Here is a 67,616-nt window from a genome sequence, read left to right on the forward strand (position 1 = left end):
CCCTCTCCTATCTTGATGTGGCTCAGTTCTTGGCTCCTATTGAACCTGACCTTCTTTTCTGTATCCAGGTGTCCGACCCCCTGCCCAGCCTATCAATCTGGGAAATGAATGAATGCTGCAACAGTGGTTCTCCACCTTGGCTGGCTGTTACAATCACTCAGGGAGCTTTCAGAAATCTGAATGCTCAGGCCACATCAGACCAGGTGAATCAGACCCCTGGGGCTAGGACCCAGGAGATGGCAGCATGCAGCCGGGATCCGGGGACCACAGCGCTGACGGGAGTGAGTCTCCATGGCTGATCTGGGCACTGTGAGATGCTTGCCCTTGGGATGGTCGAGTTCAACAGTCTCATCCCATAGAGGAGAGCACTGAGGCCTGGAACAACGGCCTGGGTGGCCCTCCCAGATTCGGCAGGCAAACTGGAGATGAGGGCTCCGGGCTTTCGAGGTCATCATTGGTTCCTTCCTTGGTGGCAGGGTGTTCAGACAATCGGGTTTCTTCTCCAAACACGTACAACCTTTCTCAGGCACCTTCAGCCACAGAAAGGGTTTATGCCTTGGATTTCAGTAACAGAGGTATTTGCCCGCAGCCTTCTGCCCCTGCCCCACAAGTTTTGTTCTGTGGATTGAATCCATCCCCACTTTGACCCCCATTTCTTCTCTTCTTGGTCCTCAGCTTGATCTCTGGGGACCATTTCAGGCCTTTCCTCCAAGTGGGCAGTGACAGACATCTCTCCTCACTTTGCTCTGCTAGCACTTCTTTTTTTTTAAGATTTTTTTTTTTTGAGAGAGAGAGAGAGACAGCACAAGCGATGGGTGAGTGCAGAGGGAGAGGGAGAAGCAGGCTCCCTGCTGAGTCAGGAACCCAATGTAGGACTCGTTCTGAGGACCTTGGGATCATGACCTGAGCTGAAGGCAGACACTTAGCAGACTGAGCCACCAAGGTACACCTCCTACCCGCCATCCCCACCCCACAGCACCTCTGATGCATCCCTGCTCCCAAGGACAGCTGCCTCCTCTGTCAGGGACTGGCTGTTCCACTCTAGCGGGCCAAGGCTTATTGTCCTTGATTCAGTATCCTCTGCAGACTTCAAATTCTGTGTCAAAACTTAACTCTTCTGTTTGTGCTCAGAGTGCAACAAGGTGAGAAGCAGCCGATAAGCTAATTTGCCTGGAGTATTCATCTTTGTTCATTGCTTAGCCTTAGAATAAGAAAACATTTCTGCTTCTTCTTCACTAGCCATTTTCCTGCTCAGTAAACCTGTCTGGCATCTGTCTGGGGCCTTGTGGTCAGAGACTCTTAATCTGTGGCCCATGGACCACTAAGAGGGCATAATATTCAAGGGGTCCATGAACATGGTAGGAAAAATATGTTTTTATTTCCATGAACAATAAAATCTGTATTTTTTTATTAAATAATAAAATACATCTTTCTTTTCACAGATCTCAAATGGAAATGTGGCATAGCCTTTGGTTATAAACACAGGAAGCAAACTACAGTAGTATTAGTGGCATCTGTTACTCTGTTGCCTACAAAATGAATAGATATTTTTATATCACAGTTATAGTTGTTGCAGTTATGTTTTACTGTTATTTATTCTCATCACTACTCTGAAATTATGGTTAAGTATTAAACCTGACACTAGAATTTCTTTTTTCTTTTCTAAGATATTTATTTATTTATTTATTTATTTATTTATTTATTTATTTATTTGACAGAGAGAGAAAGAGAGAGCACAAGCAGGGGAGAAGCAGACTCCCCACTAAGCAGGGAGCCCCATGTGGAGCTCCATCCCAGAACCCCTGGATCACGACCTGAGCTGAAGGCAGATGCCTAACCGACTGAGCAACCCAGGCACCCCAAGATTTTATTTTTTAAAAATAATCTCTACACCCAAGGTGGGGCTGGAACTCAGATCAAAAGTCGCTTGTTTGACTGATGGAGTCAGTTGAATGCCCCTAGAGTTTCTTTCTTTCTTTTTCCTTTTTTTTTTAATTTATTCATGACAGACAGAGAGAGAGGCAAAGATGTAGGCTCCCTGTGGGGATACCGATGCAGGATGCAATCCCAGTACCCCAGGATCACCATCTGAGCCAAAGGCAGATGCTCAACCACTGAGCCACACAGGGGCCCTGCCACTAGAGTTTCTTAATGTACTAATTAAGGAGGACACAGAGCGCTATGTCTCAATTTTAAAATAGTCTGAGACCTGTTTTTCACTGCGATTGGTTGTCTTCGTAACCCTATGTATTTTGCTTTCTTCATTTAGAAATGCTGAAGTCATTTAAAAGCATGATTCTGAGCAGCGCTGCATGACAGGGAACCAGCATCCCTGGGTGACGTGCACTCGTGGGGCTGGTCTTTCTGAGCCTTTAGGATGCATGGATGGCTGCTGGCTGCGTGGGCCCAGTGTGTGTCATGGGCTGCGTTAGGTCAGGACTGGTGGAAAGTCAGGCTCTTTTGAAAAGCTCGCTCTAGACTTGTCATCTTTGGGGCAGCTCCATGTTTGACAGCCCAGCCTCCTTCCACAACCTTACAGGGAATTACGTATTCAAGAAGTCTAACTGGCAAGCATGAGTCAAGGCTCTTCTGGTCTCGAGAAACAGAAATCTATTCACACCGGCTCAGAGCACGGCTTTGGTGGGCTGACCTAGACTTGTCATGAAAACAGAGCATGCGGGGCCACTTGGCGTGGAGGAAGCTGCCCAAGACTGAGACACCTACTCTCTGTGTCCCCCAGGGGAGCCTCTTGCTCTCTGCCTCTTTCTGCACAGACTGCTCCACTTTATCCTTTCTCACCCTCCTCTTCTATTTTCTCCTGAGACCTGCTCTTCTAAAATCTCAGCTCTGTCGCCTTCTAGTGCCCACGCGAGCCCTGATACCTCCGGGCCTTGCAGCCCAGCTTGTCATAGCTAACTGGCTGTGGGATTTCTAGGCACACGGGCATCTGGTTCTCCTCTTCTGGGCCGCACATCCCTAGGCCGCGGCAGGTCAGGTGGGCCCATGTGACGAGTCACATCCAGGGTTTCTCAACAGCGACACTACTGACAATTATAGTGACTAATCCTTTGTTGTAGGAGCCCGTTCCATGCATTGTAGGATGTTTAGCGGTATCCCTGGCCTCCATCCAATAGGCAAAATCCAAAATTGCCCTCCACGGAGAACCACCACCCTATCATTTCTGGGATGGTCAAATTTAAGACATTCTTTCCCATAGTTTCCACATATACTCCTAGTCATAAGACCACTAGTCCCCATTTTTGGTTTAGAAATTAAAGTCATGTTTATGGTGAATTTGTTATCTTGGAGATGAGCACCAGCAAATCTTTTGACTTTCTCTCTCTCTCTCTTTCTATTGTATAAAAAAGGTAAAATGAATGACCCCTGCTACTTTTCTGTTTTCCTAGTACCCACTTGAAGCTACGATTTTTTTTTGTTTTTGTTTTTTTAAGATTTTGTTTATTTATTCATGAGAGACACACAGAGAGGTAGATACATAGGCAGAGGGAGAAGCAGGCTCCTTCTGGGAAGCCGAAGCAGGACTTAGTCCCAGGATCCCGGGATCGTGACCTGAGCCTGAGGTAGGCGCTCAAACACTGAGCCACCCAGGTGCCCCGAAGCTACCTTTTTTGAGTGGGACCCATATGTATCTCTAAGCCTACCCCTCCACTAGGAACTCTCTATAGGTGACTGTGAAGAGGTGAGAAACTCAGTGGTTATGCTAGAAGGAAACCGATGGCTCACCCTCATTCCACATGCCCTCTCTTCTCTGAACAACAGCAACTGGATTTAGTTTCTTTGTGAGTTCTCTTGCTGTTCAACCTTGTCAGAAGAACATGTGCCCTGGCTTTCCTCCACTTGTTCATCGCCACTTAAATTGGAAGGGCCTCCTTTCAGCTCTGTCTCAAATGAGAGAGAAGGAGCCCTTTGCCACATGCAAACAGAATAGGCAACATATGAAAACAGTCACCCAGCAAACAGGATCCTCAGAGGGCCTCTGGTGTGTGACTAGTTCAAAGTGGCCACTCGTTGACCAGTGATTAGCTTGGTTGAGGTCTGCAGAGCGGACCCAGGGAGCTACAAAAGGCAACTTTGGGGAAGAAGCTTCTTTCCTGAAGGAGATGTGAGAACCTTTCTTAGAGGTACCGCCCAAGTCTCTCCTGTGATCTTGCACAGTGGAGCTGAAAAGTGGATTAAGGCAGGAAATAACAAGCTATGTGTGTGCCCGCACGCACTCACACATTCGCACACAGCTTTGCTCATTTACTTTCTATATTAAAAGGCCTGCTGACCTCTGTGATTTCCTCCCCCTCAAATTCAGAAGTGGTGAATAGGATGCATTCTGACTTTAAATGCAATGGAGAGCTTTGAAAAGATGGAAAATTAGCAACATCTGGGCTGAGGAACCCAAAGAGACCTGAAAGGGAAGGAAATGCCTGAAAGAAGTTTCAGATGTCATTGTGATCCCGGGGCCAGTGTTTGGATGGATAGGTGGCTTCGTGTGAGTATGAAAGGGGGTCAGGGCCCCCGTGCCCATCCCGACTTGGCTCCCTGTCTGAATCTTTTGTTTTTCTTCTCTTCTCTGGGCTCCGCCAAATAGGAACGAACATTCTCCTGCTTGGAGATGGTTTCCACTGCGTCTCTTGGACATTCTGACTGATGCCATGAAAATCGAGGAGACTCATTTTCCCAAGCTTGTTTCTTTCTCTTTTCTTCAACACATAACACTGCCAGCCCTGATCTCGTCCTCAAAACCTCCTCGAAAAGGAAGAGATGCAAGCCACACGTCAAGTTTGTTCCCAGATGCCCCTGCTCTGTCTGGGGGGAAATGGCAGTTGCTCTAAACCTGTTGTGTTGGTGTGAGCTCTGTTGGTCGCAAGGCCAGACCCCAACTCTAGCTAGCCTGGGCAGATACGTTCAGGTTCACGATATAAACCATGGGAATAGTGGAGCTGGCCCCAAAGTCAACTGTATCCAGAAACTTAAGCACTATCAGCATCTCCTCACTCTTGAACTTGGCTTGTTGTTCCATTTCCTTTTATACATTGGCCTCCTTCCTACCTAATGCACAAGGGCTTTCTCCACGCAGCAGGGACATCTCTCCCCAGAGGCTTGGACTCTTCATGTGCCAATTTCACAGCCCCAAGAGAATGAGAAGTATAACCCTTGCCCTTTGTAATACAAAAAATCTAGGGAAGGACTCTGATTGGGCAGGCTTGAGTCATAAGTTACCTCTGAACCAATCACTGCGGTTGAGGGGATGGGGCTCTCTGATTGGCCAGTTCTAGATGACAGGCCCCTCCCCATGTCTGGGGCTAGATGGGCCACCAGAAGCATGTGACTGGCCTTTGGGGAGCAGTCTCTAAAGGAAGGGATGAGCTGTAACCTGGATAAAAGAGAAAGGATGCTTAGGAGTCCTGAAGATCAACGTCCATTAAATTGATTGTCATTTCCCCAGTGTATTTTTCCTAGTGCAGTGGGAGTAAGTTACCACAAGCTGGGAGACTTACACCCACAGAGATGTATTCTCTCACAGTTCTGGGGGCTAGAAGTCCAAAATCAAGGTGTTGGCAGGGCCTCAGTCCCTTTCAAGATTCTTGGGGAGATTCTTTATCTTGTGTCTTTGAGCTTCTGGTGACAATCAGCATTCCTTGGCTTGTGGCCGTTTGCTCCAATCTCTACCTCTGCACATGGCCTTTCCTCCTCTCTGATTGTGTCTCCTCCTCTTCCTAGAAGGATCCTTGTCACTGGAGTTAGGGCCCACCTGGAGAATCCAGATCAAGATCCTTAACTTGATTGCATTACAAAGACCTTTTTTCCAAATAGAGTTACATTCACAGATTCCTAGGATTAGGACACGGACACATCTTTTTGGGGACCACCGTTTGACCCATTATACCCAGTGTGAGATACCCTCCCAAGTGAGGGGGAAGGCTGCTTTGCTACCTACACACTGGGAACTTTCCTACAGATGTCCAAGTCTCATCTTAATATATCTTTAAAGATTTTATTTATTTATTTAGAGAGTTCATGAGTGGGGGAGGGGCAGAAGGAGAGGGAGAGAGAATCCCAGGCAGACTCCACTCTGAGCACAGAGGCTGATGTGGGGCTTGATTCCCTGACCCCGAGATCACCACCTGAGCCAAAATCTAGAGTCGGATGCTTCACCGACTGAGCCACCCAGGCACCCCTGTCCAAATCTCATTGTAAGCTTGCCAAGCCCCCCCTGGGTTTCTGTGATGCCAAGATACACCCTGGCATGACACAGTTTGGAGGCCCACCCAAGCTTTGTTCCTTGTTGGCTTTCTGCAGTGCCTCTTCTCTCATTATCCTGGCCTATTTTCCTCTCCACAGGAAGATACTTTCTTCTCTACAAGTCTGTCGAGGCAGTCCAGGTTGTGTCCTGGCTCTCATTTATTAGCTGGGTAGCTTTGGGCAAATAATTTAAATTCTCTGAGCCTCAGTTCTTGCCTTTGTCAAATGGGAATAATCGTAGTAGCTACCTCAGAGGGTGGCTGGGGGACTCAAATCAGTTACTTGAGAGTATATAAAACACCCACAGCAATCTCCCACACAAAGTGAAACTCCATAAAGTTAGCTACCACTTATGTAAGACATAGGCAGATCCTATTTCTCAGTTTCTCTCTTTATCCTCTAGTTTTCCTGGCTACATTTTTATTTTTCCTTTAAGTTTTCTCTTTCCAAGTTCTGCTTGATTTAGTGCAGAGACCCAGAGATTCTGGTGTTCACCTGAATCACCCAGGGGAGACTTAAAGGTGCATATGGCTGGGCCCCACCCTGGGAAATTTGATTTTGTGGGGCTGGTACCCCAGATCCTGTGCCTCTTTGATTTTGACAAGTGCCCAAGTGGCTCGGATACAACCAGACTTTGAGACCCCTGGTAAAGGGAGAGATGCTAGGTGAAGAGGTTCTAATCCCATGATTCATTGATTAACTGTACAATTGTAGGCAGGTGACCTGACCTTCGCTTCCACAGTATTCCTTTAAAATGAGGATATTAATACTTTTCAGCCAGGATCAAGTAAAAGGTACTCATGATATTTAAAATATCTTACAAAAGAATGGTCATGATGATAAGAACTGATATTTCTGAGGCAGTAAGTTTTTGGCAACAGACACATCACCTCACTTAACTTGTTCAAGTAGCTTAGAAGTTGAGATCTAGTGTCCATCATACAGATGAGCAAACTGAGGCTCATGGGATATCAGGAGGCTCAAATGAGTTAATATGAATAAAGAATATGGTATGTAGTTTTTCCTGTATTCTAACCTTGGCCCTTTTTTTGCTCCACTGCAGCTACTTTCATGCAAAGGTGACTTTGTGTGCTGGAGTGACACACTTGGCTCCTCTGTCCCTCCTTTTCTCTAATGGAAAGTAGGGAATCTCAAGATCAGCTCCTTGCTGGCAGTGCGAAGGACTTCCTGTCCCTGGTTTACAATTTAGCTCAAAAATTAAAGTGCCCCAAACATGGGGCTCAAAATCCAGAAAGCAAACCCTTGCTGACAACTCTGTGTGGGTCATCGGATGGTTTTCACTTCTTTCTGCATCCGCAATCTGGGAAGAAGAGCTAGGGCACAGAGTGTGCCCTCAGAGTGCACATCCATGGAGTGGAGGTGGTCTAGGGATGGTGGGGGGAGGCTGGGCCAGCCACTTTGAGGGAACAGAGTGATTTTCTTAAAAGAAGAGAAAATCCAGGAAATCAGAGGTTGCCTCCGAGTGCTTGCTTCTTCCTCACCCCATTTCCCCTGCACCTGATTTAGTAGTTACCTACCAGAGGTCTCCAGAGCCCTCACTTCTTGTCACTCCTCTCTGCACTCCTGGACTCCTGAACCGGTGCTCGCTTTCTGTGTGGAGTGCAGGCCTGGCTACCTCGCTACTGCGTTCAGCCTTGGATTCCTCCCCTGCCCCAGCTCAGTGCTGCTATGCTACCTACACAGGAGTGTGAAAGCGAGAGTGTATGTGAGTGCCCGTGATTGATTGTCCTATGTCAATGTAGCTAAAGCTTTTTGAAAGAGGCTTTACTGAGATAAAATTCATATACCATACAATTCACTCAGGCAAAGTGTGCAAATCAGTATATTTTTTAAAGATTTTATTTAGGGATCCCTGGGTGGCGCAGCGGTTTGGCGCCTGCCTTTGGCCCAGGGCGCGATCCTGGAGACCCGGGATCGAATCCCACGTCGGGCTCCCGGTGAATGGAGCCTGCTTCTCCCTCTGCCTGTGTCTCTGCCTCTCTCTCTCTCACTGTGTGCCTATCATAAAAAAAAAAAAGATTTTATTTATTTATTTGTGAGAGACACACACAGAGAAGCAGAGACATAGGCAGAGGGAGAAGCAGGCTCCCTGTAGGGAGCCCAATGTGGGACTCGATCCCAGGACCCCAGGATCACAACCTGAGCTGAAGAGAGATGCTCAACCACTGAGCCACCCAGGCGCCCAATATTTTGTAGGATATCCACCCACGAGCAGAACCATCACCGCAGTTCGAGAACGTTTTTATCATCCCCAAAAGAAACCTCATGCCTTTGAGCCATCGTCTCCCTGCTTCTCAGCACCCAGCCCCTGGCAACCACTGAGCTACTTTTTGCCTTTATAGATTTCCCTGTTCTGAACGTTTCCTGTGAATGAATCACATGCAATATGGTCTTTTCGCTTAGCATCGTGTTTCCAAAGTTCATTCACGCTGTGCCATGTGTCAGTGCCTTGCTCCTTTTTATGGCCAAGTAATATTCCATTGTGCCCGAGGCACGACGCTTTGTTCATTCATTCACCAGTAGATATGATGCTTAGGTTGTTCCTACCTCCTGGCTCTTATGAATAATGGTGCTGTAAGCATCTATGTACAAGGTTTTATGTGAACATATGTTTTCAATTCTCTTAGGTCTATCCCTAGGAGTGGAATTGCTGGGTCACATGGTTGCTCTGTGTTTAAAGTAGCTAAAGCTTTTAATGTGTTAAAGACCTACAGATCAGAGCTTGTGCCAGGCATTGAAGGTTAAAACCCTGAGCTGCACCTGAGCTGTCTCAGGGGAGATTTATTTTTAGTCTGCAGATATTTTATACCTGGTGAGGAGAAAGGGGAGGGGGAGACAAGCGAGCCAGAGAGATTCTGAAGCACTTGTTTGGACTTCAAAGTAGACTAGGATGTCTGGACCGGTCTCTGTTTTCTCACCATTTAGCTGAGCTGGAGGATAATGGGATTCGGGTTTTGCACATGACCCTGACTCTACGGGGGATGCAGAGAATGGGAAGCTCTTTGAGGAAGCCTTGGAGGAGCCTAGAGCGGGGGTGGCCTGCCCTGGGGACCGTGCAGAACCCGCCCTCTGTCGAGGAAGGACTCCCCTCCAGGGACTCCGTGCACGAAGCCCTCTGCTTTTGAGAGCTGTAGTGACTTTAAAATTTTTGGTACCTATCTATTTTTAGCAGACGGTGACTATATATATAATAGTACATTGGGAAATGAAGAGCAGATGAGAAAAAAAAATTAGGCTTTGTCCCACCGACCAAAGACAGGCACTGTTAATAGGGTGTTTCCATTCTGTTCTTTGCTTTTTTTTTTTTTTTCGTTTGTCTGTTTAATGCATAGATTTTGTTGGTTTTTCCCCCCCTCTGCAGGGAAATAGACTTTGCTGCTTATTATACATTTCACGATTTTCCATATGGGAGAACTTCAGGGCATCACGCTGGTAGAAGGAAAGGCTGGAGGGTGAGTTTTGAAGCCTCTTTGCAAAACAAGCATTTGTGTCTACTCGGCACTATGCTAACTGGGGTCGCTTTGGGGGACAGCTGCTGGAAATTGGGGGGGATGTCAACCTCACACCCACCATCAAAGGGGCTCAGGAAATGCCAGGCCCACATCACCACTAATCCCACACCCAGCTGGCAGCTTGCCCTCCCCTTGGTCCCCCGCCACCCCGGCTCGGCAGCGCAGCTGTCCTGGCTGAGTGGTGCTCCTGTCTCACCGCCTCCGGTTGGGGGTGACTCGCAGCTCTTGCTCTGGAACCAAAGAAGGTCGGGGAGCAGCTCATTCCTCACCAGAGCGTCTGTAGAACTTACCTGGCCCAGGCTGATGAGCTGCTCGCACATACCCTATGGCTGCTTGATGTGACCTAATATTGGAAGTCAGACACAGAAGGAGCTCGAAGGTATGATATATCTGGTTTCTGTTTTGGTTTTGTTCTGAATAGGGGTCTTTTCAAGCTCCTTCTAACCCCGAAGCTCTGGCCACAGCACCCAGACCGAACAGCCAGGATTCCGATCAAGCATGATGTACAGTAAAGTCCACCTGCCACTCTTGATGACGTGCAGGGTTGTCATGGAAACGTGTGACAACCAGGCCCAGGTGACAGCGTTCTGCTTTGTCAGCTCTAACTCGTGGGGGTGCTGCAGGACTAACACATTTTTGCTTCTCTCATTTGATTAGTGCTCCCGGACTGGACCCGAAATCAGCAGAAATGCGGAAGGGTGCTCCCGAGATCCTCCATCATCAGAGCCTGGCATCCTTGCGCTTCTTACCTCCTGTCCCAGCTCACTCCCTGCCCCATGTCCATCCTTCCCACCACGAGGACCCTCCAGCTCTCCTCCCACAGCCTGCCCTCCTCAGATTACGCTGGTGGCCGCAAAGGCCACCACAGACCCCAGGGATTGCCTGGTAACCCTGGCAGGGTGGAGGGAGGGTGAGAAACAGGCTGGAAGGGCTTTGGATCCCCAGCACCAACGGTCCGGGGACCCGAGGGAAGGTCTGGGTCTGGGATGAAGCCAGGTTGGGGGCTTGGCTACCCCTCCCCCTCCCACTGTATAACCGTGGGAAGTCCCTTCCCTCTCTTGGACTAACTGTCCTTATGAGGGGATAGAACATGGCCACACCTGAAGTCCCTTTTGGCTCTGACAGTCCGTGAGCAGAGGTATGAAATGGAATGGGATCGGGATCCCTGGGTGGCGCAGCGGTTTGGCGCCTGCCTTTAGCCCAGGGCACGATCCTGGAGACCCAGGATCGAATCCCACATCAGGCTCCCGGTGCATGGAGCCTGCTTCTCCCTCTGCCTGTGTCTCTGCCTCTCTCTCTCTCTCCCTGTGACTATCATAAATAAATAAAAATTAAAAAAAATTTTAGAAATGGAATGGGATCAAACACCAGAAGTGGTTCTGAGTGAGCAACAGGGTAGGAAAAGCCTTGAGAGAGCAGTCAGCAGTGTCATGTCCTCTCCCACCAGTGACTGGTAATGACCTAGACAAATCTGTACCTTGATGAATTATTCCTCCATAAAGGAGGAATAAAAATACGTATCTATGTCCTCCTTGGGTTAGGGACAAAAGAGTCATGAAACAGCAGGTGGGAAAATGTGAAGCACAGAGAATGTCAAGTTATCCAACAGTGGTGAGAGCCTGGTGGAAAGGGACAGGGCTCAGGGGGTCACTGTACCTGCCCCAAGGGTCCCCAAGGGTGTTTCCAGGCAGCTGTGAGGCTCAGACAAGGAGAGGGCAAGGAGCCACCTCCTAACCATATAGGGCAGATGTCTCAGCAGTTAGTGTTCAACCCGGGCAGGGGACTCTGGGAAGAATGAGGGACCTGAGGGACAGGATGTGACATATCACTGGCGTTGTCTTTGGCCAACGCCAAAGGGGTTGAGGGGGCAGTAAGAAACAAAAAGGCATGATTATTCTAGAGTTGGTGATACCAGGACTATTCTAAGGAATCAGAGAAGAAAACTAGGCCACCTGTCAGGCTCTTTGAGCAGAGCTGAAGCACTTAAGACGGGACACAGGCAAGGGAGCCTCCCTCCACCAGCCAGGGAGCACACGAGGCCACCAGGGCCACCTGGTCTACCGGGAAGGACACCTGGCCACTCGGGCTCCGGGCCAAGGGAGGAGAGGGCGGGGAGCCCGGGGTTCCCATGCCTCTGCTGGCGCAGGCTCGGCTTCACAGACGGCCATTGTCGTCCACAGGCCTTTGATGCCTTTTCCCAGGCGCCAGGCGGGTGGAAACTGGGGAGGCATGGGTGACCCAGAGATAAAGTCTTTATGAGCTTCCTGATTTAGCTGAGAGAGGAACTTGGCTGCCTGGCACGGGTGATGGACCATCCCCTGTACCTGGTGCCTTCTGTGAGAAGGAGGCTTTTCCCGGTTGAGGTGGGAGGTGCTGGTGCCCTCGAGGGAGGCTGGTGCTGGGGGGCCTGGGGACAGAGGGCCAACCCAGGAGGACCTTAGCAGGTGAGAGAAGAGAGCTTTGCTCACCCTCATGTGCTCGGCCCCATAGTTCATCAAACACGTGCTCAGAAAAACAAGTCTGGCCATCACTTTTGGTGCTGTACAGACCAGCAGATCATTTCTCAAGATTCTTCCAGAAATTTCTCCTGACTTCTCCAGGGAAAAGAAAGGTGAAGGGGAATCAAAGAAAAGCCCGAGAAAACAGTCACATGATTTGTCTAAATTCCAAATGTACAGGAGAGACTTAGAGGCGAACCCCGAAACATCATTAGTCAGGGCCCAAGGGGGTTTTAAATGAGGCAGTTTGAAATGCCTTGTCTGGGAAATTAAGAAGGGAAGAGACAGAGAGAGAGAGTGTGTGTGTTGAGATTTTAATGAAAATAAACTTTATAAGATGTCTGTGCGTTTGGTGGAATGACCAAATGGTACAAAAAATATGCAGTGAAGGTTTACCTTTTCCTCCCTCTCCCTTGATTTCTTGGTTCTCCTTCCCAGAGGCAACTACTCTTACTGATCCCTTAGGTATCCTTACTGGATGATTTTTAGAAGTTCTTTCTTTCAGATCTGTGTGAGATTATAGTGTGGGACATCTGAATATTATCCCAACACAGGGGGCCTGGGGCGGATGCGACGCTGGCATTACCTCAAATGGGAGTGGGGCTAAGTTTCTGTCCCAGCAGCAGGGATGGCAGGGAGGGACCCGGACAGGGAGGCCAGCAGTCAGCAAACACACGAGCAGATCCTGAGAACATGAGAGCCCAGTGAACACCACACAGAGAAGTAAAATAGAGGGACACACGGGGAGACCCAGTGGTCCCTCCCAATCTCCCTCTGAGGAAGTCACTGGTAAGGTGAATAATATGAGTGAATACATCTCCTCTTTCCTTGTCCACTTTGTGGTGTCTACCAGTCCTTGATGCTGGAGGGCACCCTGCTGCCAGATGTCTTCTCCTCTCACTGAACAGTCACACCCTGATGGTCACATGTTAGTGGACTGTCGACCGCCTGGGTCGCGATTGTTCCCATCCATCTGCTTCCTTATACCAGAACTGAGACCCCTCACCCTAGGCCCCCGTACTCTTTCTTTATCCCTTATCCCACTTGAGGCATATGTGAGCAGCTCATGGGCCATCTGGAAGGTAGAGGAGGCCAACCTTAGACTATTTCTTAGAAGCTGTTTTCTTTTAATACATCTCTGGTGTGAGCCACCTTCATCTTCCTTGGTTTCTCCAGAGGACTGTAGAAGAAAATATGTCAGTGAGGTGAGCATTCTGCTTAACAAACTCCTAGTACCTACCAACTGTATATCTGAATAATAAAGGAACTCCAGGATCCTAGATCATCCTCACATCCTTTTATCCCCACGTCCAGGACACTAACTCAGTCCCATTGAGCTGGGGAGGATATCACCTCTCCAGGAGTGGAGGCATTCCCTTTTCCCTCCTGCCCTCTCTCCTTCCTTCTTCCTTGTCTCCTTCTTCCTTCCCTTCATGGTTTCAAGACTCATGTATGTGTCCCCAGTCAACGTGTTGTTTACTGTTGCCTCGTTTTGCACTTTTTAGTAACAAAGGCACACGCGTGTTTTCTTCTAGAATTCGCATTTCTTCGTCATGTTTTTATTTTTGAGATCTCTTCTCATGTCCATGCTCACAGCTGTAGTTCATGTTCTCTAATCAATAGCATTTATTTACGTTAAAAGGCCACAGTTCATGTCTTCTGCTGCTGCTGCTGGACACTTAGCCGGTTTTCCATTTATTTCTGTTATGAATGATGCCATGTGGAACATTCCTATCCCTGTCTCCCAATGCATATTGTGGGAGTTGTCTCTAGGATCGATACCAAGGAATGGAATTGCTGACTTGGAGTGTCTTCTCCTTCTCCTTCTTCTTTCTTTCTTTCTTTCTTCTTCTTCTTCTTCTTCTTCTTCTTCTTCTTCTTCTTCTTCTTCTTCTTCTTCTTCTTCTTCTTCTTCTTCTTCTTCTTTCTTCTTCTTCTTCTTCTTCTTCTTCTTCTTCTTCTTCTTCTTCTTCCTTTCTTCTTAGATTTTATCTATATTAGAGAGAGAGAGAGAGAGAGAAGGAGGGAGGGGCACAGGGAAAGGGAAGCAGACTCTAAGCTGAGTGCAGGACCCTGAGATCATGACCTGAGCTGAAACCAAGAGCTGGATGCTTAACCCATTGAGCCACCCAGGCGCCCCTGGCTACTTATGAGCAGATCTGACTTTATTAGATAAGACTGAATTCTTTCTCATAGGAGATTTCATGTGAAGAAAGATCTCCGCAGTTGGAGAAAGGGAACACAGAGCTAGGTGGGCTCAAAAGTATCTTCTGTAATCATGACAAAGGAAGCTACCAATTTTTGAAAAGCAATTCTGTGATTTTAATAAATAAGAATCAATATAACATGATGCACTTGGGCATATATAGAAGGAGCCCACTCTGCAGGATGCATTTATTAATACATGGTTCTTCTTCTACCGCAGAGTGGATTACTGTCTTGCAAAAAGAGAGGGAGATGGTCTATGACCTAACACAAGAGTCAGGGAGTCCTAACCTGCCAGTGGGACTTCTCATAGTGCTAAGCAAGGACCAGGGTCTAGGGTCTAGGGTCCAGTCTTCCAATCGAACAGTCTCCCAGGTGGATGGGGCACTCTGGCTCCTCGGTCACTATGGATCTGCTCGACGGACCATCAGTTCCTCAAAGCTTCATCTCATCTCCCGAGCAAACTGACAAAAATCCCACTTTGGAACCCACCTGGCTAATACGGAGCCACAGGGTCCAGGAGGTAGGAAGGGTATTGCCCTATCAGTCACCTGGTGGGCTTCCCTGTGTGGGGAGGCCCACCTCCCTTGCTCTCACCCTCTTATCTGCAGCCTGCCAGTTCCATCATTGTATTCGTAACGATAAAAATGAAATCTACTGCTGTGGTTTTTATTTCTGTTTTTGCTCATAAGGGTGCAAAAAAGAATACAGACATTCATACTACACACACACAAAAGAAATGCAGGCCCATTGTTTACCACAGGGGATTTTAAAAAATATTTTATTTATTTATTCATGAGAGACACACAGAGAGGCAGAGACACAGGCAGAGGGAGAAGCAGGCTCCCTGCAGGGAGCCCGATGTGGGACTCAATCCTGGGACCCTGGGATGGCGCCCTGAGCTGAAGGCAGACGCTCAACCACTGAGCCACTCTGGGGCCCCAACCCCAATGGATTTTATACACAACACAGACCAAAGTGCATTTCTGTGAAAGTGCTTCTGAAGATTCGAATCTGTCATGGGGTACCCATGTGGGTGATTCCACAGCCTTCCTTCACCCAAGTCAACTAAGTGTACATGTGACAAGATGGCTTCTTTCCATGTTCCCATTTTCTGACTGATTCACAGAATGCTTGGCAATTTGTGAAATGTTTTCATCAGCATTATTTTACTAGATTTTTACAGCCCACAGGGCGAGGAAGAAAGGATGATTTCCAATTATGCAGGATGAAGAAAGTGAGGCCCGGAGAGGTTGACGGATTTCCCCGGAGTCACAGAGCCAAGGTGTACCTCTGCTTCTCTCCCACACCACCTGGGCTGGGTCACCGCATCGCTGATGGCAACCTGTGCATCTCAGGAGTTCACCTGTGATTCTGGCAGAGACCCTCCCTGTCCAGGGGGCTCCACCCGTTGGACGTCCCTAGGGGAGAACTGGCACCCCGCTGAGCGAGATGGCCATCCCACCTCAGTCCTGGTAGAGAGACCATTAGCATTACAACTGGGATAATAACAGTATAGCAGGAACCAACTGGAAGCTTCCCACTTTGCTCTGATTTTCAGGTCTCTGTTGCTGAAGGTAAATATCCTAAGAAAAACCAGCAGTGCCTGCAGCTGTCTTCAGGGATATGTGTACATTCAAGATAAGGTGAGTTGCCCCCACCATTTTATGATACTAATTGTTGGGGAACAGGATATTTGTCCTCAAACACATCAACGTGACCCTCCCAGCCCCCTTCTGCGCTGATTAAAATGAAGCCATTTGCTTAAGAAGAAGCCCACCCCCCTCCGCCCCGCCCCCAGAACTGGAGCGTTTATAGTCACGTTTCCCCCAGAAAACCTAATTTCCAGACGGTGTGCCTCACCCCAGCAGGCCTCTGTGTGGCTTAGACAAATAATGCAAAACCTTCAACAACCCCTACAAAGAGCCTGCTCCTGCCGCATGGGCTCCGCTCCATTTTCTTTCCTTTTGTTTTATTTTCTTTTTAGGTTTTCATCCGACTTAGAATTTTTGGTTGTGTTTTTTTTTTCTTCTTACCCCCCCCCACCCTGAACACCTCCAGTTGTACACAGAGTAATCCTAAACTGTAAGCTACTCCCGACTTAACTACTTATTAAAAACACTAATATGCTTGGCTGCTTTGATGTCTGCCCAACAACAAAGGAAGAGAGTTACTCTGGGTCACTGTAATCCTTGATTTGTCACTAAGTTATGACACCCAGCAGAGCCGTGTGACAGTGCAAATCAATCATCCTGCGCGCTCGGCGGGGCCTGCCCTGCCTCCTGCCGAGTCTCTGCAGTTTAATTAGCTTTTTTCACACTACCATAATGTACATCTGCAACTTCAGCAAGAAAGAGAGATGGAGGAGAGCTCACTGGAAAGCACAGGCCTTAAAAAAAGTTCATATCATGGAAAAAAAAAAAGTCTGAAAAAGGAACATCAGAGACCTTTGTAGTTTCTGCTTCAGAGACATGATGCCTGAAATACACAGGCCTGGGGTACTTCGTATTGTTAAATGTAGACTTTAAAAACAGCTCCATGAAACCCTTTATGGAAGACATAGCTGATGGTGTTGAAAGGGCTTTTTCTTGTTTGGGGATGGTCCATGTCTTGTGTTCCTTCTCCAGCCCTTAATCCCCCCAGCCCCCACCAGTTGATTGTGCAGAAACTCTTGGAACCCTGGCCTTCCCAGAGCCCATCAAGATCCAAAAGGCAAGACCTCGACTGCGGCCAAGTTTTGCAAAAGTTGGCACAAAGTCTTCCAGTGGAGTGGTGTCCCTGAGCGAGGAGCTCGTTACTCTGTTCATTTTGCAGTGATAAAGAATGCCAGGCAAAGAAGAAAGCCAGGGCGGAGGCTGAGAAGGTTGGGGAGTCGTTGATGGCAGGGGTGAGAGCCATCCAGGCCGTGCTGTCAGACTCAGAGTGACACTTTTGTCTTGGCCCAGGAGGGAGGTAGACAGATGAGATCCAGCAACTCTGCGGCCTGTTGGGGGTGTTCAGGAGGCTGTCTGGTTCCTCTGGAAAACCTGCCAGTGAAGGGAGTGGGAGGCAGCCAGTTGGCTTTCCTGGAGGGGTTGAAGATGGGTTGGGGGTTAAACCTTCTCCTCCCAGATTCTCCTTCCTTGCCTGGTCAGAGTGGGGCAGGGGGGCAGGAATTGGGCAGGGTGTAGAGTCAGGTGCCCTGGGTCACTGAGTCACCACCCAGCATCTCCTGTTCAGGTGATGGCTTGTGTTACCTGGAAGGAGGGAAGTCACATATCTGAGGAAGCCAGAGCCCACTTACAGGGCTCACCTGGGAGCTCCTTCCCTGCATTTGGGGTGGGTTTTAGTTAAGAACCCAGCCCCTATTGGTTACATCTGTGTCCCTAACTTCCGGGCACCCTGGGTGGCTGGGCAGGTATCGGCTGCATGTGGCCCTTCTGAGGCTGTGCCGCCCAGGTCTGGGGAACCAGCAAATTCTGAAAAAGATACGGAGGAATGATAAATGTAGATTGCTGGGGGACAGTGGGCAACCCGAGAAGCCGGCATACCCTATGATTCCAACTGTGGGGCATTCTGGAAAAGGCCAAACTACAGATGGTGAAAAGATCAGTGGGGGCCGGGGCTTAGGTGGGAGGGAAGGATGAATAGATGGAACAGAGAGGATTTTTAGGGCAGGGACACTCTTCTGAGTGATGCTAGAATGATGGATACATGTCACTCTACATTGGTCCACCCTTAGCATCTACAACACCAAGAGTGAACCTTGATATAAACCATGCACTTTAGCTAATAATGATGCATCGATACTGGCTCTCAATTGCAGCAAATGTACCACTAATGCAAAAGGTTAATAATGGGCCATTTCCAGGGCGGGGGGCGGGGGAGGAGGTGGGTGGTAAAAATTTGTCGTTTCTACTCAATTTTTTTTTCAAACCTAGAACTGCTCTCAAAGAGTAAAGCCCGTTAATTTAAATTTTTAAAAACAGGTCGGAGAGACCAAAGTCACAGAAAGAGGAAGAAGAGAGAGGTGAGCAAGGGGAGGCTTCCCTGGACACCTATGATGTGTATTTTGTAGTTTAGCTGCCAGAGGGCATTCGCTGAAACCATGGTTACGCGAGAAACTTCCTTTCTTTCTGTGACAGGCTTCCTCTTGACCTTGCTCTGAGCATTTAGTGCGGGTCACCTCCCTGTTAGGGACACGCAGACCTGAATCTAGCCCCCATTCCCATCGAATAAATGCCTGTTTTATGTAAAGGATGGATGTCAACAGCATTTGAAAAGCCAGATCACCTTTTAAGATATACGTAGAGAACTGAGAACATTCTCTGGTGCATTCTGGGGAGGGAAGGAGCCCAGCATTTCAGATCAGAAAGTGTTCTTTGAGACCGTGTGGTTGGAGGCCCCCAGAGAGGTCCAGCTACCGGGCCAAGGGCACACAGCCAGGCATGGACTGACTGAGGATTAACTTCAGGATTCCCGACTCCCCATCCCACCCAGCGTCCTTCCACTGGGCCGGGCTGCTAAATGGTCCTCGGGATGGGGGGGGGGGGGGCGTGCTGAGCTTTGGGGAGGCCTGAGCTCCAGTCCTACATCTGTGTCACCTCATTAAATCTCATAACCTCCCATGCCTTGGTTTACCCATCTGTGAACCTCTCCCTACACAAGCCCAGATGAATTTGTCTCCAAAATAGCAACGCTGATAATATTATGATTCTCACCAGCATTTATGAGGATCTGGGCATTTTGTAAAATAGAAAGCTTTGTCCTGCGCTGGTTGGTACCACTGTGAATACTCCCCTTCTCCTACAGTCGTATTCCGGAGGGGGGGGGAATCCCTTTATTCTTCCCAGAGAGGGGCAAGGGGGTTATTGGTTGTTTATTCCTGATTGGGAAGCCTGGGGTGGGTTGAGGATCCCCCTTTCATTGCTTTTCACTTTCCTAAGATAGAGGGGTGCTCGATGCCAGGCCTGGCCTGGGGTCTTTGTCAGGGTCAGGGTCCTGTCCCTGACTGGGGGAGCAGCCTCAGCCTTCTCGGGTTTTGGGGAGTCAGCAGCCGAGGCATCCAGACAGCAGAGCCAGGCAGGGAGGGACAAGGACCCCTGGAAGACTCTCTGGACTCTTGCTCATTTCGGCTCCTGCTCAACCTCAGACAAGGAGCTGTATCTCTCCCACCTCCCCGCTCCTCCCCTCCCCACGTGTTGTCTGACTCCGGACAGTCAGCCCCTTAGAGGCTCAGCATCACCAGACACTTCAAAGACTTTCCCACCAAGGGGTTGGGGCACCCCACGAACTCCTTGCAGCATTGGAGGGTCAGCTTCAAAGACAGAGTGTCACTGGGGGCTGGCCCCCCTTCAGAGAGGCCTTATCACTTTGGGGGTGATTCCCCTCAGGAAGGGTCTTCTCATCACAGAGGGGAGGGCCTCCCCTTTGAAGGAAGGGCCTTATCCTCCCCCCTCCCCGGCCCTCCCACATTTGTCCAGGCCACCCCCGGTCCCCTTCGTGTCAGCTTGGCTCCAGGAAGGTGCAGGTGAAGTGGGGGCCGGGGGAGGTAGAACACGGGCCTGACTCCCCACGTGTGATCACCCCCGGTCTGCTTGTGTTTGCACCTTGAGAACACTCCCCCCAGGGGCTGTCTGCGTGCTCTGAGGACTGGTTTTGCAGGAGCATGTTGGGGCCAACATTGCTTACACTCCCCAAAGCCAGGGCCCAGGACCGGGCACGCCGTGAGGACACTTGCAACAGGGAACCCAGGCCCCCACCTCCACTGGCATGTTGGGTGGGACACGCTTGCCCTGTGCGGGCCATCTCCAGAGGATGTACCAGTCCTCCCCAGTCATGTGACGATCAAAATGCACCTGCCTCCCCCCTCACTGTTCCAAATGCTCCTACCTCCCCTGGTTGAAAAGTGATGCTGGCTGGGGCACCTGGGCGGCTCAGTCTGTTAAGTCTCAGACATCTTTTTTTTTTATTTAAAGATTTTATTTATTTATTCATGATAGACATAGAAAGAGAGGGAGAGAGGTAGAGACACAGGCAGAGGGAGAAGCAGGCTCCATGCACCGGGAGCCCGACGTGGGATTCGATCCTGGGGCTTCAGGATCACGCCCTGGGCCAAAGGCAGGCACGAAACCGCTGCGCCACCCAGGCATCCCCAAGTCTCAGACTCTTGATCTCAGCTCAGGTCTTGATCTCAGGGTCGTGAGTTCAAGCCCCACATTAGGCTCCATGCTTGGTGTGGAGCCTACTTCAAAAGAAAAAAAAAAAAAAAAGAAACACAAGTGTTGCTGGTTTCTGAGGGGCTCTGGGATGGTGGAGACACCTCTCCACCCGTCAGCCATGCAGACCTACCCGCATCAGAATCCTGTGGCTCCTGTGGCTCTTAGGTGTGGTGGTCTGTCCCCCCAGAACACCAAGGCAGGGGTCACTGTGCTCCTGCTGGCTCTTCCCCCTTCCCCTCCAGTTCCCTGGCCCCGACACACACATACACACACACTCACACACACAGTCACTCTGACACTCACACTTATAGGCACTCATTCACAATCATTCCACACTCATGTTAACATACGCACACACACACACAGATGCACATTCTCTTACTCACATATGCACAGGTATACACACTCACTCATACTCATGCACAAGCACACTTCCTGACACACACACACTGATGCCCCCCTCCAAAGCCCAGGTGTCCACACTGCACCTCAGAGGAAAGGCCCCATCATCTTGTGGCCCCCCCGCCCCCTTAGTACCCTGGGAAGGGAGAAAGGGGGGATGCTGCTCTGCTCTGGGGAGCAGAGAGCGCAGGGAGGCCTGGGAAGGGAGAAAGGGGGGATGCTGCTCTGCTCTGGGGAGCAGAGAGCGCAGGGAGCCCTGGTCCAGGAGGTGCCTGCCTTACCTGTAACCAGCCCGCACCGGAGCACGAGGCCACAGCAAGAGCGGCTTAGCTAGCGAGGGACTTAGCTGGTCACGCTGTTAATCTAACACCACCCTCTCACCACGATGATAAGAAAAGTAACTCAGGCTCATGTAGGAAATTCAGAACTTATAGAAAAGAAAGAGGGCAGAAAGTAAATCTCACACGATCTCACAGCTTCTTGAGAAATAGCCATTAACATTCTGGTTTCCTAATCTACTGTCGTGGTTAGTTTTACGTGTCAACTTAACCAGGTTATAGGTATTAATCACGCCTTTTACTTTCTTTAGTCTGATGCTTTAATGTCTCTGGCCTTGCCGGCCCTGGAGGGACCGGCCCCTGCCAAGCTTGGCAATTTGGAGAGGTAGCAAAAAACTCACCTGCAGGCACACCATCAGTTGATCTGGAGCCCACACTCCCAATGCCTCTTTCAGACCCTCGCACTCGGGAGCACCATCCTTTGCCCTCATCACCGCAGAGCCAGGGATCGGACCAGTAGGGACAGCCCTGTGTCCTAGAGCGCACTGGAATTACTTAGACTGGCCAGTCTGAAGTCTGCTTACCCCACCTCCCCGATTCCGTCCTGTGAATCCCTTGGGGCACCTGGGGGGGCTCAGTCGGTTAGGTGTCTGACTCTTGAGTTTGGCTCAAGTCATGATCTCAAGAGGGTAGGACACCCCTGTGCTGGCTCAGTGCTCAGTGGGGAATCTACTTGAAGATTCTCTCTCCCCCTCTCCCTCTGCACCTCCCTGCCCCCACTCGCACGTGCACACACACTCTCTCTCAATAAATAGATAAATAAAATCTTAAAAAAAAAAGACTCTTGACAATGCTTTCTCCTCAGTCTCTCTGCCTCCTGAGTGACCCTGATGCTTCCCCACCTGCCCCCTCCAACCTTCCTTCTCTTGGAAGGACCTTCCTCTTGGGATGTATGAGTGTAACCAACCTTTTTTTTTTTTAAGATTTTAATTCATTTATTCATGAGAGACACAGAGAGAGAGACACACAGGCAGAGACACAGGTAGAGGGAGAAGCAGGCTCCATGCAGGGAGCCTGATGTGGGTGGGACTCGATCCTGGGTCTCCAGGATCACGCCCTGGGCTGAAGGCAGGCGCTAAATCGCTGAGCCACCCGGGCTGCCCCCCAACCATCTTTTTAATGGCGATCATCTCCTGGTATGCTAGTCTTGCTATACCTGAGTAATTACAGCTGTGCTTTTCAAACACTGTTGCTACAGTCTAAACATATGTGTCCACCCCCACCCCCACCAAATTCATATGTTGAAATCCTAAACCTCCAAGGTGATGGCATTAGAAGGTGAGTCCGTTCAGGGAGGTGATGAGGTCATGAGGGTGGAGCCCCCATGCAGGGGATTAGTGTCCTCATATAAAAGAGGCCCCCGAGAACTTAACCTGCCCTTCCCCTCTCCTGAAGACACATCGAGAAGTCAGCAGTCTGCACCCTGCAAATGGGGTCTTCACCCCAACCCGACCGTGCTGGTGCCCTGACCTTGGGCTTCTCAGCCTCCAGAGCTGTGAGAAATACACATTGTTATTTATAAGCCACGTGGTCTAGGCTATTTTGTTGTAGCAGCCCAATGGACTAAGCCAACTGCAATCCCCAGATACTAATCCAGGTGTCACCCTGAAGGTGTTTTGTAGATGTGCTTAACATCTCCAATCAGTTGACTCCAAGTAAAGCAGCTTATCCTCCATAATCTGAATGATCCTCATTCCATCAGCCAAAAGGCTTTTACAAACAAAACTGATGTTTCCCCAGAGAAGAAATTTTGCTTTAAGGCCCCCTTACTAAGCTCTGTTTAAGTGCATATGTTCTGTTTCTCTGGAGAAATCTTTGTTTACTCCAAGATCATGAAGATTTTCTCCTGTGTTGTACCCTTCATGTTTAAATCTAAAGTGGAACTGATTTCTTTAAGCTGTGGTAAAACTACATAGATTTATCATCTGAACCATTTTTAATTGTACAGTTCAGTAGCATTAACTATATTCACATTGCTGTGCAGCAGATCTCGAGAGCTTGCTTCCACCTCTTGGCTATTGTGAATAATGCTGCAGTGAAATGGGTGTGCAAATGTCTGAGATCATCCTTTGAATTATTTTGGATGTATACCCAGATGTGAGGTTGCTGAATCATTCAGTGGTTCTATTTTTAATTTTTTGAGGATTGTCTACACTGTTTTCCACAGCAGCTGCACCATTTTATCTTCCCACCAACAGAGCACAAGGGTTCCAATTTCTCCACCTCCTGGATGACACTTGCTGTCTTTCATGTTTTTTATAGTGGCCACATCTTAATGGGTGTGAGGTGACATTTCACTGTGGTTTTGATTTACATTGCTTTATGATTAGTGATATTGGGCATCTTGTCATATCCTTATTGGCTATTTTATCTTCCTTGGAGAAACGTCTCTTCAAAGCCCATGGTCATTTTATTTTATTTTTCCTTAGGTAGGCTCAACACCCAATGGGGAGCCAGATGAGGGGCTTGAACTCACGACCCTGAGATCAAGACCTGAGCTGCATCAAGAGTCACACACTTAACTGACAGAGCCACTCAGGTGCTCCTCTTTTAGCCATTTTATTTTATTATTATTTCCTTTTTAGAGAGAGAGGAAGAGATGGGGGAGGGCCAGAGAGAGAGAGGAGGAGAGAGTCTTAAGTAGGCTACACACCCAGCATAGAGCCCCCACATGGGGTTCAATCTCAGGACCCTGAGGTCATGACCTAAGCTGAAATCAATTGTTGGTCCTTCAACTGACTGAGCCACCCACGTGCCCCTCCTTTGGCCACTTTAAAATTGAGTTATTTGTTCTTTTGTTCTTAGGTAAAGAAATTATTTGCGTATTCTGGATATTAACCCCTTATCAGGTATGTGATTTGCAAATCTTTTCTCCCATTCTGTAGGTTGCCTTTTCACTCTATTGTTTCCCGTGATGCACAAAGATTTTCGAGTTTCATGTGGTCTCATTTTTGCTTTTGTTGTTTATGCTCTTCGTGTCAACTCAAGAAATCATTATCAAATCCTCCATCATGTAACTTTTCCTCTATGTTTCCTTTTAGGAGTTTGACAGTTTTAGGTCTCACATTTAGATTATTAATCTGTTTTCAGTTAATTTTTATATGTGGTGTAAGGTAAGGGCCCAACTTCATGGAGTTGATTGTTGTATATGATATGAAGAAGGGTCGAGATGAATTTTGTTCTATATGTACATCCAATTGACCTAGCACTGCTTATTGAGAGAAGTCTCTTTTCTGCATTGTTCTTTAGTACCATCTTTATAACAAATCGAATTTTCATATATGTAAGCATCTGTTTCTGTTTCTGGGCTCTCTATTTTGTTATTTTGGTCATTTATCTAATAGCTCACCATTACCACAATGTCTTAATCATAGCAATTGATATAGTTATACCAGATAGAGCAAGTGCTTACACTTTGTCATTTTTTTTTGTCAAGATTGTCTTGGCTATTCATGGCTATTTGCATTTTTAAAAATATTTTATTTATTTATTTATGAGAGACACAGAGAGAGAGAGGCAGAGACATAGACAGAGGGAGAAGTAGGCTCCCTGTGGGGAGCCCAGTGTGGGACTCTATCCCAGGACCCCAAGATCACAACCTGAGCTAAAGCCAGATGCTCAACCACTGAGCCACCCAGGTGCCCCACTAATTGCATTTTTTATTTAAATTTTAAGATCGTCTTGCCAACACACATACACATACAAAAAAAATCTGTTGAGGTTTTGATTGGGATTACACTGAACCTAAAGAATTTCGGGAGAATTCTCATCTTTATAATATTGAATCTTTCAATAGATTAATGCAGTGTATTTCTCCATATATTAAATCTTCTTTAATTTTCCTCAAGAATTTGTTGTAACTTCTGATAGAGGTCTTGAATCCTTTACTGGTTTTAGTCTTACCTATGTATTTAATGATTTTACATGTTGTTGCAAGTGAAATTTGTAAAAATTTCACTAATTATTAGGTGTTTGTATATAGAAATACAACGTGTTTTGTATACTGAGTTTATATGTTAAATAATTTTCTAAGTTCTCTTATCATTTAAGTTTCTCAATATATTCCTAAAGTTTTCTATATACAAAACTATGTTGTCTGTGAATAATAAACCTTATACTGCAATTCCTTTTTCTTGCCTTATTTCTCTGGCTAGGTCTTTCAGTATAATGCTGAGTAGAAGTGTTAGTAGTGTACCCACGTCTCTTTCCTGATCTCGAGAGGATGCTTTTAACATTCACCATGAAATACGATATTTGCAGTAACTTGTAGGGTTTTTTGTTGTTGTTTTGATTTGATTTTCATAAACACCTTTTGTCAGGCTGAGGAAGTTCTCATCTACCCCTAGTTTATGAAGACTTAAATTTTTTTAAGCCATAAATGGTTGCAAAAGTTATCAAATACATTTTCTGCATCTATTAAAGTAAGAGTAAAATTTTTCATATTTATTCTGCTAGGATTGTGAATTATGGTGATTAATTTTCTAATGTTAAATGAACCTGACATTACTGGAATAAATTCAACTTGGTTGTGATATAGTTTCCTGTTTTTATATCTCAGAATTTGGTTTGCCAATATTGTTTATAATTTGCATCTGTGCTCATTAGATACACAAACCGCTCATTTTCCTTTCTTGTAAAGATCTTGTGAGGTTTAGAGTCAAGGTGGTACAGTCCTCATAAATTGAGTTGAGAAGGTATTTCACCTTTATTTCTTGGAGGAGTTTATGTAAAACTGATGTTATTCCTTTCTTAGATGTTTGAAAACAATTTGCTAGTAAAGTGCCTGGATCTTTCATTATGGGAACTTTCACAGATTTAAAGAACTTTTGAAACTAGATTTAGGACTATTCACATTTCTCAATTCTTCTAGTGTCAGTTTTGGTGAGTTAAGTTTTTCTAAATCTTTGTCCATTACATTTAAATTTTTTGGCATAAAATTCTTTATAATATCTTCTTTTGTTGTAATTTTAATGCTGTTAGTATTTGTAGTGAAATCCTCTGTTAAGTTTAATTACAGATACTGGTTATCTATGCCTTCTCTTTTCTTATTTTTAAATTTTAAAATGAACTTATGAGTCAATTTAAAGAATCAGCTTTTGGTTTTATTTTTAATTTGTTTAATTAATTAATTTTTTTAAAGATTTTATTTATTTATCCATGAGACAGAGAGAAAGAGAGAGAGAGAGTTTCTTCTCCTAGGCAGAGGGAGAAGCAGGCTCCATGCAGGGAACCTGATGTGGGACTCGATCCCAGGACTCCAGGATCACACCCTGGGCTGAAGGCAGGCGCTAAACCACTGAGCCACCCTGGGATCCCTAATTTTTTAAATTAATTTTTAATATCTCTCTATGTTTTTGGTTTTCTGTTTCATTAGTTTCTGCTCTGAGCTTTATTTCATAGTACTTTCTACTTTGCGGGGGGGGGGGGCTTTAATTTACTGTTATTTTTTCTAACTTGTTAAGTTTGTTACTTAGATCACTGACTTTCAGGTTTTCTTTTTCCTAATGTATGAAACTAAGGCTATATAGTCTCCAAGCATCACATTAGTTCTATCACACACATTTTATATTGTGTTATATTTCATTATCACTAAGTTAAAAACATTGTCTTTTTTCCATTATGATTTATTATTTTATTTATTGATTATTTATTTTTTAAAAGATTTTATTTATTTATTTATTCATGAGGGACACAAAGAGAGGCAGAGACACAGGCAGAGGGAGAAGCAGGCTCCCCGTGGGGAGCCTGATTCGGGGCTCCATCCCAGGACCCTGGGATCATGACCTGAGCCAAAGACAGACGCTCAACCACTGAGCCAGCCAGGTGCCCCATATCTATGGGTTATTTAAAAGCATATTTTAGGGGTGCTGGGTGGCTCAGTCAGTGAGGTGTCCAACTCTTGATCTAGCTCAGGTCTTGATCTCAGGGTCATGAGTTCAAGTCCCTACACTGGGCTCCAAAAAAAAGGAAAGAGAAAGAAAGAAAGAAAGAAAGAAAGAAAGAAAGAAAGAAAGAAAGAAAAGAAAGAAAGAAAGAAAGAAAAGGAAAGGAAAAAGAGAAAGAGAAAGAGAGAAAGAGAAAAGAAAAGAAAGAAAAGAAAGAAAAGAAAAGAAGAGGGAAAAAGTCTATTCTGTTTAATTATAAACATATGGGGATTTTCTATTTATTGTTTTTTATTGAAGTTTAGCTTAATTGCATTGTGGTCAGAGAACATATTATGTATGACTTCAGTACTTTGAAAATAATTGAGACTTGTTTTATAACTCAATATATAATCATTTTTTCATATCACTTTATTTCATGAATGCTTGAAAAGAAGGTCTACTTGGAAGAAGTCAAATTTTCCATGTTGTTCAAATCTATTATATTCTTACTGATTTTTTGTCTTTTCATTATATTGTAACTTCAGAGATGTACTAAAATCCCTCTCTATGGATTTAACCATTTCTTTTCTTGTAGTTCTGAAATTTGTGGCTTTGTGCATTTTGAAGTTACCTTGTTAATTGCATGAAAATTTAGAATCATTACATGATTTGTTTATGAACTTAAACTTTAATATTTAAACATTTTTTTCTCTAGTAATGCTTTTTCCTACCTTAAAATTAACTTTGTTTTCATATAATTATATAAGTTTTCTTTCATTTCTTGTTTGCATGCATACATTCTTCCATTCTTTTACTTTGAACCTTTCTGTACCCTTATATTTTATATTCATCTTTGGAGAAAATCATATGGTTGCATTTTATTAAAAAATATTTTGTTTGCAATATTTGCCTTTTTTTGTTTTGTTTTTATTGAAGTTCAACTTACCAATATATAGTATAACACCCAGTGCTCATCCCATCAAGTGCCCTCAGTACCTGTCACCCAGGTGCCCCTTCCCCCACCCTCCTCCCCTTCTGCAATCCTTTGTTAGTTTCCCAGAGTTAGGAGTCTCTCATGGTTTGTCTCCCTCTCTAATTTTTCCCACTCATTTTCCCTTCTTTCCCTCATAATCCTTTTCACTATTATATTCCCCATATGAGTGAAACCATATGATATCCTTCTCTGATCGATTTACTTCACTCAGCATAATACCCTCCAGTTCCATCCACATCGAAGCAAATGGTGAGTATTCATCCTTTTTAATGGCTGAGTAATATTCCATTGCATATATATATAAAACATCTTCTTAATCCATTATTCTGTTGAAGGATATAGTGGATCCTTCCACAGTTTGGCTATTGTGGACATTGCTGCTATAAACATTGGGGTGCAGGTCTCTTGGCGTTTCACTACATCTGTATCTTTGGGGTAAATACCCAGTAGTACAATTGCTGGGTCAAAGGTAGCTCTATTTTTAACTCTTTGAGGAACCTCCACACTGTTTTCCAGAGTGGCTGCACTAGCTCACATTTCCACTGCAATATTTGCCTTTTAATTAGAAAATTTAGTCCAGGGCACTTGGGTGGCTCAGTGGTTGAGCATCTGCCTTTGGCTCAGGTCATGATCCTGGGATCCTGGGATCATGTCTCACAGCAGGCTCCCCTCAAGGAGCCTGTTTCTCCCTCTGCCTGTGTCTCTGCCTCTCTCTGTGTGTCTCTCATGAATAAATAAATAAAATATTTTTTTAAAAAAGAAAAAATTTAGTTCATTCACATTTGGTGTAATTATTAGTATTTGAGTTGAGGTATACAATCCTACTTAGGAAAAACTCAGCATATAGGCTTATGATAAGCCTAAAGTTATGGGCAGAGGAAAACTGCCTGGTATAATTTATAGAACAATTTCTTTCTTTCCCCACCTTTGAAGGTTTGCTCTGAATTGAGGAAAATAAAACTTGATACCACTATCCATTCTGCTTACAGAGATAGGCAGGAGTATTGATAGACCTGTTGAAGAATTTTATCTAGCTAGAGAAAAAGTGGAATTTCAAAACTCCTGCTCAGTGTTCATGTAGCTAAGGTGGGCATGAAGACTTTGTGTGTGGTGGTAATGTTACCGGTATAATTTCTTATGGCTGGATAGATGACTGCTCACGTTCTAGAAGCAAAAGGATAAGCAAACAAAGGAAAAACAGAAAGCCCTCTGCCTATCCTCTTTATTAGGGACTAAAATAATGTTGTTTTTAGAAAACTTATATTATCCTGAATATGAATTTAGACTCCATTGTCTGAGAATTATATTATATCCATGAAAGATACGTGTAATCTGCCCAAAATTTACCCAATGGGCTGATTAGAAGCGTGAAGACTGCAGAATGAATGAGGGCGGTGTATCTTCCCTTGCTCTAGACCATCCTACTGAAGACCCTCATGGTTTCATGCCAGACTGAGTTACTCAGCTGGTTGGGCTCTATTTTGGGGATCACTGTGTCCCATGGGTTGCACTGGTAGCTGGTGAAACTGCTCCCAGATGAGACAAATATTTTTGGTAGGAGGGAATGTTTTCCCTAAAGAGAGACAGAGACTAAGGAAGTGACTCTATGTTTTAGGAAGGGAGGAGAAGACCTCAAAGCAGGGAAGGATAGCTTGAAAGTTTACCCTATTTTCTCTTCCTCCATCCCCTTCAGTTCTGGAAACATTCATATTTTATATTCAATTTTAAATGCTTTTTTTTACATTAATTTTTTCCCATTTTTCTCTATACTGTTAGTAATGCCTATTGCACAAACAACAGGCAATCCAATGTTAGTGACATATATGTGCTGGGGGAACTGGGGTGGTCCAGAGACAAGGGTTTCCCCAGCATCATTCCTCCTCCGAGGCCAGCATAACAGCAGCAGCACTGTATCAAGAGAGGTCAGCATTCCCAGGGTTACAAGTGACAAACAGTAGAAAAACGAACAAGCAGTGACCTCCTCTCAATCTCCCCTTCCACGCCATACATTAGAGGAAGATGCTCTTTGAAGAGGAGAAGCAGGTGCTTGTGTTACAATGAATGATTACTCAGAAATATCCATATTTATTGGACCCTCATATTTGGGCTGGGTAGAAGGATAAGAGGATTGGACAGGGTCAAGATTAGAGCGAGGTGAAAAAAAAAGATTAGAGCGAGGTCATTGAGGTGAGTCATGCAAGGGCATGGTCCAACTCTGCTTTTATTTTATATTTTGCTATTTTTTTCCCATCATCGACTTTCTGTGTTAACTTTGAGTTTTCAAAACCTTGAACAAAATTGTATTCATCCTGAGGACTGAGTCTTTTAGTGCTCCCTTAAATTTGGGCCTGAGGCAAGTGCCTCCCTTCCCACACCCTAGACCTGCAACATGTGGACACACCCATGTGTGTGTACACACAGACTCAGCTCGTAGCCTATGTTCCCTCTCTCTAAAAGAATATCACAGTTCTTTGAGCATGTCTCCATGCTTTGACACCAAATGCATCTCCCGCCTATAATCCCATTTCTCTCTCCCCCATCGGCCTATGAAACTCCTAAGTTATCTTTCAAGACTTAAAGTCAGGGCAGCCCCCGTGGCGTAGCAGTTTAGCGCCGCCTTCAGCCCAGGGTGTGATCCTGGAGACCTGGGATCGAGTCCCATATCGGGCTCCCTGCATGGAGCCTGCTTCTCCCTCTGCCTGTGTCTCTGCCCCTCTCTGTGTTTCTCATGAATAAATAAATAAAATATTAAAAAAATAAAGATTAAAAAATATTTTAAAAAAGACTTAAAGTCAGCTTTAATGACCCCCCTAGATTGATATAATCACGTTTCCTCCATGTTACTCCCTCACCCTATACGCACCTGTCTCACTGTACTCATCACCCTGGATTTTAATTATCAGTTCATGCATCTACCTTGCATCTTGCAGTTCATGCATCACCTTGGTCTCTTTCTTTCTGTTTCCAGCAGCCAGCGCATAGTAGGTGCTCAAGGAAATACACATTCGATGGCAAATGAAGACAAGGACGTCATGGCCATTTTGCCAAAAAGGAACTACAGCTCAGAAGGTTGGGACGGCTTGCTCAAGGCCACACTGGGTCAGCCGGGCTCAAAGCCAGGTCTTCTGCTGCCCACATCCAGCGCTGCGCGCACTGCCCAGAGTAAGCAGCGTCCCTTGTAGAGCGCCAGCCCCCACAAGCTTGTGGGGAGCCAGCGCCCCCATCCACCACTGCCCAGAGCTCCGCACCGCCCCCCTGGCCCACCCTTGGCCGCTCTCCAGCACCCCGCTCCCCGCACCATCTCCCCCGAGGAGGCTGACTCATGTGGATCCCAGCAAAGTTCCTGGACTCTGCTCCTCCAGGAGCCGGCCACCAGCCCCGCCTCTGATGAGCATGGCAGGGCCTGCTGAGAGAAAAGGCATCCCTCATCCCCATCCCAGAGCGGGGCCTTGAGTTTGGCCATCACCTGTGGGAATGACGAGCCAACGTACCCGAGATGTTGCCCTCAGAGGGAAGGTTTTGCAGCATGAAATGGTCTATTCTTCACAGGACTTTTTTCTGGAAAGCCTCAGGTCCTGAAAGGGAGCCACTTAGGCAGTCAGAAAAGAAGGCTTTTGTGGGTTTCTCTTTCTTTCTTTCTTCTTCTTTTTTTTTTTTCCCCCATGGCCTTTCTTGTCTTTTTTAACCTTCTGCTTCTGACTCCGCCAGGCTGTGCGTGTCTCTCACCCCCGGAGCTCTCTTTTCAATACTGGTCATTGGCAGAGTCGGTTCTGGCCTTTTCGGCTTGTGACTGGTGGGAGAGCGGGGCCGCCTCCCTGTAATGAGGGGCCCTCCAGGTCCCACTGCCCTCATTTTTGATACCTGGGGAGAGGATGTACAGGCAAGGGGCAATTGGATCAGAAAGGCCCCACTGAACAGACATCACAGCCGAGCTCAAAGAGCGCAGGAAGTAGAACAAAGAACAAAAACATTTACAGAAGTGCTACAGTGTGAGGGGAAAATGTACTAGCAACTCTAACAAGGTCAATGGTGAGGGAAAAAAAAAAGATTTTTTTTTTGAAAGGAATTGCTGAGGGGAAAAAAAAGAGAGAGAGAGAGAGAGGGAAACCTCAAAAGGGGGCTGAGGACGCAGAGGAGGGCCTGCTGGTCGGCTCCTGGAACATTTTCCTTGATATCTTCCCATGAAGCACTATTTCTACAAGACTTCAATACGTTGGAAAAGTTTATGCAACTGGTTAGGAGGAGGGTTAGAAGTTGTGAGTCACCATCATCAGCTCTGTGTGTGTTTGCTTTCAACACGGGCTTCCTGTGGGACCACATAAATGGAGCCTTTCTGGTTCTTTGGCATGTTGCTGGGGTGGGGTGGGGTGGGAGCGCCTGGCCAACCTATTTCAAGGGAGCGTGGGGCGCCCAGCCTCCGTGGCTACTAAGGATGGAAAGAACTGACTGGCTCGCCTGTGAGCAGGTCCCCGAGGCCGAAGAAGAGCAGGAAGGATTTAGGTGCACAGATGCTAAGTGCTGTGCCTTTGAGCAAGCTTCTTAAGTCCTCTGGGCCTCAGTTTCTTTGCCTGTAAAATGGGTATAGTATAACCTCCTTTGCAGCATTATCCTGAGGGTTATGATGCCCAGCATGCATGTCAAAGGGGCTCCATACAGAACTGTTACTCTGGTTGGCTTTCCGCCACCCCCTCCCCTTGTGTTTTATTTTTATGTATCACTGATGACGGAAATATTAAAATAGAACTTCTCCAATCTTGGGCTTCCGAGCAAATGAAATGACTTCCTATAAACTTCCCTGGAGGTTTTTTTTAAAGATTTTATTTATTTATTCATGAGAGACACACAGAGAGGCAGAGACATAGGCAGAGAGAGAAGCAGGCTCCCCGCGGGGAACCCAATACGGGGCTAGACCTCAGGACCCCGGGATCATGTCCTGGACCGAAGGCAGATTCTCAACCACTGAGCCACCCAGGTGTCCCCTTCTCTGGAGATTTTGAAAGGCCAGGCAGCTGTAGGTCTTAGGTAAGCTGCTAAATTACACTTTGTTTTGTGGATTTTTGTGCCAAACACTTTAACGTGGCTTCCTCTTGCAACCCAGTGAGTTTTAGGGTTCTTTCTCTTTGCTGCCATTATATGTACTTTATATAGTGCAATTCATTTGAACATCATCTAGCTAAAATGCTTGCAAGATAGGGCTGCCACATGCAGAATTCCAGAAAAAGGGAAGGGTGGCCATGATCTACTGAGCACCTACTACGCCCCAGCCCTTCATATGCTTTAAGACTTAACCCTCCCCACATTTGCTCGCCCTCCCCTTATCCTGCTCTTTTATTCAGGGTATTTACTTCCTTCAAACATACCAGAGAACTTACTTAGTAGTGTACTTTTTATTATTTACTGCTGGTTGTCCCTGCTCCCCACAGCCAGAATGCAAGTCCATGAAGGCAAGATCTTTTTTCAAGTACACTTCTTTATTTTAGAATACAATTGACCTTTAAATAACATGGGTTCAGAACTGTGTGTGTCCACTTATGCATGGATTTTTTTTTAGATAAACGCAGTACAGCGCCGTAAATGTACTTCCTCTTCCTTCCTAATGATTTTCTTAGCATTTTTTTCTTTTGCTAGCTTCCTTTATTCTACAAATAGAGTATATAATACCTATTACATACAAAATAGGTGTTAATTCGCTCTTTATGTTATCAGTAAGTCTTCTGGGCAACCGTAGGCTATCAGTATTTAAGTTTTGGGGGAGTTGAAAGTTGTACCCGGATTTTCGACCACGCAGGGGGTCAGTGCCCCTAACCCCTGCATTGTTCAAGGGTCAACCATAGTTTTAGATTAACAGCAAGGTTGCAGAGGTAGTACAGAGAGTCCCTGGGCCCCTCACACCCAGTTTCTCCCATTGTTAACTTCCTGCATCACTACGTATATTTGTCACAACTAAGGAAACAACAGAAGTACGTTGCTATTAATAAAATTGCAGACTTTATTCAGAGTTCACTAATTTTTCTCAAATGTCCTGTTTCTGTTCCAGGATCCCACGTTGCTCTTAGACATCATGTGTCCTTAGTCCCTCCCCTGATTTGTGGCAGTTTCTCAGACTTTCCTTGTTTTTGATGACCTTGACAGTTTTGAGACATACCGGTCATGTGTTTTGCAGAATGTTCCTCAGTAGGGGTTGATCTGATATTTTTCTTGTGCATAGATGAGGCCGACGGGGTTTTTGGAAAGAAGAGCATGGAAGTAAAGAGCCATATTCACCATCATATGGAGAGCCATACTGTCAACATGACCTATCACTAATGACATTGACCTTGGTCCCCTGGCCACGGTAGTGTTCACCAGGTTTCTCTGCTATAAAGTGACCCTGTCCTCCTCTCCATTGGTCTGCTCTTTGAGAGCAAGTTACTAAATACAGCAGCTATGGGCCAAATGTGCCTGCTGCCTCCCCAATTTTATAACCCCTCAGCACCTCAGAATATAACCGCATTTGGAGGCAGGATCTTTAAAGAGGCAGTTAAGTTAAAATGAGGCCTTTCGGATCGGCTCTAATCCAATATGACTGGCATCCTCATAAAAAGAGGAAATTTGGACATGACCAGCTCGCACACGGAGGGAAGACCATGTGAGGACACAGGGAGAAGGCAGCCGCTCTAAAGCCAAGGAGCGTGGCCTCAGAAGAAACCAAACCTGTCGACACCTTGATCTTAGACTTCCAGCCTCCAGAACTGTGGGAAAATAAATTTCTGTTGTTTAAGCCACCCAGTCTGTGGCATTTTGCTACGGCAGCCTTAGAAAATTAGAATTAATACAACATCCCACTCTCTTGCTAGTTGAGCACCGACTTAAATCATATGGAACTATTCTATATGGGGTTTTGTTTCTTCTCCTATTTATTCACTCATTTTTTTGACATCAGTATGGATTTATGGGCTCATGGATATTTATTTTATACCTTAACTTATAATCCAATATCGTTATTTATCTCATTACTCAAACTCATCCTGCTTTGGTCATCATGAGCTCCTACGGGGTGGCTCCTACTTACCTATGATATGCCCCCGTCGTTTGGCTTGGGGAGCCCTTCCTCACTTCCTTTCTGGCACACTAGCCACTCCAGGTTCATCTTGTACATTCCTGCCCGATCCCTAGAAACAACCATTTCTCCAAAAAAGCTCTGGCTCCTTTTATTGCAGAATGATATGAGAACCAAGAGCTTGGGTCCCCTTGTGCTCACTGCTCCTGAAGGATCTTCGCTTCCAGGCTCCACGCAGGCGGGATATTTGTCGGTTCTGTTCACTGATGAATCCTGAGCACTCCGGGATCCGTCACCAAGCAGGTGCTCAGTAGTATTTGTTGAATACATTCACGAGTGGATACGTTTCAGGATCACTCTATAAAATCAGTGGTGTTATTATTATGATTTTATAAATGAAGCAAAGGGGTTGGGGAGGCTGAGAAACTTGCTGAAGTTGTGCAGGTAGGAAATGACGAAGTGAGGATTCAAATCCTGTGCGCCTCAACAGGGGTTTTCCTGCCAACTTCCTGCCTGACGATTCTCTTCGTCCAGTGTGATAACCTGAAGATCTTTAAGGAGCAGCATAACTCCTCAGCCTTTTGAAATGTTGCACTCTGGCGGGATGAAAACAGCTTGGATGATGGGGAGAAACAGACCAGGATTCAATCTAGGCTCCATCCCTTAGGACAAGTTGACTTAGCCTTGCGGTGCCTCAGTTTCCTTAACTGTACTAGAGGACACAAAACTAAAGGAACAAACATGGATGAGCTGCTTAGAACAAGCTAGGCATGTAGTAAGTGTATTAGTTTCCTACCACTGTTGGAGCAATCATCACAAGTGTGACAGCTTTTAAAACAACACACATTGATCATCCTCGAGAATTCTGGAAGGCCAAGGTCCTTGAGTCAAGGTGTCAGCTGGAGGCACCACAGAAGAATCCACTTTCTCATCTTCTTCAGCATCTGGAGGCCACCTGCCTTCCTCGGCCCCTTCTCTGTCCCTCTGTCCCCTGCTTCCCTCACCACATCACCTTCTCCAGTTGCATCCCTCCTGCCTCCCTCTCTTATAAGAACCCCGTGATTGCATCTAGGGCCTAACAGATCATCCAGGATAACCTCCCCACCTCAATATCCTTAACCACATCTGCGAGGTGGTGTATATTTGAGACTGATGCAAGGTACAAGTCTAAGAGTGACCCTTTCTTAAATTTCTCTTGGGCAGGAGACAAAGAGGCTTCCAAAGGCCTCTCAGAGATAGACGGGCAGTGTACAACATAGAAGTACAGATTTGGGGTATTGATCAAGCCGGGAATAAAGCTGATGCTGGATATCAACAGCCTGCCAGGTAGGATTTGCTGCCATCAAAACGCAGCACACCTGCACACCCATGTGCATGACAACCCTGGTCACAGTGGCTAAAAGGTCACTAAAGCCCCATCAACAGAGGAGTGGCTCAACAAGATGTGGTTCATACATATAATGGCATTTTGTCCAGCCTTTGAGAAAGGGGCAGTCTGCCACAGGCGACAACACAGATGAAACTCGAGGACACCATGCTAAGTGAGATAAGCCAGTCCCCAAAACACCAATACCGTGTGATCCCACTTCTATGAGATGTTTAGAGCCTTCCGATTACGGAGGCAGAAAGTGCAAGGCTGGGTGCCAGGGGCCCAGGGGCGATGGGCATGGGGAGCTTGTGATTAACAGAGACAGTCTGTTTTACAAGATGAAGAGTTCTGGCGATGGATGGCGGTGACGGTGGCACAACAGTGTGACTGTACTTAATGCCGCCAAACTGTGCCCTTTAGTAATGGTTCTGGTGATAAGTTTTGTGATATGTGTATTTCATGACAATTTTTAAAAATCTGCAAGAAATAAAGAAATGAGTAAATCTGGTTTGGGTAAGGGACAGATGAACAAACTCTTAAAGGTGGGAGAAGAGTCTTGGCAGGGGTTTCAACACGAGCAAAAGCGGGGTGTCAGGGGCAGCACCAGAAGACTCTGGGGGCCAGCTGTGGGCAGGAGGAGTGGAGGGGGTGCCAGAGGCCTGCTCATACCTGTAGCATCTCTGGGGGGCTGGGGGTGCGAGTGAAGCCACTGGGGGGGACTCCTGGGCCCTTCCCCTTGTCCATCTGTGCTATTCAAAGACTCTAACTGTGTCAGCCCGCGGTGGGCCGAGGATGTCACAGAAACTCTGTCACTCTTCCCAGAGCCAGTCCTTCCCATTCCCACCCCAGGATCAAAGCAAACCTCCCCTTCCCAGAAGCCCTTTGTTTATTTCCTTGATATCCTGGTGACCTACTTTCTCATCCCTGCTCTTTATTCCCGCTCTCCCAACAAATCTTTCATCCCACTCCTGCTGTGTTGAGAGAGGAAAAGATGCTGACCTTCCAGCCCAGATGGTGGCCCTTGGGCGGCTCATGGCTCCTCATGCTGGTGGGAGCCTGGCCAGGCCCGAGCCTCACTCTGCGGCCGCAGGAGATCCCCAAGGACCTGTGGGCACTGGCGTCCCTTTGTTCCTCCAGCCCCCACCAGCAGGGTCATCTCCCCAAGCTGGAAGAGTCAGCCTCAAGCCAGGTGTGCCCTCTTCCCTCCCTTTTGAAGAAAAAAAGAAAACTCATCTTTTTTTTTTTTCTAACTGTAGGCAATGCACAGATGTTCAATGTCAACATGTAGATAGGATAGAACATTTAAAAAATTAAATGAAAACTTACTCGTGATGCCCAACTGGAAGAGAACTATTGGCATTTGAGGTATACTCTCTTCTCTCTCTCGATCTATTTACATTTCATTATATGAGGATGTATTTTATTATTTATGCATCCAACCACGTAGCGCATATTCATAATATCAATAATAAATATCGCATAATATATTTGCTCAAGTGGACTTGCGGTTTTGTAAACTCTTCCTTTTTGCAGTTAACGGTATATTATAACCTCTCCCTGGGCCATGCATGGTTCTTCTATGACTTCTTTTAAACAGCTACACAATAGTCCATCACATGGGCTTTCTATCATTCTGGGTTTCTTCAACTGGGGGCCTCTGAGGACTCACAGAGAATCAGAGGTTCACTCTGGGAATTTTAATTTTTGTTGCATTGTCATCCTTTGAGATACAAATAGAAGTTATCAGGAGGAGGAATTAGGGAAGAATGTCCTGGCCAGAGCAAAGAGCCTACATCATGGTGCAGAGGAGGGAAGGAACAGGTTTCAATCATCTAGGGTGAAGCCCCTCTATTCTGTTCCCACCCTAGCTCCACATTTCCATCTTCAGCGGTAGAATGGGGATGGGGACCAGCTAGTTTCCCTTCTGACTACTTTCTCCCCTCACCACAGATGGGTTTGAAAGGTGTTTGAACACTGAACTGGACTCCGGCTCCGTGAACCATTCCCCCCTTGGCATTGGGCTAGACATGAAGACCAAGTCTGACCCCCCATCCACGTGACTGCTCTCCAAACGTGGGAGCCCCCATCTCTATGACTCTCTAAAGCCTCTCTGCTCTGAGCATCTCTAAGCAAAGTAGCCCAAACATCTTTAGCCATTCTCAATTTGAAACATTTCCAAACCTTTCACCATCCTGGTTGACATCCTCCCAATGTGCTCCAGTTTCTCCACACCCCTCCTCAAGTGTTTCCCGGAACTGAAGGTGGAGCTCCACACACAGATGGCCTGAGCTGTGCAGGACTGGCTTCTTTTGATGCAATCTAATATTGCCTTGGCTTTTTGGCAACCACATTGCATTATTGCTTCACATTGATTTGCAGGCAACTAAAATCTCTACAGTATTTTTTTCCCTTAACATGTGTTCTTGTTAAGCCATCCTGTACTTGTACGACTGATTTTGGGGGGCCCAAGTCCGTGAGCTTATATGTGTCTATCCAAGAGCTCCTTCTTGTGTGGTTCAAAACCTGTCCTAGTCTGTTGAACTTATTCAGAATCCCAAGTTGTTCGTCCAGCTGTCCCTCTGGCTTTGGGTCAACAGCCGATTTGATCCGCATGCTTTCTAGAGCTCAGTCCAAGTCATTGATAAAGATGTTAAATAGAACAGAACCAGTGACATAGCCCCGTGCTACTAGAAATCTTTCTTTGGGTTAGAGGCCCCATATAGATGCTCCAGTTGCCAAATGCAGCTTGCAGATGTTTTGTTTGGCCTGCAGAGGGTTTTCTTCCTTCCTTCCTTTTTTTTTTTTTAACTTTCAATCAGTAGCCAACATCTGGATTCCTAACTTCTCCTGAAAGATTGAAGATAGCTTAGCACTAAATACACAATCCAATATGGCAGCAACCAGCTGGTGTGGACAGAGCAGTTGTGTGTGATTGTGGAGGTTGATTGCAAGACACAGGCTCTCCATTTTGTCCCTGTCCCCACCACTCCCCACTATCAAGCACCCAGTCCACTCCTGTTCCTTGATGATACCCATCTCACTCCCAAAGGCTTTGGGTTAGCAGCCCCCACTCCATATTTATCAGCACCCTTTGAGTATAATCTGTCAACTAGTCATAAATCCACCTTGTTGTACTATCTCCCAGACCATATAATCTCCCTTGGAATTTATGAAATCTTGTCAAATCCTGTATGCCACTCAGTTATCCGGGTTCTCTGCCTCTCCTTGATTTATTTACCTGAGTAAAGACCATGGAAAATGACATTGAGATTAGCTTGTCCTGTTTTGGTCTCCAGAACCCACTCTGACTCTTAAGGGCCACTATTTACCTCTCAAAGAGCATACAAACTGTCCTTTAAGACACTGTTTAAAATAAATAAATAAATAAATAAATAAATAAATAAATAAATAAATAAATAAATAAATATTGACTTAACCTGGAACTGGTGATCAATCCATTAAGCAAAGCATGCATGAAGATATCCTCTCCCTATGATGACCAGGAGAACATTTACTCAGCTCTAGTTTTCAGAGCTAGTTTTCTAGCTCTCATTTTTGCAAATTCTCTTGAGATCTCTGGAGCAGAATCATTCATGGAGGTTCAGTCCATCTGGAGTCAGTAACTGTTCCAGGTAGGGCTTTGATTCCTTTTTACTGATGCCCCCTTTGCTCTATTCAGTCTTATTATTCTCTCCCTAAGCAGAGAAATCTCAGGCAGAGAAACAAGAGGAGATGAGAAATTTTGCATTCCTTTCTCCATCAGAACTGCTCTGCCATTAGACTTCAAAAGGCAGGTCTGTTCCTTTCTTGATTATCTTCTTGTTTTAACTATCGCTTAAAAGTTTTTAGCAGAGACTTCTGGTTTTCCACCAGAAGTTTATACTTCCCCTTTCATAAGACAGCATTGTATCTGGGAAGAGATGTCATGCCAGGGACTATATTTCCCAGCCTCCTTTACATCTAGATGGTGCCATGTAACTAGTCCTTTCCAATGGAATGTGGAGAAAATGATGGGTACCACTTCCGCATTAAAGAGCTTAAGATACAAGTGGTCTTCACCTCTGCTACTCCTGCATACACAAGTGACAGCAAAGGGCTCTGAGACCCTGGCATGGGAATGGAGACACAAGGTGGAAGGAGTAAGGATCCCTGCATCACCACATGGAAGTCTGCCTGCCAGTTATGACCCTCTCCTTGAACTGTTAGGTGAGTGAGAAACTCACTTTAATTATGGTAACACCACTGAGACATGCTCTGTTGGCTCCCATAGTGAGCTGTGCCCTAAATAATACAGTTATTTGAAATACTTCTCAGAAGTCTCAGCTGCCCACCATTATTGTTCCAACTCTAGACGACTTCCTTCTCTACCTCATTGTGAACTCCTTTCCATTTTGGGTTGTGTGTGTCCTCTTAGAACCTCAGCTCTCTTGAAATCTCCTTTGCAGCCTATCTCTTCAGACATTCCCCACTCACACTGTGCTTTCTCACTGGGACCATTTGAAGTTGCATTGTCAGAACTACATTTTTGTAAGCTTCCAACTCTCTTGATGCTTGTTTCTGTTACAACCATTGCCATGGAGTTGTGTACAAGACTCCAAAACTACTTTCCCAGCATCACATGGGCTCTGGGAACCTGCACTGTTGTCCAACTTGGAGACACAGGGGAGAAATAGTACCCAGCTAGTCTGGTTAGTGTCTGCCACAAGGTTTAAGGTTCCTTATACTTTGAAAAAAATTTTTTTATAAATATTAGCTCGTATTTTTCTTTATTAGGTCATTCATAATATATTTGTTGAACACTCACTGTGTCCTAAAGGGTTTAAGATGGGTTGGGTCTTCTATCCTCTCCTTTCCCCCAGAAGCATTCATAGTGCTTCTCTGCTTGCATATTTCTCCACTCTTAGGGACCCTCCAGCTGGGCTGATGAGAGCTAGCTCCTGCCCTGCTACCGGCAGAGTGACTTTGGCATTTCTCAGACCAAGTGCTTTCAACTTCCAAATCACCATGGATTCTTTCTCCAAATTTATCTTGTGGCCAAGCATGCATAAGCCACGAGGAATATAATAGTAAGCAAAAGAGACAGTGCGTTCAGAATAATTCTGTAAGGTGGGCAGGGCACATATTCCACCTTTTTTTTTTTCTTTGAGAAGGAGAAAGAATGGGGTGAGGGGCAGAGAGAGAGAGAGAATCCTAAAAAGGCTCCACGCCCAGTGTGGAGCCCAACACAGGGCTTGATCTCACAACCCTGAGATCATGATTGAGCTGAAATCAAGAGTTGAATGCTTAACCAACTGAGCCATCCAAACCCCTAAGGCACATATTCTTATTCCCATTTGAAAGTTGAGTCAAACAGCCTGGTTGAAATTGCACACACAGTCACTGGCCCATGGGGCTGGGGTAGGAGTCTCCTGACTTGGGTCTTGCCTTGCACTGCAGTGACAAAGAATGACACAGATGCCCAAATTCACTTTCATGCCTCCTGCTCCTTTGTGCAGATCAGACTACATCTGTAGGGCTGACACCAGAAAGAGTCTGAAGCTGGGGAAGCAACACTTTAAGAAATGTGGAAACCTACATCTCGTCCTTGCTACTGTATTAAGTCAGTCGGGTAGAGCAAGCCTCGACTTCTCTGCTTGAGTGTGGCAGAGACTGAGTGGTAAGTGGGGACTCCCCATCCAGGGCCTCCTGAGTGGTAATCACACCTCGAGGTTTGGCCCCAAAGCTCAAGCTGTTCCAGTCTGGTGAGTTTCTCCTCCCAGACTTTCACGCTGTCAATTCATTGGCGTCCTTCTGAACAAAGCCCCAAACATTTGGTTTGGGCTTTGTTTCTCAAGTTACCACTTACCTAATATGCTTTGGTTCTGCTTCTCAGTAACACGGCTGCAGAAAAGAATGCCATCTACCAAGGTCCTCGCCACCGTGTGGCTCCTGCCAGGCTCTCCCCAGGCCCACCACACCAGCCACACACACAAGCCTGCCGGGAGCCAGCCATGGGAGAAGTTCCTTTCTGGACCCTTCTCAGGCCATTCCAGGGCACAGAGCCAGGCTGTGTCATCATGAAATAACCCCAGACGCGGAGCAGTGGGGCCAGCAGATTTGCTAGAGGTGAGGCCTTTGGAAGTTATCTCCATAGAATGTATTAAAGTCATCTTGAGTCAAAAGCCTGAAGTTTATAAACACTTTTTTTTCTTATTACACCAAGTAAGTTATGTTTATTACAAACATTTTTGAAAATAAAAGAACTAAAATCTACTTCTATGATCATCCCTTGGATATAATTACTCTTACATTTTGGTCTCTGCTGTGGATTGATTGTGTCCCTCCCCACCCCCGAAAAAAAAATTTCATAGGTTGAAACTCCACTGTGACTGTATTTGGAGATGAGGATTTTAAGAGGGAATTAGGGTTACTTGACGTCATAAGTCCATAGGATTGTGGCCTTATAAGTAGGAGACAATCCCCCCACAACATGCACACACTAAGGAAAGACCCTGTTGAGAACACAGTGAGAAAGCGTCCTCATTAGGAACCTAACTAACCAGCCTGTACCTTGACCTTGGACTTCCCAACCTCCAAAACTGGTAGAAAATTAATTTCTATAGTTAAGCCACCAGCCTTATAGTATTTGTTACCACTAATACAGTCATGATACCCTTCTTCCTCTCTGAATGCTTATTTTATTTACCAAAATAGGAAATCTTATTTTATGTATACAACTGCACAAATTTCTTTCTTATCTTAATTATCTAGTAAGAATTATGTTCTAGGTCACTGATTGCTGTTTCTCATGTCGTGTGTAATGGCTGTAACCCATGTAGGGAAGGGCAATCTCTTTTTTTAAGATGTATTTATTTATTTGAGAGAGAGGAAGAGAGTGCTAATGCAGAGATGGGGAGGGGCAGAGGGAGAGGAAGAGATAGCATCTCAAGCAGCTCCCCCCACTGAGCACAGAGACTGACGCAGGGCTCAATCTCACAACTCTGAGATCATGACCTGAGCCAGAACCAAGAGTCAGACTCTTAACCAACTGCCCCACCCAGGGGCTCCTAGGAGAGAGTATTCTTGATGTGGCTCTGCTGCAAATTATTTAAAGATGTTTCTGGTGGTATTTATTTATTTATTTATTTATTCTGGACACTTAGGTCATTTCAAATTTTTCACCTTATAAATAGTGCTACAAGGGCACCTGGGTGGCTCACTCGGTTAAGCATCTGCCTTCTGCTCTGGTCATGATCCCGGGATCATGGGATGGAGCCCCGCATCAGGCTCCCTGCTCAGCAGGGAGTCCGCTTCTCCCTCTGCCTCTGTCCTCTCTCACTCGGCTTGTGCTCGCGCTCTCTCTCCCTATCTCAAATAAATAAAATCTTTTAAAAAATACAGAAATAGTGCTACAAGGAACATACTAATAGTATGGGCTCTGGAGCTTGAGTGCCTAGGTTCGAGTCCTGGCTCTGCAGCCCACTAGCCCTGCGTCTCAGAGTCTTTACCTGCGAAATGAGGATAAGAAAAGAATCACTGGTGTGAGGTGGTATCTCATTGTGGTTTTGATTTGTATTTCCCTGATGGCAAGTGATGTGGAGCATTTTCTCATGTGCTTGTTGGCCATGTGTATGTCTTCCTCTGTGAAATTTCTGTTCATGTCTTTTGCCCATTTCATGATTGGATTGTTTGTTTCTTTGCTGTTGAGTTTAATAAGTTCTTTATAGATCTTGGATACTAGCCCTTTATCTGACAGGTCATTTGCTAATATCTTCTCCCATTCTGTAGGTTGTCTTTAGTTTTGTTGACTGTTTCTTTTGCTGTGCAGAAGCTTTTTATCCTGATGAAGTCCCAATAGCTCACTTTTGCTTCGGTTTCTCTTGCCTTCATGGACGTATCTTGCAAGAAGTTACTGTGGCCAAGTTCATAAAGGGTGTTGCCTGTGTTCTCTAGGATTTTGATGGATTCTTGTCTCACATTTAGATCTTTCATCCATTTTGAGTTTATCTTTGTGTATGGTGCAAGAGAGTGGTCCAGTTTCATTCTTCTGCATGTGGATGTCCAATTTTCCCAGCACCATTTATTGAAGAGACTGTCTTTTTTCCAGTGGATAGCCTTTCCTCCTTTGTTGAATATTAGTTGACCATAAAGTTGAGGGTCCACTTCTGGATTCTCTATTCTGTTCCATTGATCTATGTGTCTGTTTGTGTGCCAGTACCACACTGTCTTGATGACCACAGCTTTGTAGTACAACCTGAAATCTGGCATTGTGATGCCCCCAGATATGGTTTTCTTTTTTAATGTTCCCCTGGCTATTCGGGGTCTTTTCTGATTACACACAAATCTTAAGATAATTTGTTCCAACTCTCTGAAGGAAGTCCGTAGTATTTTGATAGGGATTGCATTAAATGTGTAAATTGCCCTGGGTAGCATTGACCTGAGATACCACCTCACACCAGTGAGAATGGGGAAAATTAACAAGGCAGGAAACAACAAATGTTGGAGAGGATGTGGAGAAAGGGGAACCCTCTTGCACTGTTGGTGGGAATGTGAACCGGTGCATCCACTCTGGAAAACTGTGTGGAGGTTCCTCAAAGAGTTAAAAATAGATCTACCCTACGACCCAGGAATTGCACTGCTGGGGATTTACCCCAAAGATACAGTTGCAGTGAAACACCAAGACATCTGCACCCCGATGTTTATAGCAGCAATGTCCACAACAGCCAAACTGTGGAAGGAGACTCGGTGTCCATCGAAAGATGAATGGATAAAGAAGATGTGGTTTATGTATACAATGGAATATTTCTCAGCCATTAGAAACGACAAATACCCACCATTTGCTTTGACGTGGATGGAACTGGAGGGTATTAAGCTGAGTGAAATAAGTCAGTCGGAGAAGGACAAACATTATATGGTCTCATTCATTTGGGGAATATAAAAAATAGTGAAAGGGAATAAAGGGGAAAGGAGAAAAAAATGAGTGGGAAATATCATAAAGGGAGACAGAACATGAGAGAGTCCTAACTCTGGGAAACGAACTAGGGGTGGTTAAAAGGGAGGTGGGCGAGGGGTGGGGGTGACTGGGTGACGGGCACTGAGGGGGGCACTTGATGGGATGAGCACTGGGTGTTATGCTATATGTTGGCAAATTGAACTCCAATAAAAATAAATAGAAAAATAAAAATAAAAATGTTAAAAAAAAAAAAGAAAAGAATCACCACTCAGGATTGTTGTGACGATCAAATATGCTTATCCAAGGGAAGCATTCAGAACAGAGCCTGGCACAGAGAAAATGCTCAATAAATAATGAATGGATTAAGAGCTATCTCAAGGCCAAAAGATGGTTCTCGTGGCCTCCCAAGATCCTTCCAGTCCAGATGAACTATGCCTCATCTTCCCTAAGATGGTGGCAGCAAGGTCCTGCCAAGCCCCTTTCTATCCTGTATCTTCCGACCATGCAAGTTCAGCTCCACTCCCAACAGCAAGAAGCAGCTGATACCCTGGGACCACAGAAGAGCTACTGAACTGTGTGTGTGGGTGCCTGGCTGGCTCACTTAGAAGAGCATGGGACTCTTGATCTTGGGGTCATGGGTTTGAACCCCATGTTGGATGTAGAGAATACTTTAAAAAAATCAAATGCTTTTGTTTTTGTCTTTTAAAAAGAACTATGTGCAGCCAGCTTCCCCTGGACTTCCATGTTCCCAATCAAATATTAAGGTTCTTGAGAAAGAAAAACAGATTGTCCCCAAAGCGGAGTGAACAACAAAAACCGCTCTGTGGTTAGTATCGGAAAAAAATCTAACCCGAGCACGCCAACAAATGAGTGTGCTTCTTGTCTGAGAGACCCAGTTGAAGAGACTGGGCTCCCAGTTAAGTCCTATTGTCCCCTCTTATTATTAATAGCAGTCTGTTTCTGTGGAAAAGAGGGAAAAGAGAGGAAAAAAGGGAGTGGCAGCCTCACTCCCTCAAAAGGAAAGAAATCCAGATTTCAAAACGCTCAGACTTATTTCTCTTTCAAAAGGCAACTTCAGAAACCTGTCCATCCCTCCATCAAAGAGCAGAGCTGTTTGAAGCCACCCCCTCCCCAAGCCTACCTGCTGATTATTCAGGGGAAAAAAATTATATTGACATGACTCTTTAGAATATAAAGGCTTTGCAGTGTTTGGGGGCAACCCCGTGACTATCTTGCACCTACACATGATTAAAAATTTAGATGGCTAACTTTGAAACAATCAAATGCATTAGAAGCTCCTTAATGAGCCGCTATCTGAACTACAAACTTCAGAAAAGTGCTTCTGTGGAGATTCCATTGTCTTTGATCCAAGAAAGTCACGGCGGGATGGTTTTATTTCAAGTTTATTTTTTGGCATACTGGTCCTCCCGAAATATTGGGAGATATCTTTCTGAGCAAGATGCGGGAGAAAACAATGGTGCTGTCTCTTTCATTTATCTGCAATTTGACAGGAGTGCAGTTTATTAACTTGAAAACAGTCAGAGACATTATCTGAAGCCCGGGGACTCTGGTGGGGACCGCCTCCCTTTTGTACCAGTGGGAGTTGGCGACATTTTGAACCTGCTCACCATTAAATGCCTTCCTGAGTGGGGGAAAAGCCTTTAAAAAGAAAGCCGATGCATTTATGATGTAAATTCGTTATTTTGACAGTCTTTGAAATCTGTCATATTCACATCCAATTTAATGCCTTGCCAAAAAAAAAAACCCTCCCTTTTCTTTTAAAACACTTTTAAGATTTTCAAAGCCATTTTCATGTAGCAAACTATTGTTATACCTAATATATCCTGAAAGTATTTTAGCAAAGGAACTTATAGGATTCTGTTTTAAGTCATGTTGAGTTTTAAAACATGGCAGTCTTCAAATAAGCTTTGAGCAGGATATCTCTTTTTGATTAGTTAAAAGCCGTTCTTGACTTCCACGTACACAATTAGCTGGCACACATGCACGCACCGGTTTCCACAATCGTTTAGCAAGACCAGAAGTTGGCCCTGTGAGTGACCACATATGTTGTTGTATGTTTTGGGTGACTGAATCTTCTAGATCATTGAACACAGAGGTCTCCTATCAGCTAGCTGGAGCATAGCTCAAACCCTAGATCAAGGGTTCTCCACCAGGGGTGGTTTTGCAACACACACACACACACACCCGCCCCTGGGAAAACTGAGCCATCTCTGAAGACATTTTTGGTCATCACAGCTGGAAGAGAGGTGTCATGGCACCTAAGGGGTTGAGGCCAGAGATGGTGCTAGATGTCGCGGGGTGGAAGGATCAGCCTCTCACAGCAAAGAATTAGCCATCCCACAGTGTCAATGGTGATGAGGTTGGGATGTCCTGCCCTAGAGGCAGACAGTGGAGGTCTCTTTCTGCAGGTCTGGACTGGGTGGCCCCAAGTCTAGGCGCTAGGTTCGCGGTTACCAAATTTGCAACGTGTGGGGACACCATGGGCTGCTTCTTGACAAAGAGAAATTCCCAGTGGCCACTCTGCACCCAAGAAACAGGTCCCCCAGGGAAGAAGTCACAGGCATCTGTGCCATTCAGACGACCTCCCCTCCAAATAATTTGGTTGTAGTTAATCCACAACTGAGGATCTACAAGGCATCACGTTAGATCACAGGCATCTTTTCACTTTTAGAGAATCTCTGCCTTGCTCAGAAGTATTAACTTTTACTTTGTACACAATGCTAACAAGCATGACTACCCCTGCCCTGGCTCAGAACATATCAACAGTAGGGCAGAGCTGGGAGTACAGGCTATAGTAAAAAGTGACAATATTCAATAAAAAGGAAGACGAAGCCAATTTGCTTGAAAAAAAAAAAGAGTGGGGTAGGGGGCAGATACAAATTCCCAAAGCACAACATCCTCATTAGGGAGCTGGGCAGACAGTCAACAAACAACCGAGTGAACCAGTAAACAATTACACCATCTGCTAGTAGTCAGCGCCATGCAGAGAATTCTGATTGGGTGATGGAGGGGGCTGGGTAGCTACTTTAGTTTGCAAGGTCAGTAAAGGTCCGTTGAAGCTGAGATCAGAACAAGAAGAAACCAGCCACCGGGAAATAACTTTCCAGGTCAACAGCTAATCTAGTGCAAAGGTCCTGAAGCAGGAATAAGCTTGAGATGTTCCAAGGAAGAGAAAGAAGGCCAGGGGCTGGTCTCTCGTGGCCCAGAGGGAGAGTGGCATGAAGTGAGGTCAAGGTATCAGCAGCAGGCATTTTGGATGCCCTGACAGGGAATTTGGGTCTCTTTCTAAACACAAGAGGAGGCCCCTGGAAAGCTTTAAGCAAGGTAACTACATGCTCTGATTGTTTTAATAAGACCACCTGGCCAGAGAAGAGAATGGATTATAAGGGGCAAAAGTGAGAGAGGAGAAGTTAGTATGGTAGGTGGGCAATGGCAGTAGACTGTGGTGGTGGTGGTGGTGGTGGTGGTGGAAAAGATGGAGAGAAGCAGGTGGATCCTGGACAGGTTGGCAGAACCAATGGATTGAATGTAAGTGATGAGGAAAATAAGAATCAGGGATAATCTCCTAGACTTTGGGCTTGAGCAAGTTAGTTTAGAGAGGGCCACCTATGGAGCTAGGATAGGCTGGGGACTCTGTAGGGACTTAGGGGCTCTATTTTGTCTTTGTAAAGTTTGAGGTGTTCCTCCTACATCCATGGGGAGATGTCAGTTGACAATGCAACATGCCTGGAGTTGCGGAGAGAAGTAACCACACACCAGCGACCACAGGCCCTTAGGTCATCACTCAGGGCTGGACAGGAGAAGGAGACAACATGGACAGGAGGCACCAAGGAAGGAGCAGATGGAAGGAAAACCAGGAAGGGGAAGAAGATGCTACCAGCAGGAGGGCATGGCTAGTGATGTCCCTAATGGGGTCAATCAGTGGATGGGCGCCGCACAGCACGAGCTGGAGATGCTCCCACCAGACAATCCCTGTGTGGAGGGAGATAGTGAAGTTGCTTAGCACTGATAAGACTGGCCAGTCAGGGCGGACACCGGGCCTCAGAAGCAGGTGTAGGGTCTCAGAGACCTTCTGCCGGGTCAGGCGTTAACTCTGTAGTGTCTGAACTGTGGAAGAGTCCAGGAGGTCCTGGGGGAGGGGAAGGGCCATGGGGGCAGCAGGTGGCACTCAGAGGACTGAGGGGCTGTCTAGGAGCCCATTACCCCAGCCGTTCAGTATTTCCACCAGCCCACAGCCTGCATCGACGGTGTTTGCTGTTGTCAGCTGGTCTAGAACTACTTTTAGGAGTCTGGTCTTGATCGCCTGCATTAGAAGCCCTTGGGGTCTTACTTATTTGCCTCCACAAATAAGCCTCTGTGGTGACAAAATCCCAGAATCTGCATTTAGCAAGCCCTTTGGGTGGTCCATGCACCTGAGGAAGCCTGACAACCACACCAGAGAGGAACAGTCATAAAAGATGGAAGGACTTTCCAAGTCGGGAGGTGTGGGCAGTCCCACTGCGGGCTGGGCACCCCCGGTCTATGGGATGGGGGTGCAGGTGAGAGACTGGTGTTTGGATTCCTTTTGATTAAACCCAAACCTCGCATTTCTCAACTCAGCCTTCCATCCAAACAAACCTCAGGTTCACTAATCCCTATTAGGGAGTGGATTTGAGCTGGATTCACACCGCTTTATCAGTTTGGGAGACAGTCTCATCTCGTCGGAGGCCTTCCTGCAGTCCTGCTTCAAAGTGGCAGACCCAAGAAGGCTGGAGAAAGGGTTTCAGAGAGTGTTTACAGATGCCTTATCGCTGCTGGAGGGGTGGGGAGGGAGAGTGGGGGGGAGGGTGTGGGGCAAAGGGAACACATTTCTCCAAAGCAGTTCAGAGCTCGCCTATCTGGTGAGGCGATCAAACCAGAGCTTAAAAGATCTCTCTTACAACGAGGGAAATGAAGTTTTTCTGGCTTGTCCATCACCCAGGATCTAGGCTGCTGTTCTCTAATAGGCAGATGGTCCTTGACGGGGTGCTAATTACAGGGTTCTAAGGGCAGCTGCGTGAGGGTGTGCAAACACACACGCGGGCGCACACACACGCAGATCATCTCGCGCGCGGGTATTAATGCACGTGAGTGGGTGTCCGTGCAATTAAGAAAGTTGCCTTTCCTCCCACTGCCCTGGAGAGGGAAAATGATCACTTTGGAAACCTTGGTCGCTCCTCCTGAGTTGTACTGGGGGTCGGGGCAGGGGACAGGTTTTCCCCAGTCATCCACTAACTCCTTTTACTGCCTGACACAAGGACAGGCGGGACATCCATACATGATATCCTCTTCTTCCCTCCCCAAGGAAGATTGTGTCCCTCCCGATGCTTCTCTCCCTGGAGAAGGGAGGCTGAGTATTTCTGAGGCTCCAGAAGTCTGACGGGCAGGTTAGAGACGCGGAGAAGAACCCGGGGCCACGGCCAGCATTTGCCCACCCATGCCCCTGGAGGTAAGCGTGGCTCGGCGATGAGGCCTCCACGTCTGGCCTCCTCCTTGGCATAAGGGAGGCCCAGGCTGCTAGAAAGGAAAAAAAAAAAAGTTTGGAACTTGGCCCAACGGACTTGGTCCCCGTTCAGAACATAGTACGCCACATAAACCACCGTACCAGGGCTAGGGGGAGAGAGGGTGCCCCCACGTTTGGCTAAACTGTGGGGTATTCCCTTTGCAGAGAGCGTATTTAATCACGTTTAAGTATAGGTTTGTTGTGGCGACGGGGGGGTGTGGGGGGGACAATCTCTGTTATCCTTGGGTTTCCCACAGAAGGGCTAGGTTGTTCCTGTGCCAGCCGCGAAGCACCAGGGGGTTCCCTCGGACCCGCCTTCCCCCTGCCCAGAGAAGCCAGGCTGCGGCCCAGCCATGGCAGGCCCGGCTCCCTCCTGACCACGTCGGGGCTGGTTGTTTGGGCCTGTTGCACCCTCTGGTTGCTCAGAATTCACAGCTTTCTCCTCTCTTTTGAGTTTCTTCCTTTTCTAGGGCTTTTTGAGCACGAATGTCCTGTTGGTGTCCTGGGCAAGAGAAGGCTGGGGCTGCCGTCACCTGCTGCTGTGGAGCTTAGGCCTTGGAGGGTCTGCAGGCTTTGGCACCTCGGGGAAGCTTTCTCAGGGGCAGGATGGGGTCGGATAGCGTGGCTCCGGATGCTGGCTGGACCCCTGCGCGCTCTCTCTCTCTCTCTCTCTCTCTCTCTGTGACCTGGGAGGAGATACTTAGTTTGTGCCTTAGTTTCCTCTGCTGCGACACGGAGGTGATCACAGCACCTCCCTCACAGGATTGTTTGAGGTGAGACAAGTGCTAATGTGCATGAAGGGCTCCAGAGCGTGCCTGGTAAATTCTACCAGAATTCTAGTGTGAGCTGCCATTGTTCTGACCCAAAAACTCTGTGGGAGGGGTTTAATTCTCTTCCAAACTGGCTCACCGAGTGACCCAGTCCAGGACCTCACAGAGGCCTTACGCCTAGGGGCCCAGGCCGGGGCCGAATCAAGGACGTTGCTCTATGCCACTGCTGCAGAAAGGTCACCTGTGAAGATCTGTCTGCCCAGAGGGCGGTCTTTGTGCCACTCGAGGGGCTGCTTCAGGAGGTGACTCTGGGGTGGGCCCCGGAGTCCGTGCTGAGCCATCTGCACGGTGCCTACCATGGCCTTATCACCATGTTACATCCAAGTACGATGGGCCCCGTCCTACCAGGCTTTATATACTTCGTCCGTCTTCCATGTCGGCTGCTTCTGGCCTCAGGAAAGTGTCAGCACCTGCGCTGGGATCTTACTATTTATTTTTCCATAAGCCTGAGGCTCCAGACTCTTTTCTCCCCAGTGAAAGGGACACTGGTCTCTGCCTCAAGACTCCTGGTGTTTTCCCAGCTTCTACCCAACCCTCTGCCATCCATCCCTCATGGGCAGCCAGTGCCGTCTATTTACAGCAGGAACCAGAACATTTGGGATGCCTGGGTAGCTCGGCGGTGGAGCATCTCCCTTGGGCTCAGGTCGTGATCCCGGAATTCTGGGATCAAGTCCCGCATCAGGCTCCCCATGGGGAGCCTGCTTCTCCCTCTGCCTGTGTCTCTGCCTCTTTCTCTGTGTCTCTCATGAATAAATAAATAAAATATTAAAAAAAAAGGAATCAGAACATTCCACCCCCTGCTAGAAGCCCTCTAATAAAATACAACTTCAACACCTTTCCACCACCTGCCAAGGCCCCTCAGTACGGCCCCCCTTGGCCCGAGCTTGTTTCTCCCCAGCCACAAGAGGCCACTTTCAGATCCTCTGACTTGCCAGGCTCTGTCCCACTTCCAGGAATCTGCCCTTGAGGTGCCCTCTATCTAGATTCTGCAGCTCCTTCAACCCTTCCGATCTCAACCCAAATGTCACCCCCTCGGAGGGACCCTCTGGGACTACCTGAGCCAGAGCAGCCCCTCCCCTGCCAGATGCCCTCTTCACTCTGTGCATTCGCTGATCTGTGTGGTGACTTCAGATGTGTGGCACTATCAGCTGTGACTCAACCGTAAACTCCCCAAGAGCTCGGCCCGCCTGACACACCCTTTTACCCAATGCCCAGGACAGGGCATGGCACATACTGTCATACACACATATGTATTTTTCACTTGATGGATGAAATTTTGACCCTTGGGACACCTGGGCGGCTCAGTCAGTGGAGCGGCCAACTTTTGGTTTTGGCTGAGGTCATGATCTCAGGGTCGTGAGATTAAGCTTCGTTATCAGGCTCCACACTCAGTGGGGAAGATTGAAGATTCTTGCTTGAAGATTCTCTTCCCTCTGCACTTCCCCCCCAGTCACATGCATGCTCTCTCTTTCTCACTCTCAAATAAACAAATCTTAGGAAAAAATGCTGTCACTTGACCATATTAGGGGGCTCTTTGAGGTGGCTGTGACTCGGGATGTAAGGTGTGGGGATAGAGGTTGTGGATGATAACTGCTCTTGTTGCTTTTGTGGTTCTGGTCAATGTTGTTATTATGGGATAGGGAGGCAGATGTTTCTAACATATCTCTCCACCCCACCCCCACCCCTGACCTCATCCCAGTTATCATTCCCTCAGCCTTTACATACTGTTACCAGGTCTCCATTAACCACAAGCATCCTATCCTCTCTGGAAGGGGTGCCGCAGCCACCTGTTTGCTCAAGTCAACCTCAGTTGTAGGCGGAGAGCAGAAGGGCTTTAGGGAAAGTAAATACAAACCTGTTTAAGAATAAGAGAGGAATAAGATAGTCCAGGTCAAAGATGGACTGCCTTAGGAGGGTCAGATACCTTGACTGCCCAGAGACATCAAAGTGAGCCCAGTCAGCAGGTGCTTAAGACAGGACTTGAACCTGAGCTTCTGGTCCTTTGCTGCCCAGAGGCATGGGCAGTCTAAAAGCAGCCTCAGTGGGTCAGAGGTGGGTGGGAAGGGGAGGAAGCAGAGCCAGAGGCTGGGTCAGGAGGTACAACAGAGTTTAAGATGAAGGATATCACTTCTCAGTCTTGACTTTGGCCCATGACCATTGCTGTACCTGGCTGCAGGTTGGCCCACCCTGCCCACTCCCAATGCCTCCACCTGTCCCAGAAGCCCTGCTCCAGCCTGGCTTCCCAGGAGCACCTGCAGGTTGGCCAAGGCCAAGGCGACGTGTCCCAGGGATGGCCAGGGCTTGGCTTCCCCGATCCCAAGCTAATCACTGTCATCATCTGCTGCCTCACGCGGTGATTGCCAGGATGAAAGAGTCAGAGTCTGAAAACCCCTTTGATCTGGGTGAATGAGAGGGTTTGAAGAAGAGAGCTGGAAAAAAGCAAAATAATGGGCGATGGGGGTAAACTGCCACTCTTGGTGCCGCGAGGAAAGTCATATCACTTCTCTAGGCCCATAGCACCCTTTAATTCAGGAATGGTCTTCCCGCAACCACCACATTTTCTCTCCCCCCTCCTGCCTGGAGACCTACGACTTGGAGGACGTGACTCCTTGTTGACCCCCGATCACTCGGGAGTTGGTTTTGGACTAAACAGGCAGGCCTGATAGCCTTTTCTGTGACTCGGGGATGTGGAGAGAAGAACCAGAGAATGGGAGATCCCACCTACTGCTCACCTGGCAGGTGCAGACAAGCAGGACGTCTGTAGAAGGGGAGAGGGTCAGTGGTAAGAGGAAGGCAGATAAATAGAAAGGCCCTGAGCCTTTGCTAAGGAGACAGGTGTGGCCCATCCCATTGGCAGATGCAGCCCTAAGTCCTTCAACTGGGAACCAGCCCTGAAGGCACCAGAGATGGGGGGGAGGCGTTTGCTCTGTGATCTGAAGACTGTGGTTTCTTGGAGGAGGATGACAATGTTGCCAGAACTAAAGACTCCTCTTAAAGGGGCTATTTCCTTGTAATCTTGATGCCTCAGGAAAGGGAGCGCAGGGTGGAAAGGAGGTCTGGAGCACCCTGCCTGTGTTTTCTTGAACAACGATTACAGGTTGGTGCTCGCCAGTCTTCCAGTGCTTTCGACCAAGGTCACCTTAACAAGAGTTCGAGTGAGATGTGAGGTGGGACTGGGCTGGAGGTGACTTCCAGCCAGGCAGAGGCTGCAGCCGAGCCAATGGAAAGTACTTATTTCTGATTCTAGAAAGTCTGTGATTAACCTTTGCTGGCAACACTCTCTCTTCTGAAGCCCAAAGTGGTTGCATCACAAATGACAAAAAGTCAGGGGTGGATGAGAAATGTTGAGGTGTTTCTCCAGTGGATTAAGAAAAGCCTCTGAAAGAGGATGCTTAAAAGCATAAGCACTTGCTGACGACCCAGATGGGAGTTTTAGATCTCCACCAACGCCAGAGGCAAATGCACACCGTGTCTGATTATCCAGAAACAGTTCTTTCCAGAACTGTTCTAAAATTCAGTCTTCTTGTAGCATTCTGGGGGGGGGAGGAGAGGTTTTTGTTTCTGTTGGGGGGGGGCGGACAGGAGACAGGCAGCAAGAAGAGGAAGCATTGAAGGGACATAGAGTTGTTTTTTGAGATTCCCTTTTAGGAGGCCAACCACTATAATTAAAACTGTGAAGCAAATTCCCTTTGGAAGTGCAAGTGCTTTCATTTTTCAAATGTGAGATTGTAATATTTTGTAATCCCTCTTCTCCTCTTATTTTATGTGTTTATGTGTACATATAAGTATATAAGTGTGTATATATGTGTATAGAAATATATATACTTGTTTCTCCCCTCATCTGGACCATTTGAGGGTAGGTTGCAGATATCATACCCTTGTATCCCGTTTTAGTGTGCATTTCCTAAGAGCAAGAATAAACCTTCTTTTATATAACCACAGTGAATTACCAAACTCAGGAAATTTCTTTTTTTTTTTAATTTAAATTCGATTTACCCACATGTGGTATAACACCCGGTGTTTATCACATCACGTGCCCACCTTGATGCCCATCACCGCCCCCACCACCCCTCCAGTGACCCTTGGTGTGTTTCCCAGAGTCCAGAGTCTCTCCTGGTTTCTCTTCCTCTTTTATTTTTTCCCCATTTAGTGGAAATTTCCATGAAGACAATGCTTTTTTATCTAATCTACAGTCTGCCTTCCAGTGTCATCGATTGTCCCAATAATGTTCATTATAGCAACGTTTTTCCTGCTGCTTCTGTCTCTGCTCCATCAAGAATCACAGAAAGCAAGGATGACTTTTAGGTCTCAACTGAACCTTATCAATGTCCCTCCCGTCTTGTTTATATACTCTCCACTGGGTTTCAGAAAGGATTTCAAACAATGTACAAAAAAGCCACACATATAGAGGAAGATAAAATACGGATTAAAAATTTTTTATGAATAAAATATCAGGTGAAGGAAATGAAACAGAGAGAACACAAGGCAAGGAATGAAAACCCAAAGCTGGGGCAAGAGTCCTTCGTTAGAGACATCTCATGACTTCCAATACAACTGTAGTCAACCATGCTCTCACCTTGAGCTTTGTAGAGGCCAAAACAAGGAAACAAGAGCGGATAGACATGGCAATGGGGTGGTCCCACATGGGGGTTTCTGTCTTGGAAGGTAGGATTTGTTTTTTTCACGCTAATGTCTTTAGTTTGCGATCGTGGCACATACTCTGTTCTTGGCTTCCTCTCCATCCTCATATCCCCAAGGAGGCAGAAGCTAGGAGAAGACTCTGAGACCCTGGTAAACAACTACTACATAGATGCCCCTGTGTAGCTCCTATGACATTCCAGTTATTTTTTTCACAGCACTGTCACCATTTGTCATTTTACATGTGTTGACTTAAATTAACAGTGTCTCACGTATTCTTGTGTACACAGTTGACTACTGCTTCCCTCTTGCTGGATGTAAGCTCCCGGAGGGCAGGGACCCCACCTGTGTGTTCCCCAAGTGTTTCTCTAGGGCCTAGCACAATCCCAAGCACCTGATGAGTGCTCAAAAACTTTTGTTGAATAAATGAGTGTCCCCAGGAACCTGCTTCCCCCTACCCTGCCCTGCACGCGCATCCTACAGCGGGTCACTTGTGTCTCCCCTGCAAAGTCTACAGATCCTGAAGGAGACAGCAATGTAGCTCCCACCCCCTTCTTTGCTCGAATGTGGAATCCAAACTCTCTGAGGACAGCTGGACAGCTGGTGGACACTTGCTGACAGATGGACATTGGAGCTGGCTGCGCGGGCCCGGGGACAGAGGCCAGCGCTGACCAGGGAGGTGAGGACACCCGCCCGCCTCCTCTGTGTGCTGCAGCTGCACAAAAGAGCCATCTGGGCCACACCCGGCGGGAAGGGGGTCCAGTGGCGCCAGTGTGCCTCACGAGCTCCAGGCAGGCAACCCTCTGCCTAGGCCCCCCGCCCCGCCCTCCTCCCCCACGGAGCTCAGAGCCTCGACAGGCGCTTCGTGGCGTCCAGGCTCCAGCCCCCTCCAGATGCTGGGCGCCCAAGGGTGCCCCGCCACCCACACCACACCCTGGCACCTTAGCACTCACTTGGGGAGCGGTTGCCTGTTCTGACTCTGCAGCCACGTCCCGCCCCCCCCCACCTCCCAGGCTCCCCGCTACCTCCACCTCCTTCCCCCCCACCCCGCACACAGGGCGGGCTTTGGTTCCCCAGGATTCAGTCAGAGCCTCCAACACATCTTTTATTAATATTAATTCTAAAAAAATTTTTTTTCAGTGCTATTTACCATCTGTTTTTTCCCTTGGCTGAAAATAATTGGAGATGAACCGCCTGCTGCTCGGGTCCCCCGCGTAGGCTCGGAAGGAACAATGGGAACAGACAATGACTGCATTTTTTTCCCCCAGCAAAACAAGCTCGAAGAAACTCTCCTCCCCGGGTTGCAGAAGCAGCACTGAATCCAGTGGGTCTCACATCCCCACATTTCTTATCATCTGCCTCTTCAGAGCCTCATGCATCTCGGGCCCAGAAAGCCTTCTCCGGGGGGCTCTTTGATTTCTATCAGCCAAGTTCACTAATTTTCCTCTGTCCTAACAACATCTGGTGCATTTGATGTTCCTCTAAAGTTTGCACCATCTGTAAATATAAATAGCCTGGTCTTGATTCCATTAGAGGCCCATGAATGGAACAAAGATATTCCAAAGTGACTGCCGTGAGACCGTGGGCCCAACAGGACCCGGCTCCAGCTCTGGAGACAAGGAGGCCCGGTGTGTTTTCCTCCTCCCCGTGGAGCCAGACCTTATGGCTTCCTGGCAGAGGGGCTCTAACCTCCCTTGATCCCATCAGCATCATGGAACCGCCTGCCCCTGTTGAAGGGAACTTACAGAGGTTCCCTCGGTGGATGAAGTTCTGAGGACAGGACAGGCCTTGGGAAGTCAACCTCACCGAAGCAGGACGGGAACCCCCTGGACTTTCAGAGGGGAGTTGTCTTGGGGCTGCCACACCCCAGGGAGCAGCAGCCCAGACACGCAAGCCCCCAGGGACTCTAGCCCTTGTAGCTCAGAGGCACCTGCATCGTCCACCCGGTTGACCCAGCGTTGGGCCCTTGTCCTGCCAACCGGTCCAGCTCCTCTGCCCTCACGTCTGTCTGTTGGCGCAGAGACCCGCCGTCCCTCCACGGGCTGGGCACACTGATGGCAGGCACTGACTGATGCCCCCTCCTTCTCATTAGATTCTTTGCTGCCCTCCTGCCTTCATCTCTGGGAGGATTGGAGGGGGAACACGTCTTGATCAGGTCATTTTATACCTCCCTCTATGCCAGGCTGAGCATGGGCAATCGGCAGTCTCTGTCTCATTCTTTCTCTGCTCTCAATTTCTAAGGGAAAACAAAACGAAACAGGATCTTTTCTGACCTCGGCGTTAGAGGCTACATGTCTGTGGTCCTAAGACCTAATGGGATGGCATTTGGAGGTGCATCTTGGGGAGGTAATTAGGTCACAAAGGTGGGGTCCTCGTGATGGGGTTAGTGCCCTTATAAGAAAAAACTACTGAGAGTTCTTCTCCACTCCACCCCTAGGTGGGCACACAGCCAGAAGACGGTGTCTATGAACCAGGAAGCGGGCCCTCACCAGACACTGAACCTGCCAGCACTTTGATCTCAGAGGTACCAGCCTCCAGAACTCTGAGAAATAACTGTTTGTTGTTTCAGCCCCCATCTGTGGTATTTTTGTGAGAGCAGTTCAAATGGTCTAAGACACTCTCTAGGCCTCACGCCCACCTCAGCTTCAGGCAGAAACTGCTCTTGCCAAAATACTACCTCAAGTTTGACCCAGGAATGCCCCTGAACTTGGCCTGTGTCCTCCCAGCCAAGCCGGTCTCACAGCCATTGTTTGCTTCTATCCCCCAACACCCCAAACAGCTTCCACAACATAAGCGAACGTCCTCTCTAAAGCCCCCGCCCGTCCACCTCTCTGTCTCCACGTCTGCCACCGAGACTGAGACACGTGCCAGAACCCTGCTCAGTGGGGGCCACTCCAGTCATCGGGGTCTCCCATCAGACGGCGTTCACGGCTACCGGCCTTTCTGGAAATATATACGTTCTTTAATACCAGACTATGGTGTCATACACCAAAAAAGAATTTTCTAGGTAGGTAATATTGAGATCCTGGGTGTTATGGACTAAATATTCATGTCCACCCCAAATTCATACATTGAGGTCCCCAGCCCCAGGGTGGCTGTATTTGGAGATGGAGCCTCTAAGGAAGTAATCGAGGTTAAACGTGGTGATAAGGTTAGGGTCCTGATCTGATAGGATTAGTGTCTTTCTAAGAAGAGATACCATAAAAAAAATAAAATAAAATAAGAAGAGATACCAGAGAGGATCTCTCTCTCATTCTCTCTCTGTCTCTCACAACACACGCACTGAGGAAAGGCCAGGTGAGGCCCTAGATGGAAGGTAGTTGTCTTCAACCCAAGAGGTAAGACCTCACAAGACGCCGGCCCTACCGGCACCATGATCTTAGACTTCCAGCCTCCAGAACTGTGAGCAAATTGATTTCTGATTTTTAAGCTGCTCAGTTTATGACATCTTGTTACGACAGCCCAAGCAGGCCAAGGTGCGGTGTTAAACCAAGTGGACGGGTTTCCGTACAATGGCCATTCATTCATTCCCTCATATTCAGCAAATAAGTATTTACTGAGCTCCTTTGGAGTCAGGTGCTGGGCTGGGCCCTGAGGACACAGGGGGACAGAGGCATCTCTGTGCATGACTCTCATGTGCCATTGTGCTTTGTGGTTCTCAGAGAGGACCCCGTAATACGTATAGTTCCCACTCCTATCTGAGCGCAGAAGCTTTCTTTGAGCAACGGTGTGTCACCACAGATCCTTGGAGAAACTCTCAATAATACTTTGGTCCAAGGGGGAGAGGAAAGATCCTTTGGTCTGTGTTTCACCATGGCTGTCAGCTGATCCAACGAATTGGGCCCCCAAAACTTGGTACAGAGCACCATGCCGAATGCTGCGAAGACTGAAAAGCAAACAGAAGGCAGGGAGTTGGAAGAAAACCCAATGATTTGGAGAGGGGTGGGGTGGGGCTCGGAATAGGGTGGACCAGGGTTTAAGACTTGAGTTGGCCATTTATGAGCTGTGTGACCTCTGGTTGGTTACTTGACCTCCCTGTGCTTCTGTTTCTTCTGCTGTAAAATAAGGCTATCTTGGAATGTTGGTGTTGCCTCAAAATAAAACAGATATAAAGCACTTGGTAGCCACAGCATGTGTCATAGGCGGTGGCCATCGTGACGTCATGTGTAAGCTTTGCCCGGGGTGGGAATGGGAGGACTCAGTGGCTCTGGCCCAGGTTCCATGCACAAATCCCCCAACTCCCTCCAATGCTACTTCCCCACCCAGAAACCAGGTTCCTTTCGGGGAAGCCAGATCCCAATTGTCTTTGGGCACCCCTTGGAGCCCCCCAGGTCTCCCCTGCAAGCCCCATCTCTCACTTGGCCGAGGGACCCCACGCTGGGGCCCGTGGAGCTTAATCCTCTATTTTTATTTATTCAGTGGTAATCATTCCCCGGCACTTAAGCAGAGGTCTAATTATGAAGGTCTCATTCCACATTTTCCCTGGCAGGATGATAGCCAGCGTGTTCTTTGATCTGCAAGAACTTCACTAGAGTTCAAGATGGCCTGGATTTGTGTTTCCACACTCTGATCCATTTTATTATCCCCCCGAGGGGCCGGCAAAGCTTTTTCAGACTTGCGTTTTAAGAGCACCTTGCCAGGTCCTCTGCCTGTTTGTTTTGCAGTCAGCCTGGTCACCCCACACCCTCCTCCCCGGTTCACCTCACTATTAAAACTCTTTGCAAATCCATGTTGAGGGTGGGAAGGCCCGCGCTTGCTGAGATGTGGAATCAAAATACAGCCTATAGCAGCCGAGGTTTGACCTCCAATATTTGGTGGGTTTTCTCTTTTTTCTTCCCACCTGGTCCTGGTAGGTACTGAAAGGAACACAGGATTCCAGGTCCTAAGAAAGGGGCTCAAATCTCTCCCTGCCTCTAGTGCCCTGCGTGACGGTGAGCAAGTTACGAGTCCCCTCCAAGACTCGCCTTTCTCTTCTGAAGGGTTGAAGGATTTCCCGAAGTGTCTGTTAGCTTTGCTTGCACTTCCACGACAGAGGACCACAGGCTCAGAGTGCAAACAACAGAAATTTATGTGCTCACATTTCTGGAGGCGAGAAGTCCACGATCCAGGTGTGCACAGGGTTGGTTTCCTGGGAAGCCCCTCTCCTTGGTTTGCAGATGGTCATCCTCTCCCCAGGTCCTCACATGGTCCTTGCCCCGTGAGTGTATCCAGGCCCTAATCTCTTCTTCTCAGAGGACACCAGTCATGTGGGATTGGAGCCCATCCTAAGGATCACTTTTTACGTTCATTCCCTCTCTAAAGACCCCCTTTCCGAACCCGGTCACCAGCTGAGGTCTGGGAGATGAGGACTTCGACATAGGACTTCAGAAGGGGACACACGTCGAGGGGGAGGTGGTTGTGTTCTGTTGTTTAAGACGCATTTGTCGAAACCACATCTGCCGACAGCTTAGTGCCTTAGTCATTTGACAAGTTTTATTAGCAATCGTTAGCAATTACCTTACAAGCTTCCTGCTGTCCAACGGGAGACGAGGATGCTCTCGTAAATGGCACCATCCAGAAGATTTGCTGTTGGAAAGTAGTCTGACTCGGCACCCGACGGCCTGGCTGAGCACGAAGCCCACGGCCGCGGTTCACCAGCGCCCCAAACTCAAACGCCTCCCGTAACTTTCCTGCCAGGCCTCATCCGAAGGCAGGGCCATCGCAGGACCGTGGTGCCAAGGACACAAGATAAGCATGCAAAGCTCTTCAGCAGAAAGCCCAGAGCATGACAAGTGCACCGTCTCTGTGAGCGATCGCGAGGGCCGGCCCGTCGCCCCTTCGGAGGAAAGCTGCAGAGGGCAGGAGAGTCAAGGCTGACATGGGGTTTGTGTAGTTCCTTTCTGGAGTTGGGTTTTTCAGATTGTCCCTGGCTTTTTCCAGGCAAAATAGTTCCAATTCCTTTAACCTTGCTTCACAGAGCCCCGTTTCCACTGCTTTGATCATTTCTGTGGCTCCTGCCAGGACACCCTCCAGCCTCTCCCAGCCCTTCCAGGAGGGGTGACACAGACTCAACCCAGCAGTCTAATGAGGAGCTGACTAACGCGGCCCCGTGATGGGGGATGACTTGGGGGCCGGGGCACGTCACGGGCCTTTCATGTGTACGGAATCCAGCGGCTTTGAAGAAGGCAAGGCGCTCTGTTGACTACGACCAGATGCCCTGGATTTTCCGGGACGGGCTTTCTGGAGATGGTTCAGATTGCAACTATTCTATTTGTCCCCATAAACCAGCAAAATGTCCCAGAAGTTCTAACTTTTCTGCTTCCCCGCCGCAGGTCCCACGGTGTCTCTTCTGCAGTTCTAGGTAATTTTGCCAAAAGCATCTTTGCCACAAGCGTTTTCGTCTCTTAACTAACTGGCCATAAGGCAATTTTGCCATAAATGATTAAAAAAAAAAAAGTAACCGGTTTGACAGTTGGTTTCATCCACCGGTGGGCAGTTTGGTTTCATTTCTCCTTGCCATGCTACTCTCGTTTTCATATTATATACATCTCAGCCCTCGTGATGGTCTATGCAGCAGAGCAGGACTCTGAACCCACGTTTCCCATAGAACTTTGGAACAGCTTCCAACAGACATGTGCCAATACGCCAAGAACAAACAGCAGTGTAGGAGGCAACACGCTTTCACAACATAGTATAAAGTTCCGTTGCATCCTAGCATTAGGAAGCTGATCCTTCTCTTAATGAAGGAAGAAAGTTTAGCAAAAAACAGAATGAGGAGACCCATCAAGAAGCAGAAAAAAAAAGTATAATACTATGAACGAAAACTTTGAAGATAAGGACACAAAACACAATCCATTATTTGTACAGTTTTGCCACGAGTCTACACACACTTGAAACGTATTCAAATATTTCGCATTTTGCAATAAAGTCTTTTTAATTTTATTCATTATTCGTTTTTTTTTTATGTTTCATTGGGTTCCTTTTTAAATGAATGTCCATCTTTCATTCGTCTTCGTCGTGGTTTTCTCTTTTACAGCAAGAGGGCCCTTCAGCCAATGAGTTATGTGGCAAAAATGCATGCAGCAAAGATGCTATGGTGAGAACACCACATATGCTCTTACATGTAGATGTGACATTTAAATGTTCCCCTAGCCTGGCAAGGAAGAGATGACATCCTGATGTAGTGAGGGCACAGTTCTAGAGTGGGAGGGTTGTCCTGATCTCAAAGACCTTTCCCTTTTGTGAACCAAGAGCTAGACTGCACGCCAGACCACTCTGTTAGGATTTTGCATATAGAAAATAGGATTGCAGGGACGATCTTGCTCATTTTTCCTAAGCTTGCGGACAGTAATCCCCACGAGACCTTTTTCTCCTAAACCTGTCTGTGTCTGGCCCCAAATCGTAGCTCAGGATCAAACACCTTGCAGGGGCTCACCTGGTAGTCGAGACCGGCTGGAAGCCGGTCCTGTCTTTATCCTCGACATATGGTGGCTGCTTTTAGCCCTAAATCTATCACCTTATAATTGTACTATTGAATTTCATCTGGTTTTTTAGAGCCGTGTTTTCAATTTGTCACGGTTGTTTTGAATTTTATTCTTGGCTTTCTGAGTGTGAGCCACCCCACCAAATTTAGTATCATGTGAGGATTTGATGAGCACAACCTCCCTTCTTTTGTTTAAGTCATTAGCGAAGATGGGCCCCCGCAGTTAATCCCCAGAGGAGCGGCACTCTTGCAAATAGATGCCACAGCACTGATTACCCAATAAAGAATGGCTCTTCCCTCTGGCCGGAGACACATGTGTTCCTTGCAGAACACTTACAAAATGCAGATAAGCGTAAGAAAGAAATAAAAGTAACTTGTAATCCCGCCATGCGGATATAAGTGCTGTCACTTGGTGTGGATCCTTCTTGTTAAATATATATATACACGTTACTCAGCGTGGATTAAGTGACACATGGGGCCCTGTGATGTGCTTCCCGGTAGACTGATCATATAGCACAACCCCACAGCTACTTCTTCATACTCGACTGCTGCACAGACATCCCAGATCAAAAGACTTTATATGTAATGTGTACACACCCGCAACCCAAACGATATCTCACGAATACTAGCTCCACGAGATGGCCCAAGAAAACAAAAGCATTGTTAGCTCCTTTGAGAAATGCTTTTCCCTATTCTGAAGTAGACAGCCAGGAGAGTCCCAACGTGCCTAGGCATAACAAAGGGTCTGAGAAGTCCTCCGATTAAAAACAGAACAACAACAACAAAAAACCCTATGTAGTTTTTCTTTTACTTCCGCATCCCCCCAGTTGAAGTTATCCGTGAGATGATTTTTCTATTCCCTTGAGAAGCATTTCTAGAAATGCTGCTATAGATTAAATCTTAACATCAGGGTGAAGAGCAATCATAATTTTGAAAACACCTGACTTAGGGGCGCCCGGGTAGTTCAGTCCGTTGAGTGTCTGAGTCCTGGTTTTGGCTCAGGTCATGATCTGGGGGTCCTGGGGTGGAGCCCAACAGGGGCTCCACGCTCAGCGGGGAGTCTGCTTGAGAGTCTCTCCTCCCTCTCCCTCCGCCCCCCCCCAGCTTCACATGTGCACGCACTCTCATGCTCTCTCTTTCAAATAAATAGCATTTTTTAATTTTTTTTAAGATTTTATTTATTCATGACACACAGAGAGAGGCAGAGACCCAGGCAGAGGGAGAAGCAGGCTCCATGCAGGGAGCCCCACGTGGAACTCGATCCCAGGTCCCCAGGATCACACCCTGGGCTGAAGGCAGTGCTAAACCGCTGGGCCACCCGGGCTGCCCCAAATAAATAGTTCTTATAAATAAATATATAAGTAAAAGCACATGACTTAAAGTGCTTAGTGAGCTCACAGTGTTGGCTGAGTTACTTTTGTCCGAGCCTTGGTTTAGCAGAATGGTTGGACTCGTCTAGTTATCCCCACCTGTTATGTTTTACCCTTAAAGTGAAGCTAAATTAACGCCACGCTGGCCCAGGGGAACGTATTCTTCACAACATCACTTGGTTATTTCATCTTGTCTCACAGAAATAGTCACCGTTCCTGTAGCTCGTCGCACAGGGGAACTCCTTGGACCCTATGACATCCTCATGAGGCAACCAGAGCGGGTGAATTCACTTGCCCGAGGGCCACGTAACCACTAAGAGAACTCGGATCTGAACGCTAGGACCCCTGCTCCACCCCAGTCACTAGGCCAGCCCAGCCCCGTGCTCCCCAAGATAGTCGGTGATCCGTTCTAGCATCTTCCCAGGAAAGGTTTGGCTGCTGGCCATCGGCTAACGGGGCTCATTTGCCCACTTTTCCTTCTTTGGAGGTGAGCAGTCATTTGCCACTTCACAACCTTGGGGCTTTCCTGGTCCCCTGAGGCCACTACAATGGTAGTTCCACCCTGACAGTCATGCACCAGTCCTGTGGGGACCCCTCTGGTGACTCTCTGCACGTCCTGCTACTTAGAATAGAGCCGCCTTCCAGCCGCTTCTCTCCTCCAGGTGGACTTTCTCACCGCAAAGACGTCACCCAATCACCTGCTGGGTACCAGACCTCTGTACGGTGGCAGGGAAAGGAGCATTCCTGTCCACCGCCCCTTTTCTTTGGCCTCCCCTTCCTGTCTTTAATGGGAGGAGGAGCAGGTAAGTGGTGGAAGGGCCGGCAAGTTGGCACCAGCCTCTCCTGCCTGCCTGGTCTGCTTAATAAGAGATCGCAGAGACCTACTGAGTGTTGGCGATGTAGCAGACACTCTCCATGTGGGCCCTCGTCTCAACAACCCTACGAGGTATTCTATTTTCAGTTTACAGATGAATCCATGGAAACAGAGAGGTTGCATCATTTACCTAAAGCCACACAGCTTGGAAGAGTTAGAGCCATGAAGCACACACAGCCCTTCCTCTGGGGCTTCTCTGTGATACTGCCCCCACTTCCCAGGGGTCTCTCCTCCCTCCCTCCTTCTTACCCACCTGGACTGAGGGACGAGATGCCCCCAGCACTGCAGGACCCCTTCCCCACTGCACAAGCCTGCACTGTCTCCCGTTGCTCCACCTCTTAGCACTTCGTCTTTCCTTCCCAGCCTCCTCCTGGTCCCTACAACACGCCCCCTCCACCCTGCTTCCTCTCAAGAAGCCAGAGCCTGAGGAAGCCCCAGAGCATCCCTGGGCAGGGAGGGAGGGAGGCCTTTCTGCATCTGATGTGTGGTGCCAGTCCGGCAAGAAGGAGGGGACTTGAACAGTGTGTAACAGAGACACCTACTGGCTGCTCCAAGCACAGGCCCCCGAAAACCCCCGAAAACCCCGGAACCAAGCCCATCCCTTGGAGGGCCAGGGGGACATGGCTATTTAGCAGGGTTTCCTGTCTGGCCTGGCGGGACTGGTCCCTGAGAAGGTGGCCTGCGAGGATCCTTGTCTCTTTCTCTCATCCTGCTCTGAGGACAAAGCAAAAAGAGCCAACTTGGATGGCAAAGCGTCAGCTCTTTCATGAAGCGGCTCAGAGCCCTGCCAGGTTGCCAGGAAGGAGGGGACAGGGCCATTTACAGCCAAAGGGACAAAGGATGGCTTTTCTGTGATGCAAATGCAGGACTGGAATAACCCAGGCAGGTTGGCTGGACGCGGAGTGTATTATTCAGGAAGGACCGTCCTCCTGGGCAGGCTGTCTCTGAATCAGAGTTTACAACCCCAGGGCCCGGCACCTTTTGATGCGGAGAAATGAAGCCTGCATTCTGGTGAATTGCCTTAATTTGCCAGTTCAAATATTGAGCTAGATGGTGACTGGAAAAGGGAGGAGGCCACTTCCCAGGAAATCACTGAGCCAGAAGATGGCCAGAGAGATTGAGGCTCCAATGTTCTGCCAAAGAGTAGGGGACACCACTGCCAGCAACACCCCCTCCCGCATTTCCCTCTGTCACAGAGGGACATCAGAGTGGGGCAGGTCACACATGGGTATGGGGGACAGGTGTCTCCAGGGTGTCTCCCCCAATCCTTC

The 67,616-nt window shown here is 47.3% G+C and overlaps 1 long non-coding RNA gene across 3 annotated transcripts; it reads left to right on the forward strand.

Moving 5' to 3' along the window:
* Positions 1-48,757: 48,757 nt before the first annotated feature.
* LOC129503617 (uncharacterized) lies at positions 48,758-60,652 on the forward strand. 3 transcript variants are annotated; one of them, XR_008663222.1, is made up of 5 exons: positions 48,758-48,974; positions 50,974-51,117; positions 57,150-57,318; positions 57,780-59,163; positions 59,419-60,652. It is a non-coding gene; the product is annotated as an uncharacterized LOC129503617 (long non-coding RNA). The 3 variants fall into 3 exon arrangements; XR_008663219.1 differs by having other exon boundaries at positions 57,780-58,985; positions 59,077-60,652; XR_008663217.1 differs by having other exon boundaries at positions 57,780-60,652.
* The last annotated feature ends 6,964 nt before the right edge of the window (positions 60,653-67,616 follow it).

The sequence above is a fragment of the Nyctereutes procyonoides genome, unplaced genomic scaffold, assembly GCF_905146905.1.
Source record: "Nyctereutes procyonoides isolate TBG_1078 unplaced genomic scaffold, NYPRO_anot_genome, whole genome shotgun sequence".
Lineage (NCBI taxonomy): Eukaryota > Metazoa > Chordata > Mammalia > Carnivora > Canidae > Nyctereutes > Nyctereutes procyonoides.